The sequence below is a fragment of the Lissotriton helveticus genome, chromosome 6 (genome assembly GCF_964261635.1).
Source record: "Lissotriton helveticus chromosome 6, aLisHel1.1, whole genome shotgun sequence".
Lineage (NCBI taxonomy): Eukaryota > Metazoa > Chordata > Amphibia > Caudata > Salamandridae > Lissotriton > Lissotriton helveticus.
This window is the reverse complement of record NC_136067.1, coordinates 1,772,014,294-1,772,086,382: the sequence shown is the minus strand read 5'-3', so window position 1 is coordinate 1,772,086,382 and position 72,089 is coordinate 1,772,014,294. Positions and strand designations below refer to the sequence as shown.

At 43.0% G+C, this 72,089-nt stretch overlaps 1 pseudogene; it reads left to right on the top strand.

The window, feature by feature from the left end:
- The first annotated feature begins 31,097 nt into the window (after nucleotides 1-31,097).
- Nucleotides 31,098-53,861, top strand: LOC144762872 (uncharacterized; annotated as a pseudogene).
- Nucleotides 53,862-72,089: the final 18,228 nt, after the last annotated feature.

Here is a 72,089-nt window from a genome sequence, read left to right as displayed (position 1 = left end):
ATACTCTCTTTTATGCTCGGCACCATTGCAGGCGCAACATTATAAAACGCTATATCATTTATACTATACCCCTGCTAAAATAGCACAATGGGGGGGCACTGTGGGTATTAACTGTTTTAGGTGTGGAAGCTTGGACGCAGATTTAAAACATGTATTTGCAACGTGCCCTAATTTAGATACACTTAAAAAAGAAATAGAAGGTTTCATAAATAACATTTTAGGAACTAAAATTGTGTTAACTCCCGGAACTATACTACAAGGGGTTATTATAGAGGAAGAACAACAACTATCAACCGGGAGGGAATTCTTATTTGTAGCACTTTCAGTTATGAGATTATGTATAGCCTCTGCATGGATCGATCCTATTCCCCCTACTTTTCATAACTGGTTGGCCAAATTAATAACAACATTTAGGGGTCGATTAGGATGGCGGTTTTTCCGCATCCTCCGGGCCGGCGGAAGTGTCCGCCGGCCTGGAGGATGCGGAAAAACCGCGGCGGAGACTCCAAAGACCCACCGCCAAATTAGGATGGCTGGTGGGTCTGATAATCTGTCCGCCGCTTTTCCGCCGCGGTCGGAAGGCGACCGCGGCGGAAAAGCACTAACATGTCTGGCGGTGTCTATCAGACACCGCCAGGCATATTAGGATGTCTGAAAATATATGCTTTTCCGCGGCGACTTTACCGCCGTGGAAAAGCATACGGACCTTCACTTCGGGGGCCCGTTGCGGGCCCCCTGGGTGAAGGTGGGGTGGGGGGTGCACATGGGGGGTACCTATGGTACCCCCCTGCATTTGCGTGCACAATGCAGCAGGCACCGCGCGGTGCCTGCCGCTTTGTGCACGCAAATGCTGTGCATGGATTTTTTACATTGCGGCGGATGCAGCTTGAAGCTGCACCCGCCGCAATGTTAGAGATGGAGGATGTGACCGCCACACTGGCGGTCACATCCTAATTTGATCGGAGGGAACGCCGCAGCCCATGCGGACGTTCCCTCCTCCTCAGGGGTCGCGGACGGACTCAAGTCCGTCCGCGATCCTAATCGACCCCTGTGGAGAAAGAGATATATGCACGGAAAGGGAAAAGGGGTAGAAAGCTGGGCAAGTTAATCTGGGGTCCCATTACACGATGGAAAGAGGATGAAGTAGAGTAAAAATCTCATGTGAATGAAATGAGACTTAGCCAGGATTTCATATATGGTATTGAAGAATATTATTGTATCATCTTGAGGGACACAATAGAGTGAGATTAAATAGATGAGCATGAATAAATGCTATACAAGTAAATGTAAATGTATGTAATATGTTAGAATAGCATTCTACTATTTTTGTGTCCATTCTTTAACCAAGGTGATTACCTTACTTATACTTTTGATTTTTCTCTCAATGCGATATTAGTTGTTTTTTTGTAACAATGCCGTGTTCTGTATGTAACAACAAAACTTTTAATAAAAAGATTAAAAAAAAAAAATGAAGTTAACAAATGACTTCACAATATCAAGGCACAGAAGCAGTATGTCTAGGATTCCTGTGTGAGAGCATAGTAGCCACAACAATAAAAAAAAAAAAGAGAAAGCTGCCGCTCGAGTAATAATCTACTCGAGCAGCAGAAAACTACAGCTCGCATTGTGCAAGATGCCGTTTTCAATGCTTGCACAGTGCCGGATGCTTGCCCGCACTGTGCAATCATTGAAAACGCATCTTGCACAGTGCGAACATGCTACTACGCAGCTTGCGTAGTGCTACGTGAAGTTCGCGTAGTGCGAAGTGCACTTCGCGTAGCTTCACGTAGCGCTACTACGCGAACTACGCCCAGGGTTACACTTGACCCCTCAATCGCTATAATCCTTGGTGGCGATTTCAACTGCCAATTCGAGCCTTTGGTCAACCCCGAGTTGGGCGAACAGGATGATGAAGACTCATTTTGGCGTATCCCTGACCCTAAGATCCCCTCTGTCAGGGCATGGACCCCGTTGGTCTTGCAAATTAAATCTTTTTCCCTTGCAACGTCTCTGCAGGTGTGCAATGGGAGGCTGGACCCAGACCGACCGGGGTCAGCTACGTTTAATAGGGCAGAACAAACTTCCATCATAGATTATATAATAATGGAAGTAAAACACTGGGATAGATTGATGGAATTTAGGGTCCTACCGAGGCAAGATAGTGACCACAATGCCCTTGTCTTAACACTTAAGCCAGGGAGCTTCGGGTTGACAAACCCTGATGCCGAACCCAACACTGAGATCTTGCCCCTTATGGTAGCCAACAATAGGCGCAGGGTTAAATGGCCCCACTTTCAGGACTCCCCTAGCAGGCTTGCCGAAATATACCAGATTGTTGTACCTCGGATTATTGAGATGGGTGATTCGGGCTCCAACGGCCAAGCCGTAGAAATCCATAGGCAGTTGGCTCTCGCAGTGGGGGATGTGTTTTGCCCTGTAAGTGGGTATAAACGGCGTGGGGCTAAGACACACCCCTGGTATGATGACACCTGCAGGAAAGCAAAAAGGGATCTCCTTACGGCAATTAAATACAAAGATAGTGTAGGAATTAGGCTATCTAGACTGCTTTATAAAAAGGCAATTATTAGAGGTAAGAGGGATTGGGAGGAAACGAGGTGGGAGGACTTGAGATCTGCACTCCTTTCAAAGGACGCCAAGTTGTTCTGGGCCATTGTTAGCTTAGGTGCAAAAGGGGGTGGGGAGGCCGTTTTCCCAAGTATTGTGCCCTCAGTGTGGGAGTCACATTTCGGGGCACTATATACAACTTTGGAGCGTGACGATGTTCCTCGTCTAGGCTCCAAACCTGCCCAAGAGTATAGTATGATTCAGAAAAGGGGGTGGTGATGAACAGAGTGTCTGAATTAAGCAGACCACTCTTACCCAGTCCAAAGATCAGGGCTTGATCCATCACCGTTATCTAGCTCACTGCCCCATCCCAGCTCAGAACCTGGCTATATGCAAATTAGTCTGTCCCTGGCCCAGTGCATCATGGGAACAGGGCAGACCAAACTACCAAGCCAATTCTTCACCAGAAAGGAGACAAGCTTCCGGGGACCGGTTTCTGCCATTTCAGGCGTCGTCGGCCCGGCTTGCTTGAATCCTGATGGAGCAGTGAGCAAGGGACTCATGTCTGAGCATACCCTTCCACGCTTATGGTGGACAAAATGATGGACAAGAGTATAGTATGGCAGGGACGATTGCTTTGTTCCTGGAAGGAGCTGTGGCCCTCCGGCCATCCCCCGTCCCAGACCCCCATCACGAGTATCGACTGGTGGGGGCCTCGGGCGCGGGGTCGCGGTTGGATCACTTGGACGCTCCGGAGGTGTATCTCCCTGTAATACCAGAGATCATCACTCTGAAGGAGGTAGAATCTGCCATAGCAAGGCTGCTCCCCAACAAAGCTCCTGGCCTTGATAAATTGCCTGGGGACCTGTTTCAATCTCAACCTAAAATATGGGCACCATACCTGATTATCCTGTTTAATGCGGTTCTTATGGGGTTTGATCCACCGGACACCTGGTTGGGAGCTGAGATCGTCCCCATTTACAAAAAGGGTTGTCCGCTTGCCCCATCAAACTATAGGCCCATTAGCCTTATAGATACAACACAAAAACTAATGGGTAGGATCATATTGGACAGGATACAAGGGTGGATGGAGGAATATGAAATATTAACTACTCTCCAGGCCGGATTTAGATCTGGCATTTCAACCCTGGATCAAATTCTTCGGCTCCAGGTCCTATTTTGGAAAACAGCAAGAGTGGAGGGTGGCAGCCTCTACCTTGTCTTTGTGGACCTGCGGGCCGCTTTCGATCTTGTCCCCATGGAAAAGTTGTGGAAAGTACTGGCAGATCTGGGTCTCCCGCCTTATCTACTGAACACCCTGACTAGATTGCATGCTGGTAATTATGCCCAGGGTAGGTGTGGGAGACATGGGGATCTTTCAGCCCATTTTCCTGTATCTAGGGGTGTGCGACAGGGGTGTGTCCTGGCCCCCACGCTGTTTAGCCTTTTTATTAATGGCCTCGTGGATGCCCTAAATGGTGTAAAAGACAACAACGCTCCCTGGTTGGCTACTGGTCGGGTACCCGCTCTGATGTTTGCGGATGACACTCTGTTGCTATCCAAAACATCATCGGGCATCCAGCGTGTTCTGGACGGGTTTGTAACATTCTGTGCCTCGCGGGGATTGGAGGTTAACTTGGATAAAACCAAGTTTATGATCTTCAATCCCCCGAGGCACACCCGCCCAAACCCTGTCCTGAACAGTATTCCCTGGAACGGGTGAAAACTTTTGTCTGTCTTGGCATTACCCTGACAGAAGATTTTGGTTGGGGTCACCAAATCACTAAATCTGCCCTTAGACTATCGCAAATAGCAGGGGGTATTAGTAAGCTCCATAGATCATCAGACTTCAAACCGGTTGCTCCTGTCCTTGAAATCTATGGACTTCAGGCCCGGACAGCAGCAATGTATGGCGCTGAACTCTGGGGACATAAGAACACATCCAGTCTCCTGAGGGTTGAGCAGTCCTTTATGATGAACCTGGTGGGCTTACCACAAAGCACACCACTTATCCCTTTGCGATTGGATTTGGGCCTGGAGTCCATAGAGGAATTGGTAGCCACCCGGCCCTTGCTCTATTGGAGGAGGTTCTGGTCAGCACCGGAGCTGGCATCCTATAGAGCCGAATTTTCGGAGGTCTGGGGCCAAATAAAAAATAAACATATTCCTTGGCTATCTCATATCAATGCATATCAATACCCTCACCACCTATGTAGGCTTGCCCGAGTTATGGGAGACCCCCGAGTTGAGCTGCCCGAGGACACCTAGGGCACAGTTGCTAACCCTGGTGAGGTGGCAAAATTTACTTGCACTACAGCGTTCAACAACCCAGGGCAGGCTGTCTGTTGAGTTCTTCTTACTAAAACCTGAACCTCGGCGGGAGGAATTTCTAGATGTAGTCCAACCCCCTTCTGCGAGGAAATTATATACTCAATTGAGTCATGGCTTGCTGCCAATCAGGGCATTTACCTCGAAATGGGCTAAAACAGAAAATGGAACCTGCCCGGCATGTAATTACATCCGAGAAGATGTTGCCCATGTTATGTTCTTCTGCCCAGCGTATATCACAATAAGAAAAAGTTGGCTGATCCCACTATGTAGAAACTTGGGCTTCAGGCAATGTGCGCAGGCGTGTAGTTTTAATGTACGACACCTCGCCTCCTATTGTCTTTGCTGTTTCCCGTTTTTTACATGGTATGTGGCGCCGAATGAAAGGCTTTGTTTAAAGTTAATGTCAACAATTTGAATCAATTTTCTTTCTTGATAACTTCTTGTTTAATCAATTTTTATGTCTAATACTAATCGCTCATATTTATTGTTTTAACTACTGTGACTTGTATGTATTTTATCTGCACTTTTATGGTCATTGACCGAAATAAAGTTATCATTGGAAAACAGAGTTTATAATCAACATTAACTAATGAAATGGGGCGATCATTTTTACAAAATTTGGGGTCACAACCATCTTTTGGGATGAGACAAATGGTGGCATCCTGAAAGGTACCATCTGCTTTGCCAGAAGAGTAAAAGGATTGAAAAAGTGACAGAAGTTTGGGCAATAAAAGGTCAGAAAAATGTAAGTAAAATTCAACCGGAAAACCATCAGGGCCAAGTGTTTTACCTTTAGTAAGGGACGACAAAGCCGTAGAAAGTTCATGCAATGAGAGACCAAGTTTAAGGTCTGGAAAGTTGAGGTGAGAGGTAGAGGGTGTAGGTAATTTTTCAAAATAAGATTGAATCATAGAAGGAGTTGGAGGAGATTCTGGAGTATACAACTGTCGATAAAACAGTTGAAATTGGTCAAGTATGTCTTTGTCTGTATGAAGAAGAGTATTGGCAGAAGAATAAATGGAGTCAATGGAAGTACGTTCTTTACGAGAGTTAAGATAGTTAGCTAAGAGTTTTCCAGACTTGTTACGACCACCATAATAACGCGCACTAATACGAAGGAGAATTGAAGAAGCATTATCAGTAGTGAGCTTGTTGAAAGCAATTTTCACACACAGAAGCTCTGGTGACATACATTTATCTGAAGAGGTGTAGAATTGATGCTCCAATTTTTTGATATGTGCGAGGGAAAATTTACGTTTCTGAAGAAATTGCTTCTTCTTCCTAGAAACAAAATCAATAATAAATCCTCTTGCAGTACCTTTAAAGGAATTCCAGAGGATATAAGAAGGAGTATTAGGATCGGAGTTAAATTGAAAGAAATCATTAGTGAAAGAGCGAAAAGAAGAAGAGAAGTTAGGGTCAGTCAGAAGTGCACAATTAAAGCGCCAACGAGAAGGCTTGGGATGAGGTGGCAGTAAGTCAATATCCATTACAATGGGGGAATGATCTGAAATACCAATGGGTTCAATAGAGGAAGAGAGTACATTTTGGGATAAAGATTGAGAGAGAAAGATATAGTCTAGCCTAGAGAAAGAAGCGTGAGGAGGTGAGAAAAAGGAATAATCCAAAGTGTCTCGGTGTGTGAGTCTCCAAGAGTCAGAAAGATGTGCTTGTAAAATGGTGTCCAAAAATTGTTTGTGAGGTTTGTGAGGGATAAAGCTAACAGTGGATTTGTGATCAAGGAATGGATCTATAATCCGATTACAATCTCCTCCTAAAAGAAATAAATCACCTTTGTGTTGAATACATTTGCTCATAATTAAAGGCCAAAAAGAACAATCAGGTTGAGTAGGTCCATAGATATTAAAAAAAACAGTTAAAGGGATTGAATTAATTAGTAATTTAGCCAAAATCCATCTACCATCAGAATCTTTTTCTTCTAATAAATCCTTACATTTCAATTTTTTATGAATTAAAATAGCAACTCCATTTTTTTATTGTTAGAGGGGGAAAATAAGACTGTACCAACCCAGTTCCTTTTTAATTTAAGAGATTCAAGATCATTAAGGTGAGTTTCTTGTAGAAGGACAATATCAGGGGTGTAGGAAGATAAATGAGAAAGTACTCTCTGCCGTTTAATGGGGTTATTAAAACCTTTTACATTCCAAGAAACAACTCTAAATTTATAAACGAGATAAATATAATAACATCAAAAAGTGCAATAAGGTATGCAAACATCATAAAGCCAAAAAAAGACAAAAGTAAGAAACCAAAGAATGGAGAGTGAAATCCAATGAATAGGAAGAGGGGAAGGAAGGGAAAGGAAGGAAAGAAGAAACCTGAAGAGGAGACAGTACATATCTAAAGGATGACTGAAAATAACGTACCTGAAGGAGACAAACACAGGGAGAGTGGGGAAATGACGACACTCTACAAGACGAACCTGGCAAGGGGTGGGAATCCAAACCAAAGGGTGGGAATCCAAACCGCACTAGGACAAAAAGAAATTGGAGAATTGACATACGCGGACTCAGGGAAGATCATCAGGAACCTATGTAAGGAGAGAAAAAGGCAAATAATAGTTGGGAAATAACAAAGATAGGAGCGCACAAAGCAAGACATGCAACAGGACAAATAAAACAATTAAGAAAAGAATAAGTATTAAGAGAAGAGATAAGAATGCATTAAAAATATTAAAAGGTAAACTTGAAGAAGAACAACATCAGAAACTCCATAAGAAGAAGAAGAACAAACACAAGCAAATCGAGAAGATGATACGATCAGCCACTAGAAGAGGTTGAAGTATCCATGGCAACACCTGACAGAGGATGAATAAAATTCTTAAGTTCTCCAGGGTCTTGAAAGGTCCATGTTCTATTTTGGTAAGTAACCTTGAAGATACAAGGGTGAAACAAGCCATATCTAGCACCGAGAGATCGTAGAGGTACACGAAGATTCAGAAACTCCTTCCTTCTGGAGGCCGTACGTTGGAAACATCCTGAGATAGGAACACTCTCTGGCCCAACCAGGAAACTTGACGTTTAGATCTAGCTGCAGAAAGAACTGAAAGGAGATCCGTAAATTTCAAAAAAAGAATAATAACACCTCGTGGTTTCGGGGAGTCAGATTAATGTGGACCAAGTCTATGGGCTCTCTGGATGCTAATCGAAGTGGAAGGAGGCATGTCTAGCAGTTTTGGAATGTAGGAAGTAAAAAACTTCACAGGGTCATCCCCTTCCAAAGATTCCGGCAAACCATAAATGCGGAGGTTATTCCGTCTATTTCTGTTTTCTAAATCCTCAGTGTGTTTCTGGAGAGCGAGGACCGACTTCTCCAGAAAAGAGATGCGTTGAGAATTGGATTGTACCGTCGACGCTGATGTAATCCTGGCATCCATAGACGCCCAATTTTCTTTCAAAGTTGCATGTCCTTGCTAGTTTCCTCAACAAAAGGGCGGAGGGCGCGTATCTCCTCTAGAAGTAACTCCATAGAGATTGGTGAGGATGGTTTATCTGGTGATGGAGGGTCTTATTTCAGGCGTTTAGAAGAAACATTAGGAGGAGAAGCCTTAGTTGATATTGACTGTGCTGAGGAAGATCAATGTGGAGCTAGACCAGCCATTTGATCCACAGTTGCAGAGACACTGGAAGAGGTTGAAGTGGGCGCTTCTTGAGGAGACTTAGAAGAGACAAAAACAAATTTTGGTTTACGCAATTTGCCCATATACAGAAAATTATTGCCTTGTTTGAAGTGAAGTAATCAAAGTAGGAGACTTCAAATAGCTGAAAAGAGGGCAAAAGCACCAAAAACAAAGTGGTGCATATAAAGCGAGTAAACCAAAAATTACAGTGAGACACAGCTTCCCAAAGTGATGGTAGAAAGTTACTGTGAGGCCGAGAGAAAAATTGTAGAACAACATGTATGGCTCAAAAGGCTATAATTAAATAGCCATTCATAAAAGAGCTGCTTGGTAAAATGTCATCTTATAGAGGAAGACAAGTAGAATGAAGCATTGGAAAAACATATTCCAGTGAAAACCAGTTGAAAACGTAGTGTGAAGCCATATAAATGATTAAAGAATAAGAAAAGCATAGCAATGGAGAGTATTGAGCGTCATGGCACTGGTATCACAGGTAAGCACTGGTAAGAAAAAAAAAAACATTGTCCAGTAAAAATAAAAATCAAAAATACCATTAGTTAACCAGTGTCCTGTGATGTCACATGAGGTAAAAGTATAGGAGGCTTTAAAATTGGGAAAAGCTGCCCCAAGGAAGTAAATCGCGTTGGAAAAAGGTAGTGTGGATCTGTGAGAAAAGTCAAGCTATACTATGGAGCTTGTGGCGATAATGAAGAAATGCAGTCATAATGTCGTATAAAAACAGAAGTTCATGGAAATGAATAGTGTTCAATTCCTTGAAAAAGTAAGCTGAGGAGGCTTCATGACAAGAAGCCTATGAGGAAGAAGAGACCCCAAGTCAAAATCCAGAAAAAACATACAGCAAAAGATATGGTCTCAGAGTGGAAGAAAATGCGTGTATGTCTCTTAAAAAAAAAAAACCATTCAGGAAGCCATTTGGGGGTTACCAAAGGCTCCAGTATGTTAGCAGGGATTTCTGCCACTATGAGGTGCACCTCTGAGGAGACGCGCGCATTCCGAAAATGGCGGGCGCTCCGAGGCAGAAGAGGCAGAAGAGTGGCAGGAAGAAAATGAGATGAGCGCGATATGCGCGATGTGCTCGATGTAAAAAATGAGCTCACCGGAATCCTCCTATATTCTGACGTGCGAGGTTGTTAATGTCCGTAAAAAGCCGGCACTAGAAGCACGCCAGCAGCCCTGAATACGTCCTGGTGCGGCGGAGCTCTGCCCTTAAGTGGCCATTCCGTCCGGTGCCGAAGCCACGCCCCCTCACAGTGTTTTGTAATACGGTAAGACATCATTTTACGTGAACTGTCCAGGTTTTTAAAATCTGGTCTCCCAACCTGGGTTGGACCCTAAAATGCTTATACGTTTCACTCTTCCTTGTAACAGGTAAACTACTTTATATTGCAATATCTTCCCTAGACTTTCCAGATTTTCCTGCTCAGTCATGGGTCTGCCTGAAAGCCCAACAGTTGCCTCCAAACTGAATATGTGTCCAGGCTTTGAAAAGGAGCCCGTTTAGCTCACCACATTTTCAAATCGAACAAACATTGGTATAGCCAATAGGTCTTGCTTTTGGTACCTTATAAGTATTTAGTTATGCAGCACAATATCCTTAGTGCAACAACACCAACTGTTGCATGGCTAAACACTTATATGGTCCCAAAGGCGAGACCTATTGGCTATGTCAATACTTGGTTTCGAAGCTAACAATCCCAAACACCCATGTCTGAAATTTGATTCAGGGCCAGGCACCATTTGTGAAGTGGTCTGTGAGTAAGACACTCCCGCACACCCCTAAAACGCATCAATAGGAAGACAAGGTTCTAGCCAACTAGTGTTTTTCCCCCACACTGATGCATGCACTCAATGAAGAAGACCTTCATAGCCGATAGTTAAATCTATCTTCAGGTTAACCTTTGTCTTGCAACTGGGAATACACTCCTGGTGCTATCTTAGGCTACTGACCAATCAGATGTTGTTGTTGAAATCAAGGTGATGTTTTTAAAATGCTCAGCTATAGCTGTCAGGTTTTTTTTTGGGGGAGTTTTATATAGCGCAAACTTGACCCAAAGGTATCAGAGCGCCTTTCATGAGCACCAGTTGTGTTACATAAGGACACATTATTTTTTGTTAGGCGCAGGGAGATTAAGTGATTTGCCCAGAATCATAGGATGTTGAGAGTAGTTGCCGAGACTTGAACTCAGTTCCCCAGATTTGAGGTCCACCACCCTAGTCGTTAGGAATTTCTTAAATAATTAATTCATATAATATATCAAATACATTAATTTATATTGCCCCTGTCTCCTGCACACTTGCAAAAGGAGTTCAGGATTTTTGTCCCTGCTGAAAAAAAAAAAGAAAAATAGAAAGAATAGAAAGAACACAAATGGCACATACTTGTGTAGAGTATGGGAAGGGATGGGCCATGAAAATTCGACAAACATTTCCTACAATGCGTTAGTCCCTAAATATTTCTTGTTGAGTAAATGAGGACAGAGCATTCAAAGTAAAGGGAACAAGTGTGACACACTTTTCGTATTTGTTGAGGGAATTTGCACAGTTTGGTTGTGTCTGTAAGACTCTGGAGTAATGGGCAGATGAAGGCACAACCTCTGAAACAAAGGCAAATATGTTCAACATCAGGGCAGAAGGAGTGAGAAAAAGTGACCTCTGTTTTACTCACTCAGATGCTATGTGACAAGAATTGGGACAGTCACAGTCTGTTAATAATACTTCAGTCCTTTATAATCGAAGGTCTGTGAACCCGTCTTATGGTGCAGAAAATGGGGCAAGCAAACAAAGCCAACCAAAGCCCTCCCACTAGGACTAGTAGAATAGATTGGTCAAAAAATGGGAAAAGAAAAGCTGTGATGAATGACTGCAGATATGCAGATAGGCCAACTAGGATTGAGACATAAACGCACAGTATATCGTCCTAACTCTATTAATGACTGGAATGGCTTCAATCACTAGAGAACTCTCCACTTTTGTGAGTGAGTGCCTTGTGTCCTACCCTGAAGAAAAGAACATGGTCATTGTCCGACAGTACCAGACATCAAGTAGTGTAACAGCCTAACCTAAGGATGCTCTTTCAAAACGGTGACTCCAGGCTCAAGACTTCGGAGTTACTTCTTATGTAAAAAGGAAGCATTAAAAACAACAGATGGGGCGATGATGCCCTGAAGCTGTATAAAATTGCATGAACTGCTTGCAAATATGGGGACAGGCAACGTATGAGTCTTATCCTAAGCAAGGAATCAAAGAAGAAAATTTTCCATGAGTGTATGGCTTTCTATTTTGCTTGAGAGATCAACATGTAAGTTGCTGCAACGCTTTTAGCTTCTGCTTCACTTCTTTGAAGGATGTCTGCATTCACTGTACATGTGTGGTGTATTCAGGATATATGTAAACACATGCAGATTCCAGTTTCAAATCAACTACTTAATTAATTTCTCTGCAACGTCAACCTAAGTTGCCTTTATTGACCCACAAGGAGTGCTCCAGTATTACATACGTTGGAGGACGAGCTCTTTCATATGAAACTGAGCGTGTACACGAGGTACTAGGGTACTTTTCAGCAGCAAGCTACTAGAGCCCCAAAATGCATTTGGTCTGAATCAACTGCAATTCCTGTTTCACGCCGGAGGTAAGGATAATCTTTGAGCTTGTATAACATGCACTTCTGTAACCTTGAGTCGTTCGCATTGTGTTATATATATTTGACCCTAAGCTTGGGCAACCATTTTCGGTGTGTTTTGGACTGGTATATCCGCACTGTATTGGTAGTTGTTAATGTTTCAGTGACTTCTGAGCAAGGAACCGAGGCTGAACACCACCTTGCAGCACCCATAACCTTTGCGCACTTGGGTCCCCGGTTACCACAGAGGGGTGGGATACCGGGTGGCAGGTAGGGGTGAGGGAAACACACAAGGATGGAGAAGCAGAGCAGCCCTGGGAGGGGAACAGAAGGCACAGAGAGTAAGGGGGCTGAAGGCTCAGAGAGTGACAAAAAGAGACTGCTCCTTAAAAGTGACGGATAGCATACAGCACAGCGTGCAAGGGAAACCGTGAATGTAGGAGCAAACCACCCAGAGGGTAAGGGGAAACTAAGCCACAGGGGACAAAGGCGAGAATGGCAGCAGGTACAGGCAGGAGCAGGTTAAGTATGTAAGGGCAGCAGGAGCACCCAAGGTAAGGCTCGCAGTAAGCACAGAGGGTAAGGGCAGCAACATACACAGAGGGGAATACAAAGTCGAGAGATCCTTAAAATGCATGGGTGGGATACAACGCAGCGGGCAAGAAAGAGCTCAGTGCATACGGGCAACAGCACGCCCAGCAGCTACAGGGAAAAGCAAAATAAAATAAAATAAAATGTAAAAAAAACACGCAAGCTGTGCGCTCGTGCCAGAAAAAGTGAATGCAGCAAGCCAGGGAGTTGTGTGTGCACGCAAAAACAAAATTAAAAAAAGCACACGAGTGGTGCAGTGCGAGCGCAGCAATGGCAAAAGTGAACCTGATCGCGCGCCAGATGGCGCCTCGGGCGCTGAAAGCTGGCAGCTGCACGCGTGCACGCGCGGATAACCGCAAGCTCTAGGCCAGTAAAAGCGTGTGGAGCACTTTGAAAACCCCACTTACTAAATGACTCACAGAGCAGCGCATGTGCTGGCTCAGGCTAGACCTAAAACAGAGGATGTCCCCCAAACGCAGAGTTTTGACTACAATATTGCATCCATGGAGGGGCCCAGAATGACTTGATTGACAGTGCTCACCAACTTGAAAAAGACAAGGAATTAAGGGAAATAAAGTGGAAGTTTACACATAAGAATATTTATATAGTATATAGCTCTCCTTCTGTGTGCTCAGTCAACTGTCTCTGAAAACCGGGGCAAGTACAACATTTGCTGGGACAAATTACGAGAAATCAGGAGTGTCCAAGCAAATCCAGGTCACCAGAACCTGCATTATGAAGAGGGGTGGGCGGAGTTTAAGGAGTTGCACTACACAGAATTCTGCGGAGTTGCATTAAAACTCAGTGGAATCCAGCAGAGTTCTGCTCCGGCCTACAATGCAGTTGATTGGGCCGAAAATCAACATCGTTTAGCGTGGCTGTCCAAATAACAACTGGCAAGCATATTCCGAATCAGTCTGCACTAAGAATTTACGCACTGCCAATAAAGGTGCTTTTCATAAGATTCAAAAGGATCACCATACCTTCTCTTTTCTGAAAAAAATCCTTTATTCCATATATTAGCAGGAGAGTTACAGAGTGAAAAAATTCCGCTGACTCTCCCACAGGAAAGGCTCCTGATAGAGAAACTGTAGCGACCTCCGACAGCATTCACAATCACACTCTTACCACAATGATGCGCTCCTCAAACACAAAGTCTGCTGCAAAACCGTCTGCATACACAGAGCTGCCACGTCTGACCAGTCACACAGTGCACACACACGTCAGACAAGTAGTATCTCCTCCAACGCAAAACAATGACGCACTCCCAAGATCAGCCAATCTTTACACTTTCAACTGACATGACATAAAGCAATGCCAAAAGCCATTGACTCGCTCGAAGCAAATAATACAGGGGCCATTACAAAAGGAGCGAATCCACTGAGCCAAAAACCTAGCAGAGCTGCTGCTTTTGACAAACAGCAACGTTATAAGGGTACTTGCAACTCTTACCCACAGTTTAACTGTATCTTATTTCTTCATTTTGGGTGGGTGGTGGGGACAAACTCCGCCACGTGGCGTAATCTGAGGTTTTTTTTGCCAAACTCCGCACTCCAAGCAGAGCTGGCAAAACTCAGCTGGTGTAGTGGAGTTCACCATCCATCCCTAATTATGAATAGGTGCTCTGGCTCGGCACAGAGCCTCCCCCACCTGTTTCTATGCACCTGGACTGTCTATAATACACAGTTTAAAAGAATCAGTAGGATTTGCCTGTTTCTGAGCTGTGCTGTCTGAAAATCATGCACTAATCAAAGAAACATCAGAGTAAATGAATGCAATTTAGATAGTGTTGTCATGGGGCTGAGCCTTGCATTCACACAGTGTTAAATTGACACAAGCTTATTAGAAGTTTAAACACCATTTTTCCTTTCTGCTGCCTTTTGCACACGGTACACACTTTATTAATTGTTTAGAGTTTAGCAGAGTGTTTTGCTTCACACGAGAATAATATGATTTTCTACATTGGTTCAGTTCAAAAACACTGTATTTCGCTGGGAGCCATAAAAGCACAAACAGGAAATTTATCACAAGAGCACCATACTTCATTTACACATAAAAAGTAGAAAAACAGATGTGTATACATTTTTGAGGGGAACAAAAATAAGAGCATATGACATTTATACAACCGCTAAGGAAAATACATCATACTAAAAAGGGCAGGGGATCTGCTCGAAGACAAGGCAGATATACACTTGTTAAAATGTTTAAGAATAATCAGAATAAATAAAGATACAAATCTAAGTAAAAACAATTAATATGATAAAAGTAGCAGAGCAGCCATTCCTGATTTACACGTGGAGTTAGGGTAAAAGTTTTTGGTGCCTTCTTATAGGTAATGGCTGGGACACATTAATTTCACTCTTGGCATGTTTCGGCGCTCTGACTCTTGATAATTACTCTACGCATGTGCCACATCGCAAACAAGAATCTTGAGGTAGCAAAAACAAATATTGGAGAAGCATCATATTTTAATAATCTGTATACCTCAGTGTAGACTCTTAGCCCCAAATTTTTGCATAACTGTAAGACCCATTTGGTCCTTGGTCTACTGTAGGCCGGGCAAAAGATGAGTGCAAGGAGATCAGTCTCTTCGGTCAACCTACACCCTGGACAATCCAGCTTGATGCTTCCCTTCCATTTGTTTGTGAAAGCTCTAAGGGGAAGCACACCATGTCGGAATTGCAGGAGAAGTTTCTTAGCAAGGAGTGGTTGAATATTATTCAGCTCAGGTTCAAGTTTATACTGGAATTTAATATCCGGAAAGCTATAGTTGAAGGAGCTAGTAGTGGAACTCTGGAAGAGTTGAGAACAATTATTTTCTTTAATAATGTTCTTCAATGTTTTTTTTAAAGTTTGAGAACAAAACTCCTTGGGAGTTGACCACATAGTTGACAGCCCCAATATGTGGCAACTAGATCTAATATAAGATAGCCAAGGCAGGTTCCCCGCTCCCAGAATAGAAAGTACATCCATCAGTTCCTCCCTGTAATTTAGGAGCTCAGGCGTACTCCACAGACGATGCCAGTATAAAAGCGGGCGGGAGGCAATTACTTAAGTAATCAGACCTATCCCAAGGTCCATCCTCAATGGTGTTAAAGGAGTACTCTTCCGTAAAATCAATAATTGTCTCAAGAAAGAGTTCTCAGTTATTGCAACGGCGTTTGGGTAACAGGGGCCCCAAAGTTCGACACCATAGAGGGAGGCGCCCCTAGCATGGATTTTATAAATTTCAGCAGGCGGACCTAGAGTTTTTCGGGACAACTTTTATAAACATTGAGAATGCCCCCGTTGGCCTGCGTGAGTTTCAAATTTGCTTTCTTTGCTAGGGTTCCCCAATTTATCTTATCATTAAGGGTAAGCCCTAAATAGTCAAAAGTAGAAACCCGTTCCAAAGGCTTTCCCTTCATTTGTGGCTGTGGGCAGTTTGTGGTTTTTGCATTAAAAACCATATATTTTGTTTTTTGGGATATTAATTTCCAAATCCCTATTCTCACAGAATTTGCAAAACTCATCTATAACCCGCTGCATGCCCATTGGCGACTTTGACAATAGCAGCGTGTCATCCGAGGAACATAAGTGTGGGTATTTTGTGGTGAGCCAACCTTGGTGAATCTAGATCTTTTTTGGCCAACAGGGTATCTATTAAGCCATTTAAGAAGAGGGAGAACAGGGTCATTGCGAGCACACAGCCCTGCCTCACCCCCTTCTCCATTGGAAAAGGGGCAGTCAGATCCCAATTTTTGCCATATCTGATTTTCGCATACGTGTCCTGGTGCAACGGTATCAATAAGTAACATAGATACGTCGGAACCCCCATACCCCCTAGGATATCCCAGTGTTAAATATTGGAGGGATTTGTTAGCATGAGCTGAAAGCCATTTTGTATTTCTGGCAGCCATTTTGTTTGCCATGTGCTGCCACGTGCTCGCAATGTGCTCTGTCCTCCCTCAGTGTTGACTTCTCTTGTAATCTGCCTAGAAACAAACTATATTTAACATCTTCCACCTTCGCACATGCTCAGTTGAGCTTGCAGCTGTCCTTGCAACTATTTCTAGTCTGTAAATGTCAGGATGTGTTCATCAGAATTAGCAACTGTTAGCTCCTACCACTTTGCTGAGCAAGCAGATCTTACATTCCCATCTTAGTTACTTTTGCATGCTTACATGTGCCAGGACTGCCCCTTGGTCTTATGCTGACTATGTAAGCCTAAGCATATATAAGGCCCCTGTTTTCTGTACTCCTCAGACTGCCTCATTCATTTGCTAAGGCTTCTGTGTGACATAGTCTCCCTCATTTGAGGTTAATAAAGATGTTACTTTTATATTTCAGCTTCTGTGCCAATTTCTTCTTTGTTGGTTTAAAAGGACCAAGTATCAGTGGGACCCCTGAGAAGGTTTCTATTTTTACAAATGGCGCTCCAACGTGGACCTCATCAGAGAAGTGGCTATCTAAGGAGTGATCTTGTCAGGAGACAGAAATCTACTGAGGAGGACAGGACAGGACTCTACTAACGAAGTACTCTGTGCACGGAGAATCTGGTGATTCTCTGTCTCTGCAGCCCAGTATATTTCTGATCTTCCTGATTTTGATCCTCCACATGATGTCACTCCTGACTGAGAACCTTTTCGGCGTGAGTATTCTAAAAAGACCGTTGGGTCATTCAGAACTTGGCAGTTAGAATTTGGACAACCATTTGTTTGGTAAGAGTCGTTCTGCGGCACTTGCTGTTGGTTTGATGCCTTGGATTGGTAAGGTAGTTTAGTAACGCTTACTGTGGCTTTGGAATTTTGGAATTTGTGTTGGCCAACTTTGGATTTGTATGGGATAGATATACGAATTGCAATTTGTGTAGGCAGGTAATGAGGAGATTTTTCTCTGTTTGAATTTGTTTGAACGGCGCAACGTACGAAGAGTACCTTAAGCGCTACTTTGGGTATAATATTTGCATATTCTGCAATATTTTTGGCATGCCTGTTTCAAGCACACATCGAAGAATGTGTTGCTTTTTGGAGGTACCATAGTGAGATGTGAATTAAATTAGCTGGCTCCTTTGAGGGAATAGCTAGATAGGTTTAGGTATAAAAACATATTTCTTCCTTGGTGATTCTGTATCCCCATGGAATTCAAATATGGACTTCATACAGACAAGGATCCTTTTTCTACGCACGTTTATGAATGGAGATATGCAGAGCGATTTTTTGGTGTTCTGCCAGACAAAGCTAGTGAATTGAGTGTATTTTGGCTTCTTGGAAATAAAACAGATTGTTGGGCTGTTATTTTTGGCAGTGTTTTGGAATACTATTGAGAGGTTCTTCTTGTAAATATGATTTACAGCTAGTATTTAGAAATGGTTTGGCTTGAGAACAGTCTTTGGGCTGTCCTTTGTTTCTGTCCTAAGTGTTGATCTATGGGTTAATCATGTGTTTGGATGTCTGTGTGGTTCGTGGTTTTACATTGCAACTTTTGTGAGTAAATAGCGATTGCGCTATTTGTGAAATAATGGCTCTTGATCGCGCTGTGTTGTGTGATTCTGAGTGTGTGACCACTTCTGTGTATGTCTGGAATGAGCTCAATGTGTGTTTGTGTTTTCTTGCTGTCATCAGTCTGTTATGCAAAATGTCATTTAATTAATATTAAATAAAAATTAAATAAACCAGAAATGAACCATATGATATGCTAAATAATTATATGTTACTATTTAATTAATAGAGTAAGCAACTATGCACATGTACAAACTGCTAATGCTTAAAAGATACAATTAGAATTCACATTCAATAGGAATAAAATAGGCCTCAAAAACGAAATTGTGTGTTTTGTAATAAATAAACAATTATAAAGCATTTTCCTTAGATACATTGTATTAGATATTAACAGGCAAACACATAATCTGAGTAAATTGGGTGTTGTTGAACTAAAACACATATTATAGAACATGCATTGAAATGCCTCAGTTTTAAATAGACAGTCACCGTGCTTCCATTTCAACACTAAAAAAAAGCTTTACAACAACTGTTTTAACTGCTGAGCAGCAGCTGTTGTTTTGATTGTAGGCCACGGAGAGACAGGAATGTTGACTCAGCCAGGATTTTGTCAGTTAAACACGGGGTAAAATCCTGCATTTCAGACTACTGTTTTAAAAAGTAAAAAAAATCAGGTTCATTATTTTGAATAACAGGAAAACATTTAACGTAAGGATTTCCTTTCTTAAAGCCTTTTTTTATAAGCATATTCGTGGTTCTGATGTTAAATAATTGTCCTTTTAAAAAGTGTCGCAAACTGTTTCATGTTTCAAGTTAGGCTTCTGTGCATGAATGCGTCTAAATATGATAGGCAAGGGATGCAGCTTGCTTTTCATGTGGAATTATCAAAAATGATTGGTTTTTAATTTTAAAAAAAATTAATTATGAAAAATTATTTAAAAAAATGAGTGCTCTTAAATTAGTTTTTTAATATTTATTAAGCTTAATACTCATACTGTGACCTCCTAGCATTAAAATTAAATGTAAGTTGTGTTGTACCGCATAATGAGGATATTTGCATATGGAATTTCACTCTGCGCACACGTAAAAAACTCATTTTTATAACAGTATATATGATTATTTCCGATTTCTCACTCCTGTGCTATCTAGAGAACATTTTGAGGATGACTGTTATGCAAAACAGTTATAGGATATTTATTATTAAGGGCCCCAAGTATCAAAGTCGAAATTGACTATTTAAACAGCATTTTTTCCATTCAGAGCAGCTTTTAAAGTGCCTTAGGCTTCAGTAAATGCATACATTTAGGTATAATACAAATAGCTGACTTCTATATTGTTAGACAAGTATATTGCAAACTGCTTATAATTGAAAATATGTATAAAAAACCAGCAGAAGTTATTAAATTGACAAACAAGGGAATGGGTCAGCTTTCTGTTTTCTGGGTGACTTTGAATAGGCAAAGCTGCATGGAAAATTTGCATACAGAATAGGACAGCTGGGAAGAGTTAAAAGTCAGTTCTATATTTAGAAGCCTGGCAGGGCTACCAGAGCAAGTTCTGCTTTGACATTTTGACATCTGAAACTTTTTTAAAGACAAGATGGCAACGCAGGGAAAGAAGGAGGAGTTGTCCTTATTTTTTTTGTTGGCAAAAGCAAGTTTTATGCACTCTTATGAATATACCACAATATAATTGTATATGTGAGCTTGGCCATATATACAGCACTAATACTTTTAGTTTGGTGCTTACTAGGGCTGAGCCAATGGGATTTAGTTTCAATTTATTCGCCCTCATGTTTCACTTGTACATTTGCTAAAAGGATTGGGGTTTGGGTATCCATATTCTTTACCTCCTCAAAAGTGCTATGTACCTCCTATAACTTTGTTTATGGCCAGTTGCTACAAATAGGGGTTGATAGTGTTGACAGAAGTGAAACCTGTTTCAGGTTTCCTACTGTCAAAATGGGGGAAGGAGGCTAGCTCCTCCTCAAATTAAGGCTAGGTGATATGCATGTTACTGTCAAAATGGGGGAAGGAGGCTAGCTCCTCCTCAAATTAAGGCTAGGTAATATGCATGTTTCTCTCTCCTTTTCTCGATTGTTTTTTTTGCCTGTCTAAATTGTCTGTGAAATAGCAATGAGACATTTAATTGGCTATTCAGTAATACTGTTTTAAACATTGTTAGCATTATTAAAATGAATAAAAATATACGTTATGTTACTGCCTATCCTGTTTGATGAAATTATGACAGGACAAATAGTCTAGATTGTTGTTCCCTTATTTTGACCTTTAAGGGGAGCTAGATGTGGGTAGTTTTTGTTCTAAAATTCTTAGGTGATAACACCATTATTGTATGTTTTTCCATGCTATATAGTTTTGGAAGGGCATTGCTAATTTTTTATTAGCTAGTCTGTGTAAATAAACTGACAGTCCTTATTAGAGCTGATGTTGCATAGTTTGGATCATGAAAAGTAGAACGTAGGGAAAATGCCCATTAGATCCTTAGCAAAAAAATGTTTTGAAGGAAATGTTGTTTTAGAGATAAGAAACTTCTGTTAAATTAGCAGTTTTAGATTGTCCTGCTGCTCCTATAACACGAGAGCATGGTCCTAAAGCATACAATGTAGGTGGTTTTATTAAGAAGAATCATTTTAGAAGTGTCTGCAGTTCTGTACAAGTAGTGTAAAGTTTATGAGCAAAAGTGTAGAACATTTCCTTTTTAGAGGGTTTTCAAATTAGCACACAGGAATACACCAATGCAAGGGTTTAGGGTATGTCTGTGTTGTTTTTCTCTTTTCTTCGCAATTTAGTAAATGAATACAGACTTCCTTGGCTGCTTGGGATTGGGTGATGTATTACTCTTGTTCACCAACGAGTTCCTTTTATACTTGCCAATAGGTTCAGGCTGTTGTTTTATTTTCTCTCTCATAGATAGATGAAAGTGGTACTTGGGTGCCTTGCTAATATATGGGGCGTCCCAAGACCTGGAAGTATTCTAAGACTATCCTCTCTGTTGATACACTGTTTCTGTGCCTTGTCTAAAGACCTTTTGTTCTGTCCACCAATAGATATTTGCTGCCTTACAAACATTGATAGAGGGGCCCGGACATCAGATTCAGCCTGGAGAGTCAGCGTCAGCACCAGCACCAGTCCAGCTTGAAGCCAAAGTGAAGGTAACCAGCACAGGCATTGCTGGCAACTAGGACCTCAGTGAAGGCGGAAGCCCTGGGATGTTAAGTGTGTACCCCTGCCACTGTCTTGGGTGAAAGACGGGGTCACAAATCAGAAAGGAGAAATTGTGGTTGATGCCCAGCTGAGAGTCACAGACCGACCAGAATAGCGAGGAAGCTTTGCTTGAGGTGACCCCTTTTGAAATAAGGGTTGCTTCAGAGATCCTAGCATCAGGCCTCTGAATCCTGGTCCTAAAGTGAATGCAAGTTTGCTCCTTTGTTTGTTGGTCAAGAGATACCTGGGAACACTGGATGCAATGTGTAGCCCCAACGAATGAGCAGTGCGCCTGCAGAGCAATCCAGGAGGTGAACAGCCTTTACGACGCGGCTGTTACACCGCCGTGCCGTTACAACGCAGTCTTTTCAACGCAAGTCGTTACCACGACTTGCGCTGGAGGGCGCTGCAGGACAAGGAATTTTTTAATTTACTATCCAACACCTTCCCTACTGTACGTAGGCTGGTGTTGGAATAGTAAATTAAAAAATTCCTAAGTCCGCACCCCCTCCAACACAAGTCGTGGTAACGACTTGCGTTGAAAAAACCGCGTTGTAACGGCACGCATTGTAAAAGTACGCGTTGTAATGCCGTACATCCATACAGGAGTTAGGGAAGGACTTGAGATTAGGGTGCAGGTGCTGTGTCTCTGGTGCCTGTTAGATTGAAGTGAAGAAAACTGGTGCACTGCCTCAGACACTGGACAGGATCGCTAAGAGCATTTGCCTGGTGGGTGACTGCCCTATCCTGAAAGAAGAGACTTTTTTCCTTGAAACTGGGCTGTGATTCTTGAGTTGAGAGTTGTGCAGCTCCACCGTGGAAACAACAAGAGCCTGCCTGTGAGGCTCAAACGGACACAGGGAGAAGACTCCCCTTTGGCTTGGTTGTACAGTGGCTTCAATTTCCCCAAGGACTTCTTCTTTTTTCTTGTCAATATTGTACCCCTTTAGTCGTATCATTTTTGAGGAGGAGCAGCCCTTTGCAACTCTTCGTTCTAATTCCTATGGCCCTGTGTGGTCCTCCTGGTCCCAGATATGATTGATGTTCTAGCCCTCATAAAAGGAAAAAGTAAAAGTCAATTGGAAAAAGTTTTTATGAGATATGTGTTGTTGGCTATTCTGAAATTAAAATGAATAGTCACTGAAATACATAGGAGCCCTGAAAATGTTTACTAGATGATTTTAGGATTTGCTTTTGCTTAGGACTAGGAAAAATGATAATTCTGTTTGTGATAGTGGGCATTACCTTCTCCTGCTATCTGTATGTTAATTATGACTCAATGTTTTTTTTCCTTTGTATTCCTGCTTATACCTTACATGTACCCGCTTAATGAATTGTTTAGAATGGAAAATGTCCACCTAGCAATGAATTAGGATATTTATAAATTTATGAAAATTAATGTGCAAATATTTTCTATGTTCCTACTGGATCATAGGAATGTCTTTAGCTCATGCTAAAAGGACTATCTGTTAAATATTGGAGGGATTTGTTATCATGAGCTGAAAGCCATTTTGTATTTCTGGCAGCCATTTTGTTTGCCATGTGCTGCCACGTGCTCGCCATGTGCTCTGTCCTCCCTCAGTGTTGACTGCTCTTGTAATCTGCCTAGAAACGAACTATATTTAGCATCTTCCACCTTCGCACATGCTCAGTTGAGCTTGCAGCTATCCTTGCAACTGTTTCTAGTCTGTAAATGTCAGGATGTGGTCACCAGAATTAGCAACTGTTAGCTCTTCCCACTTTGCTGAGCAAGCAGATCTTGCATGCCCATCTTAGTTATTTTTGCATGCTTAGATGTGCCAGGACTGCCCCTTGGTCTTATGCTGACTATGTAAACCTAAGCATATATAAGGCCCCTGTTTTCTGTACTCCTCAGACTGCCTCATTCATTTGCTAAGGCTTCTGTGTGACGTAGTCTCCCTCATTTGAGGTTAATAAAGATGTTACTTTTATATTTCAGCTTCTGTGCCAATATCTTCTTTGTTGGTTTAAAAGGACCAAGTATCAGTGGGACCCCTGAGAAGGTTTCAATTTTCTACACCAGAGCTGGTCAAGTTGCACCATGTCAAATGCGGATTTGAGATCCACGAAGGTTAGATAAAGGCTGCCACCGTCTAATATCACTGATTTCTAATGGATCAGTTGGAGTCTGAATAGCTGGTCAATTGTTGAAATGTTGCTTCTGAAACCCGCTTGGAGGGGGGTTAGGATGTTGTGTTCATCAATCCATGACTGCAAGCGAACCAAAATAACATGAGCAAATAGCTTTTGCATCACGTCAATTAAACTTATTGGGCGATAATTAGCAAGGTTCAGGGGAGAGCCATTTTGTAAATAGGGATAATTTCCACTCCAGCGCATGTTGGGGGCAGTTCCATGCCTTGGAAGATGGTATTAAATAGATTTTTTTAAATAAGGGACCCACACAGAGGCTTCATTCTTAAATAGGTCCCCTGGTATTTTGTCCAGGCCGGGTGCTTTACCAGGAAGCATATTGCCCAGGGCAGCTGTGACTTCTTTTGCAAAGCAAGGGGGAGCATTAATTACTGAGGGGATATTCTGCACTATGGGAAGCCTGGCAGGTGCCTCTCCCTCCGCCGACTTGGAATATAGTGTTTGGAAGTGCAACCTCCATACTTCCTCCCCTATATTTGGTTCTATTGCCAATTTGCCTCTGGACTTCCCAGTTCTCACTTGGTTCCAAAAGCCCCTTGTGTCTCGATTCTCTAGGGCCATTTTGAATGCCTCCCATTTATCCTGTTCCCTTGAGTACTTGGCCTCTGCTACGATTGTTTTATATATTGCCCTGGTTTCTTTTGTCCTTATCTTTGATAGCTGTCAGCAGGGCACGTTTGGCATCCCTGCAGAATTTGTTATACCAGGAATCATTTTTATTGGCATGGGGAGTATGTTTGCGGTTGGTGTTGTAAAAAACAGTGATTTTAGCAAACATTTCATGTTGATTTATGGCTAATTCCTGGAGCCGGCCAGAGGTAAAGTCATTTGAAAGGTTTTGGGAAGCGAGTTCCAGATGAGGAATAATCTGCTCATAGAGAGTGGCCTTTTTATCATTAAATTGGGCAAACGATTCCCATCGAACTCTTCTGCATCCTCCTGTGGCTACCAAGTTTGTATTAACTAGGTTAGGATGAGTTTGGTCTTGCTCCAATGTTGGCAAATTTATTGCTAAAACCAATGGGTTGTGGTCACTTTCACAGCGAGGGTTTACTACAAAGTCCGACACCCTGTGCCATAGCTCCACGTCTACCAGTACGTAATCTATAATGGATGTTTGACCCAGCTTGTTGAAGGTCGCGATGCCCGGACTGTCTGATGGAAAACGACCATTACAAGCCCTGAGCTGATGTGTAAGGGTCAGGGAGTGCATTTGTGAGACTAGTGGGGACCATCCCCTAGCCGGGTAGGTGTTGCAATCTGGTATTGACCATGGGGAGTCCTCCTTGCTTGTGTTCGGGGTATTTAAGCCATTTAACGGTTCGAAATGGCAATTGAAATCCCCCCCTATTATTATGTACACAGTCTCCGGCAGTGTATGTATAAGTGTTGCCAAGGAGTCTAGGACCTGCAAAGTCAGCCCCGGTTTCACTGGACGTGAGTAGGTGTTTATGAGGGCTAGTTTCATATTATTAAGGCAGGTCAGAAGAATACACTTAATATCTGGGGACAGGGTATCCATCACTTTAATTTTCCAACCCAGGTGTGTGCCAACCCAAATTCATAGGCCACCCAAAGGTCTCCCCCTAGGTCCTTTTACAGCAGGAATTGAGTAAGCTACATACCCCACTTTATAAGGGGGGTCCCTTAACCAGGTTTCCAGGAACAAGCAGATCTCATGGGCGTCTATATAGGCGCCCCAGTCTGGAAGTTCCAATTTTGCACTTAGACCTGCTACGTTCCAAGACAGGATCTTGGTGCTATGTATGGGAATTGCACTCTGTTGAATGTCTGGGGGGGAGCCAAAGTAATTATTTTCTGTGGGCCCACCCTGGTGTACTTGTATGTGAGACGGCAGGGGCTGTTTTCCATGCCCTACAAACTCCTGTTTAGATTGTACAGTGTTACTTTGTACAGAATCAAGTATGAGCTGTTCTCCAGCATGAGAGATGGTATTTGCAAGTGATGTTGGAGGTTGCTTGTCAAGATTATGATCTTCTGGGTAGCTAAAATCACTGACATTATTTTGGACCGGGCTCGTATTCTCCTGGCCAAGAGCTAGTCAATCAACCAGGTGCAGAGTGCTATAGCAATTATTTATAGGGACATTATAATACTCTCGATTACCCTGCTCTTGGGCTATGTATTGTGGAGCCATAGTTTGGGCACGATTTTCCCATTTTTTATATACTCTATCCATTCAGTCCAAGAGAGGGCTGGGGGGATAAAAATAACCTGAAGGAAGTACTCGGATGCCTCCAAACGCTGTTGTGTGGCCCCATTTAAGAATATGTTGGACCGTCCTTTTGTCTCTGAAGTTAATCAGCAAACAGTCCCTCACAATATTTTTTTGTCTCTGCCCAAGCCAGCTAACCCTGCGAGTAAATAACATTTCAGTGTGTACTAAAGGATGTAGTGGTCTGTGTTTGTTCAACCAGTGAGTTGTTTTATTTTTCAGTTCCAAAGTTGTTTCAACCCGACCTGACTCCAAAGGTGGAACTGCAGCTAAAATACCCACAAGCGGAGTTGATTCTGGGGGTAGGTCAATGCATGGGAGGGGGAGATTTATTGAACATATCTTGGATGATGTAGAGTTTCTTGCGGAGGTTAGCGCTAATTGTGACACCTGTTGATCATCAACTATGGCTGTACTGGGAGCCTTAGTGCTGGAAATTTGATCTACGGGAAGTTGTTCAGGAGCCCTGTGGTGCGCGCTACTCAATAGATGGTTGTCTTGAGTGTGGCTTTTGGTCAAGGTACACATATTCTGGTTCTATCATGGGATTGGCCTACAGAGGAATCTTTGTGCTCTTTTGAGCACAGGGGAACCTGCTTTCTTTGGGGGGTAGTGACCCTGTTTGTATGCCTAGAGATATCTGTTGTTTTTAGAGCTGCGTCAATTTTGGACCCCCATGCGTCCAGGGATGTTTTCAGTGTTTCAATGCTTTTCAGTGCATTGCTTAATTCAGATTTGAGGAGCTGGTCCAAAAAGATTTTAAGCTCTAAATTCAACGCTTGTGCCCAGCTCGGGGGTCAGGTGTGTTATCTACAGGGACAGCTAGTGAGGTACTCCCTGCATTTGTGTTAGAGGCACGCTCAACAGAATGCGTGACGCGCGGTCTCCCCCGACTGTGCTCTTTTTCTGAGTAGTTCCTTTCCTTTTGCCTCTCCCTCCCTTGTCCCCCCTGTTAGCTCTCTATGGGTGCATTTACTTGTGCCAGGGGTAGATCTGTGGCGAATGTTTGTTGTGTGGGTTCCTCAGGTGAGTCTAACTCCACCGGTTGAGACATACTAGGCATTCTTGGGGTGAGTGACAAGAGCCTCTCTGTTCGTTCAATTTCGCTGGACACCTGTTTCAGCATTCTATCAATAGCGTTGGTTGTGGGAGCGGTGTTTAGCTGGAGGATTTCTGTCTAGTGCTTGGCCTTAGGCATGTGGGCGTAGACTTCCCCATAACTATTTCCTTTCCTGCTTACAACTAAACCGGGAAAAGGCAACAGAAGGATTGTAATTTGGGATAGAACAGTAGTATAGAGCCCAAGATTTTTTGGGTCCTGCCACAAGGACGCACAAGAAATATAATCACGAGCCCCCGAAAACTTGAAGTGTCCCGCAAAGGTGAAAATCCTTAGGATGGTACTCACTGTTCGCATGGAAGGGGGGTGGCCCAGCCCAGTCTCGTACAGGCCCGGACGGGCTCAGATGGGCCCGCCCTTCCCCCGAAGCGCCCGCATGCGTTCCGCGTGGGTGGAAGACCCACTCCGCTTATCATGCGCCTCCTAGCCCTTGCTGGTGAAGGCAATTCAAAGCGCGGCGGGGGGAGTGCTGGGACTTCGAGCCCTTCTGTTCTCGCGTCCCGCACTGGAGGTGGTGGAAGAGCGGAGATGAAAGCAGCAGGGCTACACAGATGTGCGTCGGCATTGCGGTCTCGAAGACCGGTCAGTGGCGTGGGTTTGGTTGTCCTCTGTTTTGCGTTGCCCACATGAGTCCGGCTCCACTCCGCTTATCAAGCGCCTCCTGGCGCTTGCTGGTGACGCCAATTCAAAGCACCCCGGGGGGAGTGCTGGGACTTCGAGTCCTTCTGTTCCTGTGTCCCGCACTGGAGGTGGTGGAAGAGCGGGGATGAAAGCAGCAGGGCCCCACAGATGTGTGTCGGCGATGCGGTCTCGAAGACCAGTCAGTGGCGTGGGTTTGGTTGTCCTCTGTTTTGCGGTGCATTAGTAGCCTTGCTTGGTAAGCTTAGTCTGAACAGTGAGTGCCGAGGCCTTCAAGGTTATTTCAAAACTGGTTGTTGTTCGGACTGATCAGCGCACGTTCCAGACATAACACATATGCAGCTGTGGCCACCTCTGATATTTGCGCGTTTAATAATGCACTGCGTAGGCATGATCACACACACTTGGAGAACATTCGTATGCTGAGAGCTTGTGCAGAATTTGATGTGATCCACTTCTGCTAAATACCAGAGGTGTGGGGCCGCCTATGTAATCCCAAAGAGACATTCTTTAGTTATAAAATAACCTACTAGCAAGGGAGGGTGAAATATAGGTATATATTTAACCTGTTTCCATTTAGCTTTATACCATGCTTTCTCCTTTTGTATTTTATGAAATAGTAACTATGCTGACAATCTTGTTTCTAATAATATGTTTGCTTGTATTAGCTAAGGTACGGCGTTAGAAATAAATATTTCAAACTTGCTCGTGTCTCTTTTTAATCCCTGTTTTGGACTGGTATGAGAGTATAACGAAAGAGTGTTCTTGTTTTCCACATTGCCTGAGGTAACCTAAGTCGCATGTTCTGGATTATCGAATCATTGGTTTTGTTGCTATAGGACTAAGACCTAATGAGACACTGATGCTAGTCTGGTAGGGGATGTTGGGTACTAAGGGGAGTTTTGGCACACCCTAATTCACTAAGGTCCTAAGTCTCTCTGAACAGTTCTGTGTAGGAGCAGAATCCCTGCAACATGGCGCCCTAACGATGGTGGTCTTATTACATGACGCTTGAGTAGTACTTATATCAGTCCTTAACCCCTTCACTATTGTTTTCGGTTAACAGTGGTGACGGATAAACCTACCTATAGTTACATAGGTCTTTTCAAGCTTGAATCTTTCAAAATGGTTTCTTTTTGAATTACTACCCAGTTGTGCTACATTGTTTTACATTGTACCTCTAATTCTCTGTGTCGCTATGGCTAACTTTGACATACCGCAGCATAGTTGCATTGCGGTCCGCAATCATTTGCAGGCTTATAACGTTGTCTTGGAGGGCATGGCAGTTATTTTGGTGGTGAGTGCTGAGGTGGCTTATCCATTTGAGATTTTCTACTCATGGGTGACATTTCCCGCTGTGGATGCGGCTACTCAGGTGTTTCATACTTATACTCACACAGCCATGCCCTTAGAATATGTTCCATATAGGACACAGGAAATTCCTATTTCTGCATGGCAGCACGTGTTTGGTTTGATGGCGCCCTTCCCCACAGTGTAACGGCGATTAGGTTGGGTCCTTTGTCCATTCCAGGCGCTTCATGGCCTGTTTTGGCTGGATTTACCCTGCATCCTCGTGCGGGGGTAGTCCCCGTTGCTGAATTACGGACCCTGTATAACTCTGCGATCAGTGTTATCAGGGCCCTAGTTCAATATATCACCCGCAATTTCCAGGGTGGGGCCCCTGGTGTTGCGGCGCTTCCAGCTGGACCGAGCAGAATGAAGCTTAGTCCCGTGATGGTTAAATCGGTTATGGGCAAGCGTCCCCAAGATAAGGATGATATGCCTTTTTTGCTTGCCGAGAAATTTGACCAGCTGGAGGCAGTTTTCCCTAATTCGACTACTGTGGAAAAATACAGGATTCTTACAATTAGTTTACCAAAGGACTTGGTACCGGAAGCCGGTGACTGTGAGTCATGGGGTAGAATTTTTGCGGCAGTGTACACGAGGTGCTTCGGCACTCCGTCAATGGCTATCCTTCCATCGGCCATTAAGTGTGTTCAAGATGAACCCGGACCTTAGGCTGCGGATGAATTGGGAATGAGACTCGTTGGCACATTTAACGTAGTTTCCGATCTTGTCCTTTCTAATATAAAGGGAGATGCGGTGAATTTTCAGATGGCTAATGTCTATTGCGCGATGTCCCTGATGCCGACAAACCCCGACACTTACCAATAATTATCACGGCGGCTCATAAGACCATTGGCCGTAATAGTTTAGATGTCAAGCCCTTTTCTGCGAAAGATAAAAAACATCCTCAGGATTCGAAGTCTGAGAAAGACGTTTAGCTCAAAGCTCCAAAGCAAAATTGGAACAAAAATAAAAAACAGGGAAAACAGCAACAGAAACAGGAGTCCCGTCCCGCTTCACCAGTGCCTGCGTCTACTGAGCGCACTTATGATTTGAGCGACCGCTCTACTATTAAGTCACCTGATCGATTTCAGGTTCCTGATCAACGTTGTCCTCATTCTTTACAGGACACATCGGCCTCATCGTTCGGTGGTGGAGGAAGTAGCAGAGGTCGGGATGGCCAGCAGAGTCGTGACCAGCTCCGCCCGAAAGACGGAAAAGGCAAGGAAGACGATTCTTCACAGAAAAGACCCCAGTTTCAGACAAAAAAAGTTGTCGCTTTAACAGCGAGATATGCCACAGATAGTGAGAAAGCAACTTCGGAATCTGACATGGGCGCTGACGTTCTTGGACAGCGCTGCGGAGATTACCATTGTCCGAGAGGCCTGTCCACTACTGAAGGTGACAGCGACTGACCAATTCATTGTTGTTGAGACAGCTGATACTAGAGTAGCTCCCCCTGATGGTCTTTTTTTAAATTGACCTTTTAATTGAAGGTGACATACAACGTACCATAAAAGGGGTATTTTGCTAAAATCTTACAAATACCTATGACATTTTGTTAGCGGAGGCTGACTGGCCCCCACCTTTTGTTCTCGCAGCTCCGAGAGGGGAGGAGGTAATCCTCCCTAGTTTCACACACATAGTGTCTAAGGAGCATGCGCTGAATTTTGCAGACGAGTGGGCTAAGGTCCTTGTGCCGGCTTTGTACCGTACTCACTATGGTTGGGATAAATTGTCCCCCCACCACAAGATTCCCTTATGGTCTATGCCACAGCCTCAACCTCAATTGCGGACTTCGGTTACAAATTTAACTTTGCAAAGTCACACATTGCAGAGTACACAGTGTTGTTCCTGGGCTTTGAGCTCAACAATGAAGGTCAAGGATTGGCTCCTCACTTTTTGGAGAAATGCACACAGCTGCGCGCTTCTACAACGCTGAAGAAATTACAATCCTTGCAGGGATTTTTGAATTCCGGGCGTACATACATTCCCGAATATCCCCAGCGTATCAAGCCATTGTATGCTTTGATACATCCTACTTTTACCAAATCGTGCTGGCTGCCTGAACATTCAGCCATTTTGCAATCTTTGCAGGCTGATCTGCTAGAATCTAAATTCTTATTGACTCGTGATAACCACGCCAACCTGGTGATAAGAATCATCCCTGGGGCGGTGGGTTTCACATACCTTACTTTTAACGAAGGTGACACAGTACCTATTGCTTACAAGTCACACTTGTACACTTCGGCTGACATGTGGTTTTCCACTGTGGAAAAAGTTTTGACAGCAGTGCAAATGGCGATTCTGAAGGAACGCACACTGTTGCAGGGAAAACGCATGTTTGTTGTTACCCCGTAGCCTGCCTTAGAGGCAGTGACGAAAGCCAGTGTACCTAATTCTAAAGATTTGCACCCACGGTGGATACAATGGGCATCATCATTGACGTCTCCAGATGTCACGTTCATTTTTGAAGCCTCCTTACAGTCGCAGGAGTTTTTGCAGTATGAATTTGTTCATCCTGTCCCGTTGACTATGCGGCCAGTGGACGATTTCCCTTGTATCATTTACACTGATGGTCCAGTACAAGTTGCGCATGGGTCTAAGCACGCGTACGTTTCAGCTTGCGCCATTGTGGTTGGTACCATGGTGAATGATGAATTCAAGTCCGATGTCGTACATACACAGACATTAGGGGACTGTACTGCCCAATTGGCAGAGCTCCGTGCTCTGATGCTTGCATTGGAGTACGCTGATCCTGGTGTGACTACTCTTATTGTGAGTGACTCTTACTACTGTGTACAGTCTTACAATGAAAACCTGTTATTTTGGATTCAGAATGACTTTTGTGATTCCAAGGGTAGCACAATAAAACATAAAATGATCTGGGTTCGAGTGGCTGAACTTAAAGAGCAGCTGCCACTCGTGTATGTAATTCATACTCTCGGTCATCAGCATGTGGGAGTTCACGCTGTTGGCAATAGTTAGGCCAATGAGGCCGCAAAGTCAGCAGTTTCAACATATATGGTTGCAGCAGTTACACATTCCAAAAGTAAGATTGATGATGACATCTTGGCAGCAATTGCCGCTACTGAGAAGGGAAGTAAATATCCTACTGGATTTCCTTCAAAGTATTCTTATCGTTTAAGTCCTGATAAATTTCCTTATGTGAAGATACCGGACGTTGGTGACAGATTTATTCCCAACGCGGATTGCAGGTCCACACTGATTACAGCTGCCCACGAGGGTGTTGCATCTGCGCATGCAGGCGTTTCAGCTACTGTATCTCAGTTACAACAACATTTCTGGTGGCGGGGACTGTACAAACAGTCGCGTGATTATGTCCTTAAATGTGACATTTGTCAGCAGATTAAGCCTTCAACTGCTGCGCGTCCGCCTCAGACACAGTTGTACATTTCTAATAGACCGCTTGGTTGTGTTTATTTAGATCACTGCGGTCCTTTTTCCTCTGATACTGCGTATGAGTACATCTTAGTTGCAGTTGATTCATGCACACGCTTTGTTTGGGTCTGGCCAAACCGCAGCGCTGATTCGCGAACTGTCATAAGAGACTTGCTTGTCTTTGTGGGAATTTTTGCCTGTGGCACCTTCCATTCAGACCAGGGTTCAGCGTTCGCCTCTAAGGCGTACAAGGATGCCATGAGTTCATTGGGGGTCCTAGTCAAGTTTTCGTCTCCATACAGACCTGAGGTTAATAGTGTTGTGGAACGAATGAACCGAGATTTAAAGCAGTCTTTGATAGCCAGGGTTATAGGTACTGGCTGGAACTGGCTAGCCCATCTCAATAGTGTACAGCGTGCACTTAATAATCTCCCTAGAAGGTCTCTGGGTGAGTGGACCCCATACGGAATGCTCTTGGTATCAAAGTGTTCGTCCCGGACCTTGAAGGTGTAGACCAGGCGGCGGCTGCTGCCCCCTTTGACGTAGATGTACATTGTCATGTTTTACAGAATCTACAAGAGACGAGAGACAGTCTTGTAAAGGAACACCGGCCCTCGACATCAGAAGCTGCTTTGCAGTTTCCGGTAGTTGGCTGGCTACACCTAGTTGGAGAACTGGTTCGAGAGAAGATCGAAAACAAGAAAGAATTTGGTCCCGCATATCGAGCTCCAGTTCCTGTACTTGGCGTGCAGGGCACCAGTCAATATCACAAAACAAGGGAGGTACCCTACTATATGAGATAGGGACAGGGTCAATTCAAGAAGTACAAGTAGCGTCACAAAGTTAAAATCAAAAATCAATAAAAACACAAATCAATAAAAACATTTCATTACAATATTTTCTGGAAATATTGAAATGAAATGTTTTTATTGATTTGTGTTTTTAACTTTGTGATTGTAATAAATATAGGAAGATTTTTTATATTATATTTCTTGTTTCTGTGGATTAATTACACCTTGTTTTGCTGACTCACCTTTGAAATATTTTGGTTTTTGTGGTATTAAATACTGTAGGGCAATAGTTATTGCAATTAAACCAGATCATAAATCCGTCAGATATTGTTGGATCTAATTTGGGACGCTACTTGTACTTCGTGCAGGGCACAAGAACAGTCATTTTACCTCCACTTCCAGGTCGTAAGGGAAAGAGGTACATCTCCATTGTCAAATTACACAGAGTGGCCGATTCTTCTTAGTATGACACCTGCGGTCTCTTGTCCATTTATATTGAGACATTCTGTTTTGGCTCCGGCTCCTAACACCAGGCCTGACATTTCCATCGAGATGCCTGCTGTTTCAAGTCCTTTATTGAGTGTCCCACCTTATGATCATCTTAATGATACTGAGTATACTTACCCCACAGACTTATCGATGCCTGATCTGCAAACACGTTTGGCAACTGAGTCCAGATTTTCATTTGTCACTAACTCTACCACATCAAAGTCCCCTTCAAAAATCTCTGTTTTTGCTACATGGGTTAAAAAACATTTTTTGATTCCTCCTTGGACCTAAATTTGGTTGGTGCTTTTTTCAATTTTTTTGTTCATGTCAACTGGATTTGTGGTGTATTTGTTCCGTCTTATAAATGGACACTACGTTGAAGAGAGAATGTCTATTCGATACATTAATGGAACATTGGCACCCCATTCCTCCTCACACAGATTGAAAAGGGACCTGACTTTTGTAAACATTACTGCTTGTCCCGTCTTAGATGGAATTGTATGGGATGCTGTTCGGTTTCAAATCCATAGTCCCACAGAGGTTATAAATGTCCCAAATGTCCTAAGAGTTTCTATGGGGGATGTGATTAAACAAAATAGTTGCTGTGATGATTGGGATATTCAAGCGTAGAGGCTTTGTTTTCAGATTTGAAATATTATGCTGCTTTTGATGCTGAGGATTTATATTTAGATTCGGCGAATAATGGTGATTTGTTTTGTTATCAACACTTTGGCAATCATTACCTGCATAAGGCAAACACCAGGAGGAATAGGGTTAATTATACACAATGGGAACATTGCCCCGCTCCCGTTCAAGGCAGCTCCAGTTCTCTTTTAAAGAGGTTCACCTATTTTACTGATTTTAATCAGTCAAATCCCAATGCATTTTATTTTAAGATGACCAAAAAGTCTACTTCCAAAGTTAGACTTACCCACACAAAATTGTTATATTCCCCTTTCTTGACCAATTGGCTGTTGGGGGCTATGAGCTGTGGAGAGATACTATTGATCTTAAATCGGTTTGGGGTTCTAAAAGTTGGCAAGTGCAAGGCACTGAGGCTTTGCATCATGCATGTCTTATCCCATACCATATGCTGTTTTTGAATTCTACTATTTCACAGACCACCTGCTTTGGATTGACGACTACTAAAAAATTAAATGCTCCTTCTTTTCCAGAATTGGAAGAATACCCTAGTTGGGATAATAATACCAATTTTTCTATCAGAGAATTAAAGACCCTATTGCTGAATTCTACTTTTTACATATCCAGTTTGGATCCTAATGGTTGGTTGTTGTGGCACAAAAGTGCAGATCCATGCCAACATCGTTTTCTGGGTTTAGCCCCTGGCTACACGCAGGTTAGGGTGGATCCCCGTTTTGAGAGTGACCATTCTGTGACTACCTATTGTGTAGGCAAGCTGTGTCAGAATTGGCTCAAACACTCCACTTTAGCGTCAGTTAAGCTTCATTTATCTAAATTGACTGACGATGTTCATCTAAATCATTTTGTCAAGGGCCCTGCTTCCGGCAGATCCAAAAGATGGATATATTTTATTTACAACGAAGTTTGGAAACTTTCCCAGATTGAGGCTGCTTCCCGTTTAAGAGCTATAGATGAAGCTAATTTAGAAAAAGTGCCGGCAGTTGTAGACAACAGCATTAACACTCTTTCTTTTACACTTTAGATAATATTGTTTCATCTGTTGTTGATATTGTGCAAGAAGATGTCTCTGTTTTGTACCAATGTCAAAATCAATTGCGTTCTATTATGCAATTTGCATGAATTTTGCAAACGTTAAAGGCAGGAAAAGTTCCTTGGCACTACATGAACACGTCATCTTTGTTTGCTCCCTTTAACTTAACTGATAAGCAACGTTTTAGGTCTATGAAAGATGCAACTTTTTCTATGTTACATATTGAAAAGATGGAACCTTTGCCATTTTCTGTGGCCGAGACAAATTCGGCTGTGTGGCTCGTCCATGGGTTAATAACATTACCTTTCCCTTTGTTCAAATTCGAAAGTTGTATGAAGTACTACGCAATTGGTAGATATGAACCTCTGGGCACCGCTTATCTCCATGAAGTTTGGTCACTACCTTTTACCTATAGGTGCCTGAGGGAGGGAAAAGAGGTTTATTTGAGTGGTGAGGATTGCACAACAACACAAGATCACTCATTAGTGTGTAGGAATATCCAATTGCATGGCTCTTGCAACCAGAACGCGCCTAATTTAGACTGTGTTTTAAAAGGTACACCGACAACTGGTATCACACCCACATTCACATTACTAGCAAGCGGTAGTTATTTACTTTTAAATAATGAAGATTGTTGTGAGATGTTAGCCGGAATTCCTTACGTCGTTACCGTCTCTGAACGTGTAGTTTGTTGTAAAAACTTAATGTTTCCTCCTCCACATGGGAAGCTGGATATTGCCATCTGGCCATCTAATCCGACCTTAAAAGCAGAGTTCAACGAGGTGAGTCGCATAAGAGCTCAGTCTCAGAAAGTCTCAGAAAGAAGTCGCCTTCACATCTGCTCGTGAAACATTTGTCCTTCATGTGGCAAACACCCGCACAGAGGTGCATGCTTTATTAAATAGGGGTTTGCCCTTTCATTTCGGGGAATTAATTCACACTATCTTTAATGTTTCCTACACCATGGGGCTGGCTCACTTTTTAAAAGTTGTTAGTAGTGGCCTTGTGACTTCTTTTCAAGCTATATTTGGTTCCCAGCATTTTTTCATTCGATTTTTTCCAGCCTGATTGGTGGATTTCCCTTAATGCTCGCTCTGGTTGCAGGAGTGCTTCTGTTGCTTTGTTTATTTCAAAATGGATGCACGTCCTGTGTTACAATACGATCTGATTGAGCTCGGTTGGTGGTATTATACTAGGTATTGGCGCTCCAAGGGAATATACACCTTTCTATTTTCAGCTCTATATGGTTGACGGTGCTACAAGAAGAAGAGAACCACACTTCCTCTTCTAAATTAGGCAAAAGCCACTAGATACTAGAAACTCCTTAGCACACGATTCTGTATCGTACTCCAAGTTTGTACATATGTGTTTCCACCAGACATCAATCATGCAGTCATTAATAATTGAGATCCTTGTTATTCAGGGTTGTCGATGGGTGTTATTTATTTCAGGAGACGTCACAGCCAACACGTGTTTCGTCGGTAGGGAATGTAACCCTCGACTTTTTCAAGGCTATTCTCTGAAATATTTCTTCTTATTCGATGAGGTGATACTTCCAACCCTCAAAGGGGTTCTGTTAGGGGACTTGTTCTCGTGCTGAAATATCCCACTGTTTGTAACCGGAGTGTCGGTTGTTGGTATGGCAGCTTTCGCCTCTTGTGCTCGAGTGCTTCCGTATCTGTCCCCTCTGCCGTTTCTATGATGCAGTCGAGGGTTACATTCCCTACCGACAAAACACGTGTTGGCTGTGACGTCTCCTGAAATAAATAACACCCATCGACAACCCTGAATAACAAGGATCTCAATTATTAATGACTGCATGATTGATGTCTGGTGGAAACACATATGTCAAACTTGGAGTACGATACAGAATCGAGTGCTAAGGAGTTTCTAGTTACAATACGATCTGCCCTGGCTGTTGCTGCTCCGCACCGAATGCTTGATTATTATGTAGCGCTGCCTCTAGCTACATTGAGTGCAGTTTATGGATTATCGTTTAGATTTTCCTATTTCACATGCGTCCAGCCTGTCTTTCATTGCCTGAGCTGCGATTTTGACTGGGCTCTGGATTTGTGTCACTGCAATACGGTGTCTCCCAACGCGGATTATGATCAACTGATGAGTCCCTTAGTTGCTCATTAATTGCTTTGTTCTGGCGACAGAATTATGACCTTTGCAGCGATGCATGGAGTCCTGGGACGTTGGAATGTTTTTGCAGCGGCGCATGACTTCTTGACACACAGTTACATTGAAGAAAACCCAAGTTGTCCTCTGATGGTAGTGGAGGCTCCGGTTATTGAGGAACATGTATGTTCCTTCCCATTACTGAATTGGATGGCTGAAATGTTTTCGGATGAGAACAAAGACTTCCTGTTGGAGGCTGTTGCAATGTACTGTGCATATACACTGTTGGAATGGGATGCGTTTCCTCTTCTACCCCTTTCGTGGCCGAAGTCACATGTTGGACATCGGATGTTTTAATATTTTTGCCATCTTCGTTTTTTTTCCAAGTCCCATTGACTTCACTGTGCCCGTTAAAGTGATTCTTGATTTGAAGTAGTTTCTAAATTTGGAGTTTGCTCCAGTTTTTCCACTGTGGCAATTTGAGCTTGATTCTGACTCTTGAACTTGAACTCTGCATTCCAAATTTGCCCCTTTCTTATCCGTGCTCAGATCAAGGGATGGTGTCCTGGGGCTGAGCCTTGCATTCACACAGTGTTAAGTTGACATGAGCTTATTAGAAGTTTAAACACAATTTTCCCTTTCTGCTGCCTTTTGCACATGGCACACACTTTATTAATTTTTTAGCGTTTAGCAGAGTGTTTTGCTTCACATGAGAATAATATGTTTTTCTACAATAGTAGCCTTGCTTGGTAAGCTTAGTCTGAACAGTGAGTGCCGAGCCCTCAAGGTTATTTCAACACTGGTTGTTGTGCGGACTGATCAGCGCACGTTCTAGACATAATACATATGCAGCTGTGGCCACCTCTGATATTGGCACGTTTAATAATGCACTGCGTAGGCATGATCACACACACTTGGAGAACATTCGTATGCTGAGCGCTTGTGCAGAATTTGATGTGATCCACTTCTGCTAAATACCAGAGGTTTGGGGCCGCCTATGTAATCCCAAAGAGACATTCTTTAGTTATAAAATAACCTACTAGCAAGGGAGGGTGAAATATAGGTATATATTTAACCTGTTTCCGTTTAGCTTTATAACATGCTTTCTCCTTTTGTATTTTATGAAATAGTAACTATGCTGACAATCTTGTTTCCAATAGTATGTCTGCTTGTATTAGCTAAGGTATGGCGTTAGAAATAAATATTTCAAACTTGCTCGTGTCTCTTGTTAATCCCTGTTTTGGACTGGTATGAGAGTATTACGAAAGAGTTTTCTTGTTTTCCACATTGCCTGAGGTAACCTAAGTCGCATGTTCTGGGTTGTCTAATCATTGGTTTCTTTGCTATAGGGCTAAGAGCTAATGAGTCACTGATGCTAGTCTGGTAGGGGATGTTGGGTACTAAGGTGAGTTTTGGCACACCCTAATTCACTAAGGTCCTAAGTCTCTGTGCACAGTTCTGTGTAGGAGCAGAATCCCTGCAACAGTGTAAGTGCATACAAAAATGCGCTTTGCCTGTTCTAGACCAGTGTGGCTGTTGCTGATACTGTTCCTCCTCATCCCATTCCCAGGCCAGGAAGCATTTGCACCATGATTTAAATGATGCTCAGGCTTCAATTAACCATCTCGTATGATAATGGTCACAGTATGGTGGCAAGTTAGTGATGCAATGTGTCTCTGTCAAGGGACACGACAGCAAAATGTGACTTTGTGACTACAATTTCTCCTAACAATCAGTATGTGCACCTTGGTAGACAATCCAATACTCATCTAAAAATGGCTTCAGTATCATTTGGCAGCATACCATCTTTTAGACCGATAACAAAAACCTATTACGAAGATTCTCATTGATTCAGTTACTTTTTACCTCTTGCAGAGGTAAATTATGTCAATTGAACCTTTATGTGCTCATTCTTTTTTTATTTAATAATATTAGTTTATTAGTCAATTAAAACCATAAAAATGATTCAAACATACAATTCAAAAGATTTAAAATGCATACAAGAAAGACTAAAATTGTATCATACATTTACTTCAGCCATTGGACATCTTGTCGCTTGACCTTCACATGTTTTACCTTTCCTTCCTAAATATATAAGTAAAGATGCCAAATGAAGATATTAAATGGATCAAAATGACTAATCAGGGACTGGCCCTGGGTAGCTGCAGCTCAGAGCTCCACTCCTCCAGCCCCACCCTTTGCTGGGGTCTCTCGCGGATCTGGAAAATTTCCCCCTCCCCTTTCTTTTTCCTTCTTACCCCTTTATTTTTTCTTCTTACCGCCACAGGCCTCGCTGGGCTGCTCACCTCTGCTCCGGGGCATGCAAGCTCGCGGACACCCAGCAGCCGCTGCCCATCGCCGGTCCGCTGCTCTCACCACTCCAGGTGGCTGCGAGAAAGCACCATCCGGCGGCTGCGTCCCACCTCAGTCCGCGGCTCGCTCCAATTCGGCCCCAGTCCAGGCGACTCCGGGTAGGCACCGGGTGCCGGCTCCCGTCTTGCCAGTGCCACTACGTGGAGCCTTCCCAGCATGATCGGCATGTTCTGCGGTCGATCCTCTCTGTGCGCTGCTCTCCACTCCTGCGCGGATGTCATGCTGCTGGCTGGCTGGCTGCGATTATGCAGGCGGGGCGGCAACAACAGAGACTCTGTAGAATAGACATTCACAACAAACAACAATCACTCATCGTGCAATGCAATGCATGCCATCATTTACCTGTTTTTCCGGGGCAGCACCTCTAGGTTAGGAAAGGATAGATAGATAGTCATGGCCCAGGGTTGGAGGCAGGTACACATTATTTTTTAATTCTCCATACAATGTCTGGCTTGAGGGAAATGGCTTTTGGGCGAGACTTTACTTTTTCATTGAATGCACACAGTTGCAACTCTGATCCAGCAATAAAAAGAGTAAGACATTGAAGATGGATTTGTGAACCAGAAAGACAGTGACACACCCAAATAATAAAGTAAATATTTCTCCTTAGCTATATCTTTATTTGTATTTTTTGGGGCCTCAAAGAAAGAAAGTAACTGGAAATGCAAAGAGGCTAGTTGTCAGGGAAGTAGAGCTCGTCCTCAAGCTCTGGTAGTTCACCCAGAAGTAGGTCACCTAACATGCTACTTCCATGACCTGAATCGGCGTCATCGTTTTAGTTCTGTGCTACTTCCGGTATGGTGTAATCTGGTGATATAAAGTGCTGATTCACTTTGATCACGGTAAACCTCTCCACGTTTTGGGGCAAGAGACTGGTCTTTCTCACTGTCAGAACGACACCTGCAGCACTGAAAACACACTCAGAAGAGACACTTGTGACAGGGCAAGCCAGATAGTTTATTGCCAGCCTGCTTAGCACTCGCAATTGTTGCCTTTTCCAATACCAATACAGCAATGGGTTTTGATAAAAGTAGACCTCTGTTGGGTCATGCAGATAGACCTGGACCATCCGTTCAATGCTCATGGGTACTCTGCTTTGCTCGGCCTCTTTTGCCTTTGCCTTAGCACTGGACTTAAGCCCTGCCTGTAAAAAACATTCCTTTGCTGATTTGGGGATGATGCTCCTGTTCTTGTTGTTGTTATGTTGTGCTTGGTGTTGTTGCTGGTTTTCGCTGCTGTGAGCCAACCGCACTGCCCTCAGGCTCTGAAGGTGAACTTAAAGGATGACCTACAGTAATTGTTGTGCCCTGGAGGAGCTGGTCTCTAATTCCTGGCCGTTCTTTTTCTAGCAGACTGGTTTAAACATCTATCCAACTTTTGTAGCTGATTACTTCCCCGTCTGAAAAAGGAATGAAAGTGTGCAGTAATGTTTTGTGCCTTAGATCAAGAATTGTGGCACAAATGTAATAGATGAATGACACAATGCCTCTTTGCACCCTTATATTTCCAGATATGCAAAGGGTTATGCTCTCCACTAACTCATATGCTTCTTTGTTTTCTTCCATGACTGCATACATTGTATACACCCCCTTCAGCTGTTCCTGTAGCATGTGGGATAGCTTGGCCCATAATACAGTCCTCCTTGCTGACTTCATGTGTGATGACATCAAAAGGAAGTCAGGCATGTAACTAGGCCCCATTGGTCCATCTCAATGATCATGCCTTTCACAGTCGCATCCCCTTTTTGCATGACATATTCATTTATTGGTCTGTGCTGCTCAAACAGACGTTTAAGCATGTAATAAATTGAGTTCCAATGTGTTGGCACCTCCTGGATGAGTGCTTTATCTGGCATTCTATTATCAAGTTGAATGATCCTCAGTTGCTTCCGGGCTTTAAAAGAATGTCTGAAATGTGTGCAGATTCTTCTGCATGTGGTCAGTAAGTGGCTGAATCTGTCTTCTTTTTTCAGAAAGTTTTGAACAATGATGTTAATGCAGTTTGCCGAGCACAGGACCCTGAAATAGCCATCGGCCATGGCCTTAACTATATAACTGCCATTGTCTGTGGCAACAAAACCAATGTTAAGCCCTCTTGGTCGCAGCCATTCAACAACCTCGCTGTCAAAGTCTTCCAAAATGTTTTCAGCAGTATGAGATTGCTCCATGGCGAACATGGCTACAGTTGCATGTTTCCAAGCGGCATTAAAAATCTCAGCAGTGTCAACACCTGCATATATCTTTTCTCTAACCACCACAAAAGAGATCCAGTGTGCAGTGAAACACATGTAATCAGTGGTTGGCAACTGGTCCACATGTCTTTTGTCAGGCGGATAGTGTGAACAGCATTCTGCTGCAAAGCTTGTCCAAGCAATTACAGCAACTCTGGCGATATAGGACTGCCTTGGAACCTTTCATTTCAGGCAGATGGCTGCCACGTATTCAAGAAAACCTATCCCTTCCCAAAAATAAAAAGGGAGGAGGTCCAGCGCAAACATTATAGCCAGCTTTGCGTTGTATAAATGTGCTATTGGGTGGTTACGTTTGTACTGCACCTCTGACCTAAAAATGCTGAGAATGGTAGCCTGAATTTTTTTCTTTTCTGGTGCCACTGATGCAGGTGACTTCCTGACGTCAGATGTAAGGCTCAATGCACATTTTTTTGTTGCAGTACTCTCTTGTCTTGGACCCCTTGGTGTCTCAGCCTGACTCTTGTGCCATTGTAATGTTGCTGATGATGATGTGGGTGGTACCACTGCACTGCTAGGGACAGGGCTGCTTTGTGTAACAGAGAAAATGTCTCCATGTTGTTCACCGTCCACCATGATCAGATCTTCTTCTTCTTCCCCTCCACCAACAACACGTGCAGTTTGTTGGCAGCTAAGGTGCGCCTCCCACTGGATCAAGTGGTGTTTTCTCAGATGGGTTGTTTGGCCTTCAACACCATAGTTTGTACCAAGCTTACCCTGACTAACACCTTGTCCACAAATAGAGCATATAGAAATGTTCACTTCTTCCTTGCTAACCAAAAAAAAGTCCCAAACTGGGGAGGTAAATTTTCTGGTGCTGCTGGTGCTACTTGCAATGTCGAATGAACTGGTGAATGGGCGCGACGTTTGACTCTCTGCAGTGTCTACTTTTATTGAGGTGGTTGTGGTGGATGTAGATTGCTGCAGCTAAATATGGACGCTGGAGGTGGTGTTGGTAGTATCTGAGTTGGTGGTATCTGTGACACATCCCTCACAGCAATTTGGGATGGGGTAATGTCGGCCTCCACTTGGGCAGGAGTAATGTCCATGATGACTGCCTTGTCATCATCCTCCTCTTCTGCATCTACCTCCATAACTCTAAGGCTTTCTGGAACCTTCCTTTTCCCAAAACTTGTCTTGTGGCTTGTCTCACTCTCAGACCGAGGTGGCTTCCAAGTGGCATCTACACCATCAGAAGGGGGCATGCAGAAGAAGTTGGTGGACTATCCCCTCTTTTCCTTACTGGGGATCTGGAAGACAATGGATCTTCTGAAAGAGTGCCCTGCTCTTTTCTTCCTCTGCAGGAAGCTCAATCTCCTAAACTGCCTCTACTTCAGGACAAACAACTACTACTGGGTGTGGTTGCGGCTGTTGTGTCCCACTTATCTGAGTTTCATGCATTGATTGGGTACTATTGTGCAATAACGATAAGTCAAATTCAACATCATGGCTCATGGGCGTTGGACTTGTGATTAGACTGGCTGCCTCTGCGACAGACATGAGCTTGGGCTTAGATTGCTGGTGTGGGTCCACTGATGCTGTGGTGCTGCTCCAAGCTTGCTCCCCGGACACCACTGCTTCAGGCACAATTTGTGGTTTTCCAAAAAAGGTCTTGGATGACATACCGGTCTTGGTAAGTGGCAGTGCCTTTTTCTCACTAACAACTTTCTTGGTAATGGACCTGGTAGCTTTCTTTAGGGCCATCTTAAAGATGTTAGCAGCACACAGTGGCACAAGTTAAAGAGATGTCTGTGGTCACACGTCACGTGATGTGGTGCACAGTAAGACTTCTGTCTGGCCGTACAATGGGTGATGTTGGCTCTTCCACTTTTGTGCACCTAAAAGCAAAGAAGCAAGAAGAAAACCAGTGAAATGTGGCATTCATGGTTGTGGTTCAATTACTACTAGTACAAACAAACAAACAAATCTGATATATAACTCAGTGTTGTGGCACAAATGTAATGGTTGGATGACACAATGCCTCTTTGCACCCTTGTATTTTCAGATACGCAAAGGGTTAAGTTCTCCACCAACTTATATGCTTCTTTTTTCCTCTACACCTGCATATATTGCCAACACCCCCTTCAGCTGTTCCTGTAGCATGTGCAACAATGGGATAGCACACACTGGTCAGACAAAGGAAACATGCTAAACAACACAGCTTTAATGCAACAATGCCAAAAACAAAAATCCACAGGGCTAAAAAAGGTTTGCAAGTTACAAAAACCACACACATCCACCAAGGGCATTTATGTAACACACATGAAAAAAGTGAAATACTAAAAAAAACACATTTTGCATTTCAACCCATTGCCATCCATACCCTAAATGATGTTTACATTCAGCAGAGACCATATAAACAGTTGTTTCATGTAGCCATGAGTAGCTCGGGGCATCCTGGCTGAAAGGCCTATTGGCAGACTGCTGGGCTAGTGAATTAAATAAATATTGAAAATTGATTTCAAAACTTGGAGAAAATGTAGTGAACTGTGCAACATGTTTCCTTTATATAAGAAGAAAAATTACTTACAAAGAAACGTCTAGGCCCCTACTGAAACTATAGGCAACCCACCACAATAAAATGAAAAACAAATGATGAAAAGTACAAAAAAATCTAGATGCATCGCCCCAATCAACCAAACAACACCAATTTTCCAACTTACTTGTTAGTCCTCAAATCCAAATGATATATGATGCAGTAAACACAAACAGTGATCCTACCAGCTCCAGATTTAACTAAAAAGTGAACAGGAGATAGACAAATCACTGGGAGGAGCCTGCTGGACAGGAACAGGAAATTTGAGACTCTGAGGTACTTCCTTCCTCTTAAAAAAAAAGTTAAAAAAAGAAAAAGGACTCCTTGTACAAAAAAGTGCAGCCAAATGTCAAGTTTTTTAATCCAAACCATCATTTCGAGAAGGTTTTGATGCTGCTCTGGAGAGAACCTTCTCCAAATTGCAGTTTCTGCGTGTTCGGGATCGCATTCTTCACAAAACTTTTTCCGCCTTAAGTCTGATGGCAAGCACGAATCACATGTTCACAAACTCTCACGGGACCATGTGACTGGCTAGCAAATCTCGTGGCGCTCTCGAACGGATGGGAATTCTCATTTGCGATTGCCGGCAACTCTGTGTTGTATGCAGAATGCAGTGTTGTCAAAAATCCACGAACTCTGCAAGCGCAGCAAAGTTTTATGCCCAGGGTTGCTCCCGAGTGATGGTTTTCATCGGTTTGGCTTCGAGTCTTTCATAGTGCAAATCGTTTACTAGTTACCTTTCAGCTTTCATTAAATATTCAACATAATCTTGAACAACGATGTTACCACCCTTGTCAGAGGCCTTTATGATGATATCTGAGTCTTCTTTTAATTCTTTTTATGGCTATATACTCCCCTTGGGTTAAGTTCTTAGGTTTTTTTCATTGATGAGATTCTTTGCGCCAAGTGAATGATGTCTTCTTTCATAATTTCTTGGAAGAGATCGATTTTGTTACCTGGGGTAATTGCGGACAAAAGGTTGATTGCATTTTTATTCCACTATCTCCTCCTTTACATGTTATGAAGCCCATATCTTTAAAAAATTGTTTATCTGATGCTTGAAGTTGTCTTGTATCTTCCACTTCCATTTCTGATTCTTTTTCTAGCGACACATGTTTTTTTAATGCTGATAATACTTTCATTGTTATTACTGATGTTTCTATGGGGACTGTTGTTTTCCTCCGGTCACTTGATGAATGAAGTGTTTTCTTTTAATTTGCTGCAAAATTTGTATAAGTCAATCCTTATATTTGGTTGATTGATATCTGTGTCCGGACAGAAGGATAGTCCTAAATTCATACCGAGAGTTTTAGATGACAAGTTGATGACTAAATTTACTGTTGCAAGTCTCTTTTTCAGTTTTACATTTATTTTCCTCTTCTTTATTTGGTTTTTCCTTCTTCTTCAATAACCTCTGCTTTTGACTTGCCTTGTCCTCTCCCCCGAAAGGTTCCTCTTCATCTTTGCCTTGTCGTCATTTGAACTAAATGCATCTCCCCAGAAAAAACTAGATTGGAAATGTTAAAGTCCTCATCCGCAGAACTTATACCCGAGCTATCCACTGTACCTGATATTTCATAGCCTGTAAATGTATCCATTACAACTCTATTTTGAAAAGCATCATACTTCCTAACAAACATATAACTCCGCCCCCTGGCATAGTCACTGCAGTCCCTGTTGAATTTATTTGCCTTCCTTTTCTCAACATCCCTTTCATGTTGATAAAAAATTTTCTCCATTGTTTCCAAAGCTCCTTTAATTTTTTCATTCCATATGTGCTTTTCCAATTCTTGCTCCAAATCTTTGATCCTTGCTATTACTTTTTACAGTTACCTTTCAGGATGTATTATGAGAGTTCTCATCAATCTAAAGGAGCGTTCATTTGTGTCTGTTTGCCATTGTTTGATTAGATCCTCACCCAAATCATTTAAAGCTGGCATTATTAATATTTGCAGGCCTCGCGGTACTCTCTTGTATTCAATGTATTTTTGGAGCGTGGTCATTTCCCACAATTTTTTTACTTCCATTATCCAACTATATTCCAAGTCTTTTATAATGGTATTAAATGTTTGCCTTCTCCCTTCTCCTTGTACATATGTGCTCTTAGTTGGTTGGGTTGCATCCTTGTTTAATAATTTTCTCACCCATGGAGCTCTGTTTTCGCCCCTTTCAGCCATGTTGTCAAAAAGACACTTTGATTGTCTGATTTGTACTAAATATTTTCCCATGTTATGGTGTATCTCCTAGATCAGAGTTTGGTGTTCCCAGTTATTTTAAACATACTGGAAACTGAGAAAAGACCAATTTCCAACTTCTTATTCTCCTTATTGTTGTTTTCTGTGTGCTTACCGCTTTTTAATTTGGTAAGAATGATCTCCACTAGACTTTCACATTGCGGCGCCTGTGCGCTAGCCATGGGATTGAATCACCCTTGGGGTGCCTTGCTAGTATGGGGCTGGTAGGAGCCACTCCCTACTGCTACCTACACAACGCTGAGTACGCTGTCCCATGCACCTCCCCCCACTGTCAGGAATCCCAATCTGGAGCTCTCCCAACTTATCGGCTTACCGGTATCAGTTTCCTATGCTATAAGGGAGGCGTTGCTCAGAAGCATAGCCTTTCAACAAGGGCAGAAAGGTCAACAGAATTCTCTTGGCATTCCACAACTGCTGATGAACGCTGTCTCATCTCACTCTCCGGGTGCACGTGATATACAGCGCAGCTGCTGCATTCAACTTGCTCCACTCCATCTCGCTATTCCGACGAGAACACACAGCACTACAGACTCCAATTCTTTTTATCATTTAAAACACCATTAGTGCAAAAAAACTCTTTTCAACCAAACGCCCTTGCGCTCAAGTGGGAACTCAACACTGTTCCCCACCTCCCAGTGTTATGCACCTTGCTGCAGCTCGCCTTTCATTTCATCCATCATTCTGCCATTCCCGACGCGTTTCGTGGCAATCACGCCTCTTAGTCATGGGCTGACACAAGGGCACAGACAAACTTCTCCTGTTTGTTTCATCATTATTTATTGGATGAAACCGCCTTTAGTGGGCATGGCTTATCATAAATGCCACGATGCATGATGGTTCTTGCAGTTGAACAGGTAAGGTTAGTATTTTCCTCTAGTAGTCTCTGTGCTTTTGTGTTACTTCCAGCCTTCGTAGTCCTTTGGTAGGAAAGGATTATTCAAATTGCGAGCTTGATTAACGCAAGGAACAGCATGCTTCTTAGACAAGAAAAATTGTCCTGCCACAGCCTTTCTCTTGAATCAGATATGGTGCTCCTCTTGTTCCAGCGGCTTCTACTGGACCATAGCATCCTCAGGTCTAGCTTGTCTTTTAAAGTGCTATCATCCTGTAACCCCTTGTTAATGCTCATTTTACAAAAGCAACTAGACTGCGAGTCTTGATTTTGCTGAATAGCAATTTCAACTGATATATATATATATATATATATATATATGGAAACCAAATCCTGAAGTTGAAAAAGTGAACTCCTTCACCAGGAACGGACCACCACAAAAGGTTTCAAAATTTCAGTGCAATTTATTAAGCCTTCTCACAACATGATGCGTTTCAGCCGGGTTGCCCCGGCCTTGATCACATGACGTGTCAGGAAAAAACCACCCTTTAAATACTATGAAACAATATAAAACCCTCCCATTTTTCACATGAAAAGGGTAAAAAGACTAGTCGTCAATTATAAAGTGCATAATGCAATCGTGCAAAAACAAATCCTGTGACAGAGGTTCAACAATTAATTTTGTACATTGTTCATCATGGTTTAAATATTACTGCACTTAATTAAATGCAGAATAATTTAAAAAATATTTTTTGTTATAATCATAGAAATCCAGGGCAAGTGCACAAGTCTTAATCCATAAACCGGACTACTAGTAATACACGATTCTAACAACAATTGATCATAGTAAAACCCATATGTGTAAATAATAAAATGTAGTTGGTTACAACCCTACATAAATGAAAAGTTAAAATAAATGAATGTGCGGATGCAATTATCAAGCAGTCTAGCAAAAGACCAAAGAGATGAATACATTATTCGACAATCTTCTACAGTTCTAACTTCAAATTCGAAAGTTTTTGAAAAAGGATCAGTTCTCGAAAGATAAATAAATATGTGTATAAATACAGAATAAATAAATATTACTAGGCTATTTAGTGGGATTATAATAACATGATTGTATATATCCAATATTAATAGTAGATTGATAACCCTCACTCAGAAAACCCCATAGTCAAACTAGAACAAACTAGAAGACCAATAAGGTAATATACAATAAAAGGTTGCGTTAAAAATCCATTCTATTCTCAGAATAATAAATTTACCCATAAACATAAAATTAAAATTCATATATATACACAAATTAATAACATCTGTATTCGAGGAGCTTAGATCATCACGAAATGAACATATCATAGGTATAGATTTAGTACAAGAGGAATAGCCTGATATTGAGCCCAATATCACGTAGACATCTAAATCCTTCTTGATACATAATCAACATAAACTTGTGCATTTATAGAAAATTGTATACAAATGAAATGGTGGTGTGGCACACCGAAAGTTTGGAATGTAATCCAATGGGTAGAACAAAAAAGATTTTTGTAGCTTTTTAGGGCGCCTCAAGAATGTTTCTCTTCCGGCTAGTGGAGAAAGAATTGAATACTATAACATGGGGGGCGTGGGAAATCCCACGCTGAATCTTGAGAAGCACCAGAAGGTCTTTGCCTTAAGAATATCAAACTTTACTCAGGTTTGAATCTGAAATAGTTTATTGTTCCAATTATATCCAAATGGTTGTATATTAAAATCATATAAACCACCGTGGGTGTATCATTGGTGTCAACATTTGATTTTCAAACTGTAGTTGATCCCGTAGTTAATCCCAATGCATTTCGGGACATAGCGTCCCTTCATCAGGGGATCTAAGGGGAGATAAACCTCGTATTAGAGGGGGAGCAGGGGAGAGAACCTCATATCAACATTCATATCAAAAAAGGGAAAGTGCGTGCTTCCCATGGTGGTATAGTGGGTGACTTCGTGGATCAAAAACAAGGACAACCTGCAGCGCAAATCACGAGTGAAAGATTGTGAACATGCTGATTGTGACAAATGAACGAGTAATGTGACTGAGCTTAAATCAAAGTCAGCGGAAAAATGTGAAAAAACAAAATGCTTTAACGGGCATGCTGCTGATGCAAAATAGACAACTGGGTGATATATTGGGCCATGGAGTAGTCGGCGGATATCGTGAGAGACAGTTGTGCTAGTGAAGTACCCAAGCGTTAGAGAGAACCGGCAAGTAGCGGTGTTGGCGTATCAAAAAAGTCGGTAACATGCATGCAAAGCGGGGGTTAAGTACTGAAGTGAATACACTGAAAATAAACGTTAAAAGGACCACTATGGTGCAAAATCATTCTAGCGGTGCATAGAATCCGGTGTGGAGTTATTGGTAAAGACTGAGAGAAAACTGAAAATCCGTTTAACGGAACACAAAAGTACCATCAGAACTAAGAATTTGAAATCCCCTTTGGCTGCACATTTCACATCTGCTTCACACAATATCAGCCAGCTGAGATTCCTTGCACTGGAGGTTGTCCCCATGAGACTGGGGGTTGATAACCACAAGAGATTATTGCAACGTGAATTAATATGGATGAAAATACTGGACTCTTGCCAACCCCATGGACTGAATGAGCGTACAGAATATAGTTGTTTCTTATAATCTTATTTTTCTCATGTATTCAGCATGCTCCTCTCTATCTCTATGAATCTCTAACATTCACATCACTCTTTCTTCTAACATTTTTTCCCAATATTCCTTTCAATATTGTCTTATGTTTTTTTCCACCACTACTTCCACCCTTTATAATTTGTTCTTCTTGCTTTTTTCATCTGATCACCTTTATCGATGTTCATTTTCCTACTACCCTCATCGTAGTACTTCAACCCTGTTCATTCACCGTAATTATTCTCTCACCCGTGTTTATCCTCTAATTTCTTTCCATTTTCATTGTTGAGATAACACCATTTATCATTTTTTAACATTATTACTTTTTCCTCTCTAGTGGTTTCTCCCATTTGCAATAGGAATTGACTCAAGGTTGAGGCTTTTGTTCATGTTCATTAGGACGAATGTTTCCTGTAAATCTGTATGTCACGCTAGTATTTTGAGTCCTTTGTTTATGTTGGGCGCACGAACTTTTTCTGTGAGTCCGTTTTCTATATCACTAGTTTTGCATGCCTGCCGTATTCCACCATTCGACGTGAACGCGGAAACGCCACATCACTTGTAGAACGTTTGACTTCGGGTGAGTCTTTACCAATAACTCCACACCGGATTCTATGCACCGCTAGAATGATTTTGCACCATAGTGGTCCTTTTAACGTTTATTTTCAGTGTATTCACTTCAGTACTTAACCCCCGCTTTGCACGCATGCTACCGACTTTTTTAATACGCCAACACCGCTACTTGCCGGTTCTCTCTAACGCTTGGGTACTTCACTAGCACAACTGTCTCTCACGATATCCGCCGACTACTCCATGGCCCGTTATATCACCCAGTTGTCTATTTTGCATCAGCAGCATGCCCGTTAAAGCATTTTGTTTTTTCACATTTTTCCGCTGACTTTGATTTAAGCTCAGTCACATTACTCGTTCATTTGTCACAATCAGCATGTTCACAATCTTTCACTCGTGATTTGCGCTGCAGGTTGTCCTTGTTTTTGATCCACGAAGTCACCCACTATACCACCATGGGAAGCACGCACTTTCCCTTTTTTGATATGAATGTTGATATGAGGTTCTCTCCCCTGCTCCCCCTCTAATACGAGGTTTATCTCCCCTTAGATCCCCTGATGAAGGGACGCTATGTCCCGAAATGCATTGGGATTAACTACGGGATCAACTACAGTTTGAAAATCAAATGTTGACACCAATGATACACCCACGGTGGTTTATATGATTTTAATATACAACCATTTGGATATAATTGGAACAATAAACTATTTCAGATTCAAACCTGAGTAAAGTTTGATATTCTTAAGGCAAAGACCTTCTGGTGCTCCTCAAGATTCAGCGTGGGATTTCCCACGCCCCCCAGTTTATAGAAAATTGACCATATCTTCCCCTGTGTTCAAACCGTTAGGTATCTTGGTATTTAATCTAACTATGTATTGACTCTCTAATTGGCGGAGTTTCTTCTCCCTATCTCCACCACGTATTGATTTTGGAACGGAGTCAATTACATAGTATTTAAGGTCATCCAATTTGTTTTGATGTACATGTTTAAAATGGCGGGCAACCGGATAAGATGGATCAGAATTCACAATTGCCCGCAAGTGTTGGAGGATCCTATTAAACACAGGGAGTTTGGTACTACCAATATAAGATAGATAACATGTACATTCTAGAACATATACCGCACAATCGGTTTTACAAGTAAAGCAACCATTGATCTTACAAGGTATACCCGAGAAAGGGTCTACAAAGGATTGTTTGTTGATACCGAACTTACACGCACGGCAAGAGAAGCATTTTACAAAACCTCTCTTGTCAGTCAACCAATTACTTTTATCTATCACTTCAGGACTAGTTCTAACTAGAGCATCTCGCATTGATGGTGCTCTTCTGAAAGTGACAGTAGGCTGATTAAGAAGTTCCGGTGACAAAATAATGTCAGTGTGAAGGATAGGCCAATGCCTACTCACAATTTTCCTGATGTCATATTCTTGACTACTATAGGTAGTAATTAGCCTTACTGGTGGTGAAGCGGTTTTTTCAACCTGAGTCTCATTAGTTACCTCACTGACCTCTTTTGCAACGAATATGTTCAATTTGTCAAGTGCCCACTGTAGATTTTTGGCACTATATCCTCTGTTCAAAAACCTTTCCTTGGCTTCATGTAAACAAATGTCTAAATCCTCCTTTCTGTTACAGATCCTTTTTATATGTAAAAACTCACCATAAGGAATGCTTTTTATGAGGTGCCTAGGGTGAGCACTGCTGGCATGAAGAATGGAGTTTCCAGCTGTTATTTTGCGGTGTAGTTTAGTGCAAATATTCATTTGATCAATAAATACCTCTACATCTAAAAATTCTACCCTAGAGTCACTGACCTGTGCCGTAAATTCCAAATTAAGAGAATTGCTATTGATCTTCCTGACAAATTCCATGGCTGATTCTTTTGTACCTTTCCATATGACGAACACGTCATCAATAAAACGCCACCATCTGATGACGTGTTCTGAATAATCTTCACTATGGGTCCGCATGAGGACGTGCTTCTCCCACCAGCCAACGTGCAAGCACGCATAGCTTGGAGAGAAGCACGCCCCCATAGCAACACCCCTAAGCTGATGAAACAATTCCTTGTTAAAGATAAAGAAATTGTTAGTTAGACACATTTCCGTCATCTGGAGTAACATTTTGTTGTGCTCATTGTAACAGATATTTCTGTCAGGCAGGAAAAATTTGATAGCATTCAAGCCGTCTTGATGATTAATACTCGTATATAAGGAACAGATGTCCATCACTAACAAGTGATAGCCATCCTCCCAAGTAACATCTTTAAGTTTATCCAAAAATTGTCCTGTATCTCGAATAAAAGAAGGCAAATCAGCTACACAGTCGTGAAGAAAAAAATCAACGTACTTAGACATTGATTCAAGTAAACTACCTTGAGCCGAAATAATGGGACGTCCTGGCACTGGGGTTATCTGTTTATGAATTTTAGGGAGTAGGTACAAGGTTGGGGTAATAGGATGCTCTGTTCTTAAAAAGTTGTACTCATCCTTATCAATTAAACTCTCTCTCTTCCACTTAGATAGTTCTTTAAAAGTCCGATCCTTTACTTTCAAAAGAATTGGAAAGGCTACCTGCTTGTAACATTGGACATCACTCAATTGTTTTTTAGCCTCTTCCAAGTAAGCATCTCTAGGCCAGAGAACAATATTTCCGCCTTTATCAGCTTTATTTATTATGATATTCTTTTCTTTAGTAAGTTTATCCATAAGGCGGAAATATTGTTGTTCTCTATATTAACTCTTTTTATTTATGAAGAGCCTTAAGATCATTAATCACGCAGTCACCAAAAATATCTATGGCATCTCTTGCCATGACTGGCATGAATGTCGATGGTGGGCGAAAAGGAGTAAGGGCAGCGTTAGAGGTCGAAATACCCATGCCTAAAAGATCTACCTGTGTGTTTAAATCACTCTCATCATTATCATCTGCCAATCGACTCACTGTGCGAAGTGCAGGTACATCAGCTACTTGAAAACGAGTACTGGGCTGGTTATTAGCATTAATCAATGTTGCCTTAACATTAGCTTTCTTTAGTTTATGGAACTTTACAAGTTTTAACTTTCTGATAAATTTAAAAATGTCAATACGAGATTGCACATATTTAAAATTGTTTTTTGGACAGAAAGAAAATCCCAAAGACAACAGCTGTAATTCTGCAGTATTTAATTCAAGCTCAGTCATGTTTATAACAGTGTTGACAGACGATAAGTCCACATCTTTTGACTGGCTCCCGTGCGTGTTCAATTTCTTTTCCTGAAGCCTCCGCGCTTTCCTCCTCTCTTTGCGTTGCTTGTTCCGTCTGCAGCATTTTGTGGCTGCATTTGGGGTGCCCATGATCTGAGCGTTTGGCGTCGATCCTCTATCATAAACCCCAATTCTTCCGAGGGAGTGAAGCTTTGAGGTTCCGACAGGTTTAAATGATGCTCATTTTCTCCTGAGATTGATTCAGCATTGCTAGATAATATACTTGATCCTGAACTTGATGCAATATCAGAGATAGTTCCTTGGTTCACAGAGATTAACGGTGGTTGGACCTTATTAATTGCCAGTTTTTTGACATTATCGAAATGCTTGGCAAAAGTAAAAATACGTCCAGTTTCGTAATCGCGTTTGTCATGCACAAATTTAGTTATTTTACGATTCATTATAGTACTCTCATGTTTGTCAAGGCGTCTTTGTATCTCTTCTCTTCCTTTCTTTACCGCATCTTTTTGATCTAGTGCATCTAGTTCTGCAATTAACAACACAATTTCTGCCGCTATTTCCACTCTGTCTATCCCAGCGTATTTAACAAGCATTATAACCATATTCATGGAACATTCTAGATTGTTCGTAGCACACTCTTTCAACATCAAAGGATTAGGTTTGTCAAACGAAGGTGCAATTAGAACACGCAATCCTCTAGGCACCCTTCCTGCCTCTGTACTTCTCCAGGGATTTTCGTTCCCACCACTTCGTAAGTTCATTTTTTTTTAAGTTTTTCAAGTTTGTTTAGTAAGCTTCTCATGTCTTTCACCTCCGTGGCTTGCACATTATGCTGTTGCCCGGTCCCAGAAGTTACCGGCATATTGGCAAACATTGCATCCGCAAGCTCATCACGGTTCCTGAGCACGTCAGTTGTGGACGCCATAGCGCTAATGTTTAGGCAGATATATAGATATGCACAATTCAATAATATAGCGACTTGCTTTATATATATATATATATATATATATACAGGGCACACACTATCTCCTACTTAAGGTCGCTCTGTCGCTCTGTCCATGCCTGCCACTAGACTAGTGGGACATGGCCTCTATCTAGTGGGAAAGGTATGCGCTAATAAGAACAGTGTATTCATTAGGAAAATAAGGCCCAACCTTGGAGGAACAAAACTTACCAGAACCTCAAAAAGGCGAGGAGCAGTTTCAAACATGGTTCAAAATGGTGGCCAAACATAAATTGCTGTGACTGCTAACTTACATAGAATAATGCACAATCAAAGATAACTGAAACATTTTCATTCCCATGATAGTTAGCTCAACTAACTATGACTGCTGAATTTCTCTGGTTTTGTACGACTGAAATGTCAGCCTAACTATAATGTCCCTGTAACCTTTGTTTTTTTCAGTGAATTTCAAAGGTTTTATAAAGTCTGTTTCTTAACAATAATGCCCCTGGAACCTTTGTTTTATTCAGTGAATTCCTAAGGTTTTTTAAATGCTAAATCCTTATTATAACTTCCCTGTAACCTTTGTTTTTTTCAGTGAATTTCTAAGGTTTTTCAAATTCTATTTGCCAACTATAACGTCCATACAACCTATGTTTTTTTTAATTTAATTTTTAAGGTTTTTAAATTGTATTTTCTATCTAAAACGGCTCTATAGGGTGTATTTATATAAGCTTGTATTTTGTTCACTGTATTAATAACTGTTGTTTTTTTCTGTGCATTTTTTATATTCGCGACATTGTCATCATCCCTGCAGACACGTCGTGAAAATAGAAAACAAAATCAGACATTTAATGATCACCAACACATCCAAAAATAATAAGTTGAAAAATCCATTCTAAACATTGCACTACACATATTACTATATACATACTTTTTTCAAACCATGTTTAAACTCATATGTTTGTACTAAGTTTCTGTAAAAAACATCTTTCAGACCTATTTTTCGTTTTCACGGTTATTCGGGACATCACAATGACGTTAACTGCGATGACCAGGCCTTTTCTATAAAGTCTAAAACACCTATATCCACACATATTACAGTACTGTACACACTAGGGGTTTCCTACAGTATTCTCTAACGTCATGTTTTTCTAGAGAGTTTCTATAAAAACCATCTCTAAGACCTATTTCACATTTTCATGGTGACTACAGAGATCGTGATGACGTTGGTAATCGAGATCCCAGCGGATAAGTCATAAAAGTGGAAAAAAAAGAGCAGACATTTAATGGTCACCACCACATCCAAAAATTATAACTATAACTCCCTATATAAATAACTCTATAAATACATTTATCCAAATTTCTTTTTTTTTAATAATCAAGTTTATTAATATTTAAGTGAGAATAAAATTTCACAATGACAGCTGAATCATGCACAGTGCATCTGAGACCATTAACAGTAATAGCGGTGACATAGACCTGAGCACCAGGCCCCAAAGTAGGCCACTTCATGAATATAGCAAAATAAACAAGGGCACATACAGTGATCAAAACAACAGGTTGCGCCATTTGCCCCAGATCTTTTCAAACATTTCAGGGCAGCCCCGGGCCTCAAAGAGAGGTTCCTCTTGGGTCACACACCAGTCCACTCCTCTTCGCCATTTCTGTACAGTAGGAGGTTTGGCCTGAGACCAAGCCATCGCAATGTCTCGCTTGGCCACCATAACGTCAGAGCCCAGGAAACGTTTATCAGCTCGAGAGCCATCCAGTCCATCGAACACTCCCAAGAGGAGACGTAGTGGGTCATGGGGGACCACCCAACCCAATGTCTGAGTAAGCTCCGATTCCACACCCGCTCATTATGAGTCAAGGGCAGGGCACTGCCAGACCATATGATAAAAATCAGCTGGGGCGTGGGCGCACTGCGCACAGGCCATGGAGAAGTGCAGCCGAGCTCTGTACAGACGCGCAGGAGTAATATATGCTGTGTGGAGATAGTAGAGTTTGATAAGGCGTAATTTGGAGGAGGTCGTCAAAGTTTTGGGAGCCATGAGAGCGTCCAGCCAGTCTGGGTCCTCCAGGGGGCCAAGCCATCCCTCCCAGCGTGCGCACAGCGAGTCTAGGGTCGCAGGGCTATTATTCACAAGGGAGCAATAGATCCGTGACACCCCTCCTCTGCCTAAATTCCCCATCATAACGTGGGCCTCTAAGGGACTGAATTAGGGAAGGGAGGTGGCCGATGGAATGTGCACAGTGAGGGCGTGGTGAAGCTGCAAATACTTGTAAAATTGAGTGGCATGAAGGAAGTGGCGCTGCTGCAGGTCCGAAAAGGCGCTGATGTGATCCCTAACCCAGACGTCTCCAAGGAGAGAAATCCCGATTCAATCCCATTGCTGAAAGTCTTGGAGGGCCGAAGCCTCTCTTAGCCAGGTACCATGCCACAAAGGTGGGTGTTGGGTGAGCTTCCCATCCCCTCCCGTGTAACGCAAGGCAGTACGCCAAGCCAGTATGACTGCTCTAGGGACAGGGGGGAGGATTTGTGGTATGGAGGCCCCATACAAGTAGGCCTGGAGCTTTCGAAAATCCATAGTCTAGAGTTCAACCCGGTGCGCCGAATCGGACCAGCCGCCAGCAAACCAGTGATGGACAACAATAAGTCTAGTGGCCAAATAATAAAGGTGGAGATTAGTTACACCAATGCCACCGTCATAGTGGGTATCGGACAATGATCCAGGGCCATACGAGGCCTCCCACCCTTCCACAAGAACAGGGTGAGCAGACCATCAATTTCAAGGAACCAACTCCCCGGAAGATGAAAGGTTATGTTTTGAAGAGTATATAAAAAACGGAGGAAAATCATCATCTTAAAAAGCGCACTTCTGCCAAGAGGGCTGAGAGGAAGGGAGTGCCAACGTTTGAGATCTGCCTTAGCTTTTGTGACTAGGGGTGTAAGGTTGAGGACCCATTCAAGCTCCGGAAGAAAGGTCACCCAAATTCCCAAGTACTTGAAGGACTGCCTGCACAGAGGAATGGTTGACTGCCAATTGAAGCAGGCCTGCGAGGGATGGAGGGGGGCCAGGGTGAACTTCGCTGGGTTGAGCTGTAAACCGGAGACCCTCTCAAAGGCGTGGAGGACTTCCAAGCAACGTGGGCCATAGCGCCCGGGGTCAGCTAGGAAAAGGAGGACATCGTCCACGTATAGGACAATTTTATCTATGTGGTAAGGATCCCAAGTCCATCCGCGGATGTGGGGATCATTGTGTATGAGGCAGGCCAGGGGCTCCATCGCCAGCACACATAAGAGCAGTGAGACGGGGTAACCCTGACGGGTGCCCCTCTGGATGAGAAATGCCTCTGAGAATGCACCATTGGTCAGGACCCGTGCCGGAGTACAGGACTTGGATAAGATGCCTGAATGGGGGGGCCAAATCCCATCATAGTGAGCACAGCCTCTAAGTAACTCCAGTCAACCGTATTGAAGGCCTTTTCAAAGTCGATAAAAAGCAGGGCCAGATATGGGGTGAGCTGGTGGCAGTGTGCGAGGGCGAGATGGAGGCGACGTATGCAGTGGGTACTGCGGGCAGGCATGAAACCACATTGGTCCGGGTAGACCAATTTGTGTAGAAAGGGGTGGAGGTGTTGGGCAGAGGCAATGGCAAAGATTTTCATCTCAGTGTTGAAGAGGGAGATTGGGCGGTAGTCCGTGCAGGAGAGATAGGGGGTGGCTGAGTCTTATGAATAACCACGACAGTGGCCACGTCAGTCTCCGGGTGGAAAGACCTGGTCTTTACCAGGTGTTGGAAGAGGTTAAGTAAGTGAGGGACCAGTAAGTCGCGGTAGGCCACGTAGTATTCCTGTGGGAAGCCGTCTGGCCCAGGCGTCTTAACGGAGTGCAAGAGGGAGATGGCCCCAAGTATCTCTTCTGGGGTAAGGGGGAGGTCCAGATCCTGCGAAACAGTCTAGGCAAGATGGGGTAGCTGAACCTCGGCCCTCTCCAACCGGTCAGCCACGGAGGCCTCGGAAGGCCGTGCCACGTAGAGCTGGGCATAGTAGCCAGGAAAATCTTGGGCAATGGCCTGCGAAGTATAGTGGTGGGTGCCAGCCGGGTCGCAGACTTCAGGGATTATTCAGTTGGCTTTGGGTCAGGAGACCAAATTGTGGAGCAATTTACAATTTTATTTGTCCCCATCCATATACACGGGCCACTGAGTAGCGCCATAATATTTTAGCTGAGTGTAGGGAGATCTGACGGATCTCTTCCCGGAGCAGCACAAGCTGTCTAGCGGAATGGGCATCCTCTAGAGTAGCAGGAGCCGATTCCATCTGTGCGGCCTGAGCCTCGAGCTGCGTCAGTTGAGCAGTCTGTGCTGCCTGTTTCGGGTGAACCAGACCTCTGGCCACGCCCCGTAAGGCAGCCTTGCCGGTCTCCCACAGTGTGCCTGGGGAAGGGACCAAGCCCTTGTTAACTAGGAAGTATTGTTTCAGTTCCCATCCAAGGGCCACATTAATCTCCATGTCCTGTAAGAACCATGCGTTAAACCGCAAGACCGTGCGTATCCCCCCGGGGGCATACCCCAGATGGAGAGAGATAGGGGAGTGATCTGAGTTGCCTCAGGGGAGGATAGTGACACCAGATACCAACTGGAAATCGGTGGCTGTCAGAAGGACCAAATCAGACCCTCCAAGTGTTGCATAAACCCAGAGCAGAGGACCAGTCCAAAAGGCATTTGGCAGAGGTGAGATGGGACTCGGGGGGAGTACCTGTCTTGTCAAGAGAAGGCTGCATATCTGCATTAAATTCACCCCCAATTATCGTCTGACCCTGAGGGAAAGTAGAAATTATCATTGTGAGGTGTTGAAGGACAGAGGACAGTGTGGCGGGAGGGATTTATGTTGATAGGAGATTGAAAATTTGCCCCTCGAGCCTACCGGTCAGGACCACGTATCGTCCCTGCAGGTCATTCGTGACGTGCACCAGAGTGAAGGGGAGACCCTTACGAATCAGGTTGGCTGCTCCCCGGGGGCCCCTCACAAAACCAGAGTGCCAGACCCTGTCAAACTTGTAGCGGGTGAGGAAGGTGCAATGAATTCCTAAGAGCTGTGTCTCTTGAAGGAAAAGGATATCAGGCGCTTGGCGTTGGGCACTCCGAAGGACTGTGGTCCGTTTTATACGGTCTAGTAAGCCATTGACATTCTACAACAGAATGGGGAGGGGTCTACCAAGAGTAGGCATCTTAGGAGTTAGTGGTGTAGGGGTGAGCAAGTGCGAAGGGCCCTGGGTCCCAGATGAGGTAATGTGTAATCACTAGAGTAGAAGGATACAGCTTGTAGATTGCGGTAAGTCTCTTGTCACTGGCAGTGGCATATGTGTGCAATGAGCTGTCATGGAAAACAAAAAACGGTGGCCCAAACAGAGCCAATTAGGAAAGATTCCAGAAGGCAACAGCCCTTCCACCCCCCACCCTACACTTCAGGAAATGAAGCCCTGAAAAGGAAAAGTTAACAAGAACAATAAAGAAAACCTAATCTAAGTGCTAAGCTTAAACGTTTAGCAGGACAGATTTGTGGCGATGATGGACCCTTCCATACAGATGGATACTCTAGTGTCAGCAGCTACATCAGAACTTAAGAAGCATCTTATGATTCCAGGCCTGTGGATCTCCAGGGTCACACTCCATTATCTTCTCCGGAACCTCGATGTGCGGGGCTTTGAGATAAGTCAGAATCGGATATGGCGGGGCGCAATGTCTCAGAGGGGTCAGGGGCAAGGCTCAGATCGATCAGAGAACTGGCTCGACTGCGGTCCCGTGAAACCTGAGGAGGTTACAGATGAAATTGACAGCTGGGACCACTTCTTGCGGGATCGAGTGCGTCTCCGCTGAGGCCTGGGAAGGGATGGCTGAGACTGTGCAGACTCCATTTGGTCAGGAGGGGAAGTGGGGTGGATCTTAAGGGGACATTTCTTCGTGAGCCAAGTCCAGTCTGTGGAGTATCAAAAAAGATTGTCTTCCCCTGGAAAACAACTCTGAGATGGGGTGGGAAGAGGAGACCATAGCGCAACCCTAGGTTACGGAGCTTCTGCTTGACGTTGGCATAGGTAAGCCGCTGGGCCTGTACTTTTCATGTATAGTCCGGGAAAAGCATAGTCGTGTTGTTTTGGTATTTCATGCGGCCATGTGTCTGCGCCGCTCTGAGGACAGCGTCTCTGTCCCAGAAATTGAGGATCCTAATGATAATGGGTCGAGGTGGAGTCCCAAGGGGAGGCTTGGGTGCCAGGGAGCGGTGGGCGCGCTTGACCGCGAACCACGGATAGAGGGTGTCTTTGGGTATCCAGGATCTCAACCAGTTCTCCACGAATGTGTCCGCCTGACCCTGCTCAACCCCCTCTGGCAAACCTATGAGGCGGAGGTTGTTCTGCCTCGATCTGTTTTCTGCATCTTTGGCCTGTCGGAGCAGTTCCAAGGTCTGGGTCTGCAGGTGGGCCACCTGGGTCTTCAACTGACCTAGCTCATCCTCTTCTGTGGAGAGGCACGATCCTGCCTCTGAGATCCGGGCCATGGCGTTGCGCAGGTCCTGTCAGATAAGGGCCATATCCACCCGTACCTCGCCGATCTTGCCCTCCACCGAAGTCTGGGAGACGCCAATTGCCTGGAGAATGGTGGACAGATCCCCTCCAGCGTGAAAGGGGTCACCCGACGTCCCCCCACAGGACCTCGGTCAGTGGTGGTGTACTGGTCCAATTTGGTTTGGGTCTGTGGAGCAGGCGTCTTCAGGGCCCTGGTGTTCAGTCGAGCAGGGGGGCGTCCTCACGAGTCAGCAGTTGCAGGCAGGGAGGGGGCCAGGACCCAAGCCGTCAATACTCGGGCCCGGGTGCTGAGGCCTGCCCTCCCGGGTTTCCCCGGCCCGAGGGACCAACCAGACCAAGTCTGGGGACCTTTGTCTCTCCGCTGTCCGATGTGATGGCCTAAGCTGGGGAAGCACCACCTTCTGGCCCGAAATGGGTGACACTAGGTCAAAAAAAGGGTGGAGAAGGGGGGACAGCAGGAGGAACCGATCCGCGGCCCCTCGTCGCAGCCAGACAAGAACTACTCTCTCCACCCCAAACCCAAAGAATACAGGGTTCCGGTGCCACTCGGTGGCTGTAGCCGAAGGCAGACAACACGCTTCAATTCCTAGGGCAGGCCAGGGACAGTACACTGGCAGGGGAGCAACGGGGGGCCAGCACCAAGGAACCATGCCCCCCGACAGATGCAGCTGAAATCGTACCTCAGCTGGGGAACTCCAGTGGCCAATGCGGTGGTGGAGCACGGATCAGAGCGGCAGGCCCCGGCAGTGGCAGACAGGAGCACAAGGGGGGATGAAGGCACCTCAGGGTAGAAAAAGCGGGTGAAACTGCTGTCCAAAACCCCCAGGCTCCTTATGGATTCCGATGCTGGCAGGGGGCCACATCAGGGCAGGGATAGTTAGGTAGGCCTCCCTTGTTACCACACTCAGTCGCAAACAGGCAGCTCTACGCAGGATCACAGCACAAGGGAAGTCAGGGCAGGTCTGCGAGGAGGGAGAGGGGACGGGAGTGCCAACACCAGCCCCCAGCACCACCACCCGACACAGCAGCCGATCCCCAGGTCCAACCCCACTCACCAGGAACGTGCTGATGCAGGCTCCGGGCCGGCCCCAGTCGTCCTCTGATGCCGGTGCTGTGTATGCGCGGGAGTGAGGTTGCTGCTCCGGAGCGAACTATAGATGGTAGGGGGCCCAGGCAGGGCCGGGCCCATTGTCACGGTAGCAGGAGTGCAGCAGTGGCATTTCCCAAAGTAAAGAGGTCTCATATTCACTGGCAGGCTGTGGTGAGGTCCACCAGCCTCCGCCCCAGTACATCGGAAGGTGGGATACAGCGCCTGGGGGGCTAGGGTGACTCCACGGGCCGCCCGCATCCTCACCCTCAGCCCCAGGGAAGGGCTTGTCCCGATGGAGGGTTACCAGCATGCGGTGAGAAGTGCAGGTCAGTGAGAGTGAGAGGGGGCAGGAGGGCCGGTGCCGGTCCCCCGCACCACTACCTGACAATGGTAGCCGATCCCGGCTCAGCCCCGCTCACACGTTTAGATAAGGAGGTGGAGCAGGTTCCCACACTCCCCAGCCACTGCCCTGGATATCGGTGCACCATGTGGAGAAGGTGTCGGGGTTAAGGCCGTGGCCTCAGTGCGGACCACAGGCAAACAGGGCAGCAAGCAGGTCCAGGCCAGCCGCGACGGCGAACTTGCAGCAGGGGGGGATGCAGAACCAGCGGGCCACCGGGACAGAGATGCCGCATTTATTGACTGGTCTCGGCGAAGGTCGCCATTTTGCAACCCCAAGGCCTCGGGAAGAAGGAGTCCAACAGGGCGGCAGGAGCCCAGAACCTAGCAGCCAAACAAACCGGAACAACGCTGTGGGAACAGGAAACCTCTGTAGGTAGGTAGGAGGGTTGGATGGCTGCCGCAGACAATCGGATGCAAGGCGGATGACAGAGGGGTCCGGAGCACTCTTAGAGTGCGACCGCCATCTTGGCGCCTAAAGCCACGTCCCTTATCCAAATCTTAATATCCACATAACAATGCGTATTGATGATTCACTGATTTTTTTAATTTTTACCAATATTCGAAACAACGATGGTCCATGGGGGGCTGGGCTGGTGGTCGCGGCGTTATCGCGATTATCATTCTTGATTAAAAAAATCCATTTCGGACATAACTTAATTCACCAACACTCCTATTTCTCAACCATGGGGTCAGAGTATCTCCACCATGACCCCTTATGTGGTCTTTCACACAATCTTTCAGCCCCGGGAACCTTTCTCGATAGATACAATGGCAGCCACAACTTTCTGTTTAGGTTGCGTCCAGTCAATCAGAGCATTCATGTTGGTGCGCGCATTCATGAAATATCCCCGGTCAGAGATATCACTATAATTTTCCTCCTAAATTTCCCAAAAACTGAATGGATTTACACCAAATAAGCAAAAAGGCACTTCCTTGAGCCAATATCTACCTTCCTGCCAAAGTTGGTGTGAGTCCCATCAGCGGTTCGGGCTGTAAGTGTGGCTAAAGTTTCCTATGGAAATTAACATTACAAATACAACCTTATTTCACACCCCATATTCTCGGTCCCCACTAAACGAGTCATCCCCATACTTTCCATGGCAATCAGAACCTGTCTTGACACCTGTAAAAATAAAATACTTGAAGATTGGTCAAACAACACCAAAGTTATAGCCAAGGTCAAAAAATGCCTTTCCTATGTTCCTATGGTAACTAGGTCTTAACTATAACTACCTACTGATGACTGCCAGTAGGAAATATATATATATATATATATATATACACACAAAAAAATATATATATATATATTCACTGAAAAAACCATAGGTTATAGACCATATATAGTTAGGAATTAGCATTTACAAAACCTTGAAAATTCACTGAAAAACCATAGGTTATAGACCATATATAGTTAGGAATTAGCATTTAAAAAACCTTATTTTACTCACACAAAACCATTGAAATTCCATATATAGTTAGTTGTACTAACTATATATCGCGCACCCGCACTCCACTGCTGATCATGTCACATATTACATCGTTCATGACATGGTCAGTGACATCACTGATGACATCACTGATGACATCTCAAATGACATCACTGATGACATCACTGATGACATTTCAAATGACATCACTGATGACATCACTGATGACATCTCAAATGACATCACTGATGACATCACTGATGACATCTCATTTGACATTACTGATCACATCACTGATGACATCATTCATGTGATAATACGATGAACCTCTTCAGACTCTATTAAAACTTTAGATATACTCTGTGTAAACAGACACTCACAGACTGTCACTCATCCATGGAGTTACTCACACACCTAGTCAGTCATGCAAAGAATCAATCACACCTCCATTTCCTCAACTATACAGTTATACACACCTTACTTATTCAAACATATACTAACACATATTTACTCTCTTTTACAATGCCTGATACAAGTTCACAATGATCCATACAGCCACTCACACATTCACTGGCTCTTATGCACAGTTATTTATATATGTCAACTGTCACATGTACTGTGTTTTACATATGTACTTACTTTGACATGTAGCACTGAGATATCCATTCACTCACCAATGCACTCAGTCAACCGCCCATACAGGTGTTTCCACATGCACTTTTGAACCCATACATCTAGTGAATCAACTGCTCACACATCTATGCACAGAGTCATACACCTCCCAGCCACCCACACACACACACTCAGTCTCCCATACAAATACTTGGGCAACCAATCAATAACCCATATAGTTACTCATATAGCTACTGATCAACACATGCAGCAGTTTACAGAACAACAGACATAATGATGCACAAATTAAGACAGTTTAGTCACTAACCCATGCACTCAGTGAGACACATTTAATCACTCACTCATACAGTCAGTCATGCACCTACTAAATCCTTCATCCAGACACTTATACATCCACTCATTCTTCAATATGTAAGACATATTTTAACTTTACAGAAACATACAGTCACTGGATGTTGTCATCAGTGATGTCATCAGTGATGTCATTTGAGATGTCATCAGTGATGTCATTTGAGATGTCATCAGTGATGTCATCAGTGATGTCACTGACCATATCATGAATGATGTAATATGTGACATGATCAGCAGTGGATTGCGGGTGCGCGATATATAGTTAGTACAACTAACTATATATGGAATTTCAATGGTTTTGTGTGAGTAAAATAAGGTTTTTTAAATGCTAATTCCTAACTATATATGGTCTATAACCTATGGTTTTTTCAGTGAATTTTCAAGGTTTTGTAAATGCTAATTCCTAACTATATATGGTCTATAACCTATGGTTTTTTCAGTGAATTTCATTGGTTTTTTAAAAGCTAATATCTGTAGCTGTAAAATGTATTCTTCTTTAAATCCAAAAATATATTTTATATGTTTATTAATAATTTTTTTTTAAATATTTTTTTTTGTTCGCTCCCGGTTCGCGAACCGGGAAGCTTCCCGTTAGCTCAATTTGATGCCGCGACCCGGTCCGCGAACCGGTAAACGTTCCGTTTGCGCAACTGCCGCGTTAGAAATCAACATCGTGACGCGTCGCGGAAGCGCGACGTATCACGTTGTCGCGTAATGCGTCTTATGACGCGCCGCGTTAGCGCACCCGGAAGTGCTCCGGTACGCGAACTGAGACGCGAAGCGCAGCTCCCCGGAAGCGATCCGGGGCGCGTCGCGAAAGCGCGACGTATCGCGTTGCCGCGTAATGCGTCTTATGACGCGCCGCGTTAGCGCACCCGGAAGTGCTCCGGAGCACGAACCGAGGCGCGAAGCGCAGCGACCCGGAAGCGATCCAGGGCGCGTTCCGCAGCGCGTAACATAAGCGTAACAGGTCATGTGACTTGTTAATAAAACTTTTCATTGGTTCATTTCACTTTTGGTTTCATAATGATGTAAGGCTAGGTCAGGTGACCTAAAAATAACACTTTTCATTGGTTTAGAACTATTGTTTTTCCCAAATGATGAAAACCCCTCCTTCTTTCCTCACTCTGACTTTCATCTTTGTGAGAGGAAGACCTTTTTTGATATTTGAGCAATGGCTTCATTGGTAGCTTCAGCTGGTGGACCCCCACCACCACCACCACCTCCTCATGGGAAGAGAGGACCACCTCCACAGTTCATCAGCAACACAGAGGAGGAAGAGGATGAACAAGAGGAAGAGGAGACAGAAGGACCACAGTTTTTACAAGAGGAGCCCAGGGTTTCTCATCGTAAAATCAGTTTTATTTGGCAGTTTTTTTCAATCCCTGAAGGGCAGAAGAAAGTTAATGCTAGATATGTGACTTGCCTCATATGTAAAGAGGAGTTATCTAGAGGCACCTTAAAAAAGTGAAAGAAAAAAAAGAGAGTAGAACAATAACGAAGAAGAGTTTCTTAGAGAATATGAGTGAATGTTCAAAATAAGATTAAAACATGTGGAATAACAGAGAGAAAAAACAGAAAGCAGAAAAGAAGAAGTAACAGAAAAAGAATAATTGAAACAGCAAAGAAATGTAAATAACAGAGGGCCATATTATCAACATAGGCAATAAAAGTTTTGCAGCTTTTATCGGCAGAAATGTGTCGCTTAAGCCGCTTTTGCGGCAGAAAACTGCAGATAAAAACAGCAATAATTTTATTGGCTGTGTTCATAATATGCCCCTTAGTGTGCTTCAACTACACAGAAAAAGCATAATGAACAAGTAGTGAAAGAGTGATCAGTCAAAGACACTAAGAGTAATAGAGACGGAGTGAGTGAACAAGAGTTAGGAACTATGAGAAGAGAGGGACTGAGAAAAGGAGTGGAAGGAGTAGAGTAAGTAGGTAATAGAGAAAGGAATGAGGGAAGTAGCAAAGGCAGCAAACTGAGGGTTAAAGAAATGAAGCTGTGGAATTAATAGTAGGTGAATGTGATAGAAATGTAACGAAAAGAGTACAAAACATTTGCCTTATAATTGTCGTTAACTTACTCACTTGTAATTTTTATACTTTCAATCTGTGAAAGAGATAACAAACATTTGAAAAATATTAAAACATGTATTTAAAAATTAGAAAAGACAAGGGAAAAGATTGAAGGACAAACAGTTTTTCAACAACTTTGACACTTACAGAAGCTTCTGCTTCTCCAGGCCCCCTACACAGTCCTAAAGATATACATTTTAAACTAACAGTATCTTGATGCAGATGAAGTGAGGCCTATCTTGGAACATGGTGCATCTTTTGCACTGCTGTTGTCTCACAAAAGTGACTCAATGGCAGCACAATCATCATAAAACTGTTCCTAACATTTTAAATGATTGTTTTAGGATGGCAATAAGGTGTGTCCTATCCAGACGTTTGTTTCAGGTGAGGCCTACTCAGGGTTGCAGATCAAATTTAGACTTGTTCAAGAGTACAGAGGAGATAATACATGTGCAGGCCAACCAATAAAGTTCAGACTTCCTCTGTTTCCCTGGACAGGCCTAAACTTCATCTGCACAATGTGATTCGTAATGTTAGGAAACACAGGTAATGTATTTGAAAAACGTGCAATTTCTTTTGGTCATTTCACAATCACATCACTTGTGTTTCCTTTGGTTAGGTATCTCATTGTACAGATGTAGTCCAGCATATGAAAGAGTACGCACTGCATGCAACAACTTTGACACTTACTGAAGCCTCAGCTTCTCCATACCCCCTACACAGTCCTAATTATATACATTTTAAACTGACGGTATCTTGCTGGAAATGAACTGAGGCCTATCTTGCAACATGGTGCATCTTTTACACAAAAGTGACAAAAGAGGCACACAGCCTTCATAAAACTGCCCTTAACATTTTAAATAATTGTTTCTAGATGCTGATAAGGTGTAACCTATCCACAGATTTGTTTCAGGTAAGTCCTATTCAGGGTTGCAGATGAAATTTAGGATTGTTGAAGAATACAGAGGAGATAATACATGTGCATACCTACCAACGAAGTGAGTCATGTCCACTTCACTCTTGAACAAAGGCCAGACCTCTTCTGTGTCCGTGGACAGACCTAAACTTCATCTGCACAATGTCATTCGTAAACTTAGGAAACACAGGTGATGTAATTGAAAAATGTGGAGTTTCTTTTCCTCATTTCACAATCACATCACCTGTGTTGCCTTTGCTTAGGTATCTCATAGTGCAGATGTAGTCCAGCATATGAAACAGTACCCAGAAATGCACACTGCATGCAACAACTTTGACACTTACAAAAGCTTCAGCTTCTGCATGCCCCCTACACAGTGCTAATTATATACATTTCAAACTGATGGTATCTTGCTGGAGATGAACTGAAACCTATCTTGCAACATGGTGCATCTTTTACACAAAACTGACCCACAGCGGCGCAAAAGAGGCGCACGGCCATCATAAATCTGATCCTAACATTTTAAATGATTGTTTCAAGATGCAGATAAGGTGTAACCTATCCACAGATTTGTTTCAGGTAAGTCCTACTCAGGGTTGCAGATGAAATTTAGGTTTGTTGAAGAATACAGAGGAGATAATACATCTGCAGACCTACCAACGAAGTGAGTCATGTCCACTGCACTGTTGAACAAATGTCAGACCTCCTCTGTCTCCTGGAACAGGCCTAAACCTCATCTACACAATGTGATGTGTAATGTTAGGAAACACAGGTAATATAATTGAAAAACGTGCAATTTTTTTTGCTCATTCCACAATCATATCACCTGTGTTTCCTTTGCTTAAGTATCTCATTGTGGGAATGTAGTCTATCATATGAAAGACTACGTAGAATGTGAGCACTGTATGCAACAACTTTGACACTTACAGAAGCCTCTCCTTGTCCATGCCTCCTACACAGTTCTAAATGTACATCATAAATGCAAACAGTACAGAATTAATTATACATGTTAAATGGTTTATTTTTGCTGTTCTCAGAATGTATCAAATTTCACTAAAAACAGTGACTTGAAGGTATTCATCATATAACAGCGGGGAAAAAAAAACACAATCAAAATGATTGTGTTTAAAAAACCCATACAACATAAGAAATCAGAATTCAGAACTCCTTAAAGTTAACTTACTTTCCATGACGTCGAAGGATGTCCTATGAACAGCTTACACTCTGTTGTGCTGTTATTACTTTCAGCCCGCCACTTTCTGAAAGAAAACCTCCATCGTTTTGAAAAATATGTTACATACAATAAATGACTTCTCGCTCTCTACCACACGTTTCCACAAGGCCAAATCATGTAAGAGCCATTTATAACTCTTGGAATTCTTGTAAGCCAATCCCGTCATTTTATATTTCCGCAAGTTTCAGAATTAAAATGTTGAAGATCATTTTCACAATCCTGGACTACTAATATCTTACCCTTCTTGCTCACTCATGTTCTACATTTCCTATGACCCTGATACTGCTTACTATGAAGCAGACTTACACTACCTCTATGACTACTACAATTATTTAATTCTCTACATCACTTTTAATCACAAAGCAATATAAAACAGTAGACAGCATTGCAGACTTACATTCCCTCTACTCCATGTTTTGATTGGCTGCTTGAATTAGCTTATAAAAAGAAATAGTTTTTCTGAACTCATTCAAAGTGCAGTTATTTTTCCATGACGTCCAGTGTTATGGTAAGAAGTTATGTCTCTGTACTACACTTATCCTCAAGGCCAAATCGTGTAGGAGCCATTAGAACTTCTTGAAATTCCTCAGAGCACATCCCGAGATTCTTTCCCTAAAATTTTGGTTTTAAAAACACCAGGTAAGAATTTTTAAGGTCATACGGCAATTTTTTTTTTTAAATTAAAACAGAATCGTTGCAGAATAACCAGCCATTTCTAGACTTTAAATAAGCTGTGTAATGTCCTGATGTTATTGAAGGACCGTCATGATATATAATTGCTGCAGTTACAAAAGTCCTTCCTGATATTGACAACTGTGAAGCCACAAAATTTTTAATTAAAGTTGTCAATTTTGTTCCATCAGGACTACATCGTTGGAACATTAAAATGACATACTGGCCATATGTTCGTATAAATAATGTTGACATTATTTCAGATTTACATTGGCTACACTCCATGTTGTGATCAGCTGCTTTTACTAGCTTATTAAAAGAGACTGATTTACTGTCTGGCAAAGTTAAATATATAAATCTTTCTGAGTCTACACTAGTAGTACTTGATACCCTACAGTTCTCGCAGTCATGCTGCCATTGATAAGAAAGCCCAAACAGGTGATCTACATCTACACCTTCAGCATGCAATACATCAAGTATATACATTAAAAACTCCTGACAATCTTGCTGAATATTTTGAGAGAATTGTGTTTGACCTGAACATCTGTCTAACAGATTTCGAATTTCAGACACACTTTCTATTTTTGTTCTATCAGTGCTACATTTCTCTAACACAGAATTTAACAAACTGCAAAATCTTTGATCAGAATTGACCACAATCTCTTCTTTTACATTTTCTAGAGAAAACAAAACATTAACCACTACATTAGCATAGCAGTTGACACCAGAACTGTTTTCAAATTGAAAACCAACAACATCTTCAACAGAATCCTTTTTGTTTCTGCTTATAATTTCAGGTTCATCGACTTTTCGTCTTTTTGCTACAACCTCCCTAGTATTGGTCACATTTCTTCGTTTACGGCCTACCACACGTTTCTCAGACAAAGGATATTGAGGCAAATGTGGCGCATACTCTCTTCTTAACCTATTGTATTCCTTAACACAATCTAGATCCGCACAAATGTTTGTGACATCACACTCAATCAAGTACAATCCCGATAAAGTTCTAACTCGTGACAATGCCACATATGCCATACCCTCCTTGAACACAGAACTGCCAATATTCACCAATGCACTGTCTACACTTAAACCTTGCGATTTATGGATTGTCACCGCATATGCCAAGCAAACAGGAAACTGCTTACGGCGAACATATAAGTCTTTTACAAACAAAAATCTAGCAGAACAACGACCAATTAGCTGTACTTCCTCAATGCCATCAAATTTAATTTTTAAAAATTCAATTCCATCTCTATTTCTGTATTTCACAAAATCAACAACATTACCCATTGATCCATTTACCAGACCTCTTTCAACATGTAAGTTCCTTCTGAAAATTATACGGCAGTTTAAGCACACATTCAGAGTCTTTTCAAAACCTGCAGTTTTAGATATAGTCTTCTCTAATGAATCCAATTTTGTTTTCAAATTCTCAGACAAAATAATTGTTGATCCCATATGCTCTACTCTGTCAATAGCTTCCAGTTTCACAATCTCTTGCTTTTCTAAATGCAACATTTTGTTGTTGAAGATGGCACATTCTGCAAGAGTTGGCATCAAACATATTCCAG